Source organism: Cryptomeria japonica, chromosome 8 (assembly GCF_030272615.1).
Source record: "Cryptomeria japonica chromosome 8, Sugi_1.0, whole genome shotgun sequence".
NCBI classification, from domain to species: domain Eukaryota; kingdom Viridiplantae; phylum Streptophyta; class Pinopsida; order Cupressales; family Cupressaceae; genus Cryptomeria; species Cryptomeria japonica.
Window position 1 is genome coordinate 381,704,441 of NC_081412.1, and position 72,089 is coordinate 381,776,529.

Below are 72,089 nucleotides of genomic sequence, written 5' to 3' on the forward strand. Positions count from 1 at the left end.
AGCATTCAATTTTAGATGTAGACTTTCTCTCAAAAGGAAGGCATATTTTTGTAATTCAATTCTATTTCCATTAAAATTTTCATTTCAATTTCAAGGTTAATTCATAAACCAAGGTTTAACCCAAGGCAAACCCATAACCACAACCCTCTCTCTCTTTGTATGCAGGAAATTCATTCAGGAGTTACAATCAAAGAATCTGATAGAATTGATGATGATGAATAGGTTCGGATTTTGAAGGAGTGAAAAATAGAGGACTAGGATTGCCTACCACCCCAATCCCAATAATTTTCCCCATTCTTATAGTGGATCTAATGCATCTTCTGGAACCAAAAAATACCCCACTTGTTTGTCCAAGAGTTACAGGACTAGGGCAACCTACCACCCTAGTCCTAACAATTCAACCCTAATCTAATCCTCTTTTTACTCAAAATTTTATCTATAGCTTTGTGTGATGTTTGTAGCACTTTGTTATTGTGTGTGTGAAAAGTGGAATAAGGATCTGTATCTGCAATACACAACACTTCAATTTAGTCATTACATGTATGGTTAGTCAGATACGAGCATGAATAATAAAAACCATAACAAATCAACCAATTGCCTTCTAAAAGATGCAAGTATAAGATTGCTCTCAGATTTGTATAAGCAATACCAATGACTAAACTACACCAAGATGAAGGATTTAATCTATATATACATGATATTAAGCTAAATGGATGCAAGATAGATGAAAGATTCAAGCAATAATGAATTCAAGCAATAATGAGTAAACTAAATATGGATGCAAATAATCTAAAAGCACAATATATTCAATGACTCCAAAGCAAAATCAACATAATAATGATGTGTTCTCAACAAAATCTCTGGGGGGTTTGGAATGAGAGCTGAAGGCTAAATTTATAGAGAATTCACAAAAAAGATTAATTTAGAATTAATTGAAAATAATTGAGAAATCAGGTTCAGTTAACCTTGAGATAGATTCCAATTATAGTTTAATTGAAATGTATTCAAATAAGAAGTTCAAGTTGCATTGGAAATAAGATTAAATTAATTCCATGCTTTTGTGATAAAAATAGATAATTCTTTGATTTATTCAAGAAAAGAGTCTTTTCAATGCAACTGAACTTCTTTTTCTGAAAAGCTTTGAGTTCCAATTTTAGAGAATAAAACAATAATTCAATTAAATTGCTTTTCTGATTTCAAGTTCTAAATTTAGAAAAAGAAATAATGTCTCAAGTTTGATTTCTCTCTCAATTCAATTCTTTTATTTTATTTTCAATTCAACTCTTGCTTTGTGATTAATTCCTCTTTTGTAATAAATTAATCCCTTTTTTGCATGATTAAATGGAAAATTTATTGATTAATTAAATATTCAAGGATATTTAATAAATTAAAATAAGATAATTGATCAAAATGATATTCTTGGAATAATTCAGTTAATTAAATAAAGATTTAATTAATATTGAGTAATTGATTTTTCCATGTGACTTTTGATAATTAAAGAATTAATAATGTGCTTAAGATTGATTTAATTGCCTTTGGTTAGGACCTCGGTGATGTTGTCGAGATTAGGGGCCCATAGTTTAGATGACCAATTTTAGGGTATTACATTTGCCCCTCTTTGAATTAATGTGCGAGCAATGCGTAGGTTCAAAGAATATGTGATGTCTAGGAGATACCAGTTCTGAACTTGATTGATCATGAACTAGATGAAGAGCAAGGTGTTTAGCTTGATTCGAAGTGATGAATTTGAATGAAGTCTGATTAAAGCGATACTGATCCTGAACTTGATTGAACATAGGAACGATAGAGATAAAAGATACCGAACTTAAACTTTATTGATCAAGAAGTGGATCTTACTAATCTAGAACTTGATTGAACATAGATATAGTGAGCAAAGATAAAAATTGATCTTGAACTTGATGGATCAAGACATGATGAGAAAATATAAACTGTTCAACTTGATTCGATGCAATGAAACTGAACACCTACTCTAGATTGAGCGTGTGATCAAAGATACTCTTTAAACTTTTGATTGAGTTTAAACAAATAATCAGCTTGATGAAAAGCGATGAAACTGATCAACATTAAGAGATTGATTTAGATGAAGACAAATATCAACTTGATTTGAAGTGATGAAATTGATATGCCCCTAGCAATTGATTCGATTTAGATGATTGAGAGATCTCAAATTGATTTGAAGCGATAAAGATGAGATGCCTCTTAGCAATAAGAATTTTATTTTCTTTAGTTTAAAAGATTTTTGCTCGACTTTTGATGAAGATTTGAAAAAATTTCTTGACATTGAAGATGTGAGGTCATAAGGTCATGAGTATGCCCCCTCGGGAGCGAAATTGAAAGATAGCGAGGGTACATGATTATAGGCAATTTTTAAGCGATTAGAGTGATTTGAGAACAAATTGGTTTTGAGGAATTTTTAAAGATTTGGCAATGATGTTGAATTGATCACAAAGTTAATTTGTAGAATTGAAATTGAGATTCAATGTTGATTGATGAGAAATTGAGCGCAATTTTGAAGAAAGAATGAGCATTTGATGAAAAAGCGCTAAGTGGTCTAAATTATGAAATTGACTAGAAAAATGATCTCAAATTTTGATTTCAATCCCAAAAATGGAATCAGAATGGGCGAATTAGCTAAGAGTACAATTTTCATGTCCATTGGAGCAAGTTGAAAAATTAGGGTTTTGGCTATATAAGGGGTAAAAGTGTCATTTTTAATTCATTTTAACCCTCCAAGTTTGAAAATTTAAAAAGCCTTCTTTGAAAAAAATGGTGGTTCCTACTCATGAGCATCGATTCGAGCACTAGAGATGACATAATCAACCTCAACACTGTGAGCGAGCGGTAAGTGGTCAATCTTAAGCCCATAATTCATTTCAATTTTGAATTTTTTTTGTTGATTTTTTAATTTTTTGGCACGTTGGAGTCTATTCTTATCGTTTTATCATGCGAGATAGGATCCCATCTTGTATGACAAACTAAGAAATTTTGTTCTGTTGTTTGAAGCCATTAGTTTTATCGCTCTAGGCCCACCCTTCTATCGTACGACAACCTTCTTAAGAGACCATTTTGTCATGCAAAGTCTGATCTTTTGTCGTATGGGAGTCTTTTATCGTATGGGGCTTAATCCTGATTCATACAAGTTTCTGCCCTTTGATGTTTTGTCATTTGGAAAATAGTGAGCATTTTTGAAGGTCTAAACTTGAAATTTTGATTTTGCAATTGATGTAGTTGGATTTTCTTGATGTTTTACTTCTTTGGTAGGCTTATTTGGAATGTTTTCTAATACTCCATTGTTTGAGTTTTGCAGGTTCGATTACCTCATGTGCTCTTCAAGTGTATTTATCCACCTACAATGACATTAGTTTGGTAGTTATCAAAGGTTGACTAGGCTCATATTGATTTGTGCAGTTTGATGCACCTTCTTAGATTACCTGATATCTGTGTGAATCACGATATGCTCATAGCATTGGTAGAGAGATTTCATTCGGAGCATAACACCTCTCACTTACCAGTTGGGGAGATGACTATCACTCCCAAGGATGTATATAGGATCTTTCATATCTCTTTTGCTCGGGATAAGGTAGATTACAATTCAGGACACCTTCCTAGAGAGAGGTCAGTAGGGATTTCAGTGTGAATGGGGCAGGATGCTCGAGAGACTACTAGATACCCCTCAGAGACTTGGTTGGGGTTCTTACATTTTGGCACACATGTATCGCAAGATGCATGAGATTGTGTATAGAGAGGGGAAAAGCATGGTGGCAGGGGTTTTGATTTTACAGGTATGGGCCTGGGAGCACCTTCTAGTTTGTCGGCTGATTATTAATGACAACAAAGAGCCTGGGTAGCCGATTGTATACAGGTATGTCGGTTATGTTATGTAGCCCCATTTGGAGAAGACCGATTTTTGGTGATGACAACTAGATGATCTGATTGTTGTTGTATGGAGGCCTTATAGAGGCTTAGAGCCATGGGATGACTAGCAGCATGTATGCAGAGACCTTTTTGTTACTCACCCTCTTATTGGCAGATCGCAGATGATAGTGGAGGGGTTTGTAGTATCATGGGTGATGAGGCAGTATGGCCAGCCTCATGGGGTATCACAAGAGTTCACAGCATATGCGCGTTATGCTGATGAGGAGAGGCAGGGATGGTCACCGAGGCTATCTTATGCCTTGAGTATGTAGGAGCTGACCAGACTACAGAGGCTGAGGTGGGACTACATGGATGATATTGCATATGCAAGGGTATTGCCCCAGTACAAGGATTGGTTTCAGCAGCATCCATTCCCTAGGATGATAGACCCAATTGAGTAGGCTCCTCGGATAGTGGAGATTGAGGATGATGCCCTCGCACTAGGACATGGATAGGGACAGGCATAGGTACAGAGAGTTGAGGCTCTACGGTAGACAAGTTGTGATCCTGGTGCTAGTAGCAGTAGGGTTCCAGCTGGAGGTGGGTAGTAGAGGGTTGAGGGTGGATCCCTTGGGAGTATAGGGGTGAGATTGGGCAGAACTGAGGAGGAGCGAGTAGCTCTGAGATAGGTTTGTCAGTGGTGGGAGGAGAAGGGTGGAGCTGGAGGTGGAGATGGGGGTGGAGAGCCTGTGAGAGAGCAGGGGACTGACATTGGGTGGTCGATGAGATCACGCTTAGAAGAGATGCAGTCACAGTTGACAGTGGCTCAGACTCAGCTGGCGGAGCGAGACCGATAGCTTGTAGAGGTGAGGGTTGAGCGAGATCATCAGCTTGCAGATCTGAGAGCAGAGCATGACCATCAGGTTGTAGCTATGAGGGCAGAGTGAGACACTCTACAACAAGAGGTTCTACACCAGACCAGTAGGGTGGCATACTATGTTGCAGCATACAACATAGCAGTTCCAGTTGCGTAGCAAGTCATCCCCTACTCGCAGTACATGGCGCAGTCTAAGGGAGCTCAAGCACCTCGTCAGGATCCCGATCAATAGGCTCCTCCTCCTCCACTAGGCGATGAGGGAGAGGTCGAGAGCTAGATTTTCCTTTTTGTAGGTTTGATATTTTTTGTAGACACACCCATTTTTTGCAACCTATACGATTCTTACTCCAATGGGAGTTTGTATATGTCATTGGACATCATTTTGTAGTCTGAAACTCTTTTTGATATATATATACAAGATCCAATTTGACTTCATTGTACTTGTGTTGATTCAATTTTTGAGATGCTTTCTATATGCTTTATTCTACATGTATGCATTTCTTTTTAGCATGGATATATGTAATGCAAATGATTATGAATGTCTATTCTTATTACTTTTCATATGCAAAGAAATGAATGTAAATGAGTAATGAGTAATGCAATGTTTTTATTTTTCCTATGCAATAAGATGAAAGCAAATGAGTAATAATGAAATGTATGAATGTATATAATATATGTATGTATGCAGCTAACATCTCAAAACACAAGTACTCGATCAAAGAAATGGTGAAAAGGAGACCACTTAGCTAAGAAATGATGATGCTTCTAACTCTCATTCAGAAGATAAAGAGATCATTATTATCATGCCAAATTCAATCTAAATTCATAAAATACAGAATGAAATACAACCTAAACCTAGTCATTGGATTTAAAATTCTTAAGATTCATCACCAAGCATAATGAACATAATAGGCAGGTTAGAGTTCCTTTCTTTTCAATGTACAATTTTTAGTTATCTTGTCCGCAATGACCCTTTTTTCATTCATATCCTTGGATAGATTTCGCAGGGACCCAAATTGCATCATAAAGAAATTCCCTCAAAATAGATAAAGAAATGATATGGACCCCCCTATAGCATTAAAATAAGTGGAGTCGAGGTATGTGAGGTGATTTCACCTTAATGTGAAGGCTCTTATCATAGACACCCAGCTAATTTAAATGTTTCTAGATCATTGGGATCATTCCTACAAGAAGAAAACAAGAAAATATTATGCCCCCAATCCTTGCTCCTCTTAGTCATGATAGACTTCCTCGAGTTACTGAGAGGAATAATAATCGAAAACCAATGTAAAAGACAACACAAAGAAAATTTTCATGCATAGCTCAAACTGTTTAGTAATTGTTTTCCGTTATGTTGTTTTGCTGGTTAACTCAGTGATAAAAACTCTTCAGTAGTCAGGAGACAGGTGACTAACTCAGAGTGGATGACCAAGTTTCACTTATGGAAAAATGACTTGGTTGACACTTGCTTAGGACATGTAATGTGTTGTGTCGATTAACCTAAGACTAGGACATTGATCAGTTTCAAGTCATGAGAGTTCCAATGAACCAAGATGTCACAAAAGTGACTATAGAATATGTACAAGTGAAAGAAAAGATGCAGGAAAGTGGGAATGCCAATGTTTCGTTGATAGATGGAGCACTTGAGTACAAGAGGCACCTGTTTACTAGGTTTTCACCTGCTTGGTAAAGATTTTTTTTTCTTTTACCAAGGTGCCTATTTACCAGGTTTTCACTAGGGCATTTTCTTTCTTTTCTCTTTTTTTTTTCCTTTTTTTTTTTTAGTTTTTTATGATTTTTTTCAAGACTTTTTCAACTGTACAGTTTGCTGGAGTAGAGAATGCTAAGTGAAGAATCTCTTCAAGTGGATGGTGTTATTCAGTTCATGAATTTATTCTCCTTCCAATGTTGAGAGCTGATAGGCACCAGAGCCAAATACTGTAGTAATGATGTAGGGACCCAGCCAATTGGGTTCAAACTTCCCTTTGTTGTCTCGAAACTGTTGATTTTTTGGATTTTCTCTTAGGACTAGGTCACCAACCTAAAATTCTCTTTGTCTAACCTTCTTGTTATATCCTCTAGATATTCTCTTTTGATATACTCTGAGATGATCAAATGCCACTTGTTGATGTTCATCCAGCAATTCGAGTTCTTGTAATCTAGATATTCTATAGTCTTCATCAGTAACAAGACCTTGCAAAGAAACTCTTAGAGATGGTATTTCCACTTCAATAGGTAATACTGCTTCGAACCCATACACCAAAGAAAAAGGTGTAGCCCCAGTAGGTGTTCTTATACTTGTTCTATAAGCCCAAAATGCAAGATTGAGCTGCAGATGCCAATCCTTCCCTGACTTGTTCACTATTCTGTGCAAGATAGTCAATAGGTTTTTGTTAGATGCCTCGGCTTGTCCATTACCTTGAGGATAATATACCAATGACCAGTGTTGTTTTATTTTGAATTTCTCATAGAGCTCATCCAGGTCTTTATTCTTGAACTGTCCTCCATTATCAGTCATGATGGATGAAGGTATCCCATACCTACAGATGATATAGTTTAAGATGAACAAGGAGACTCGTTTACCAGTTGCTTTGATGAGCGGAACTACTTCTACCCACTTGGTGAAATACTTAGTGGCAGTTATGATAAATTTATGTCCATTAGATGAAGCAAGGTAAATCTGACCAATGAGATCAAAGGCCCATTACTAGAAAGGCCAGTGTGTAATGAATGGTATGAGATCTCTTGTCGGGGGATGTATAAGGCTCCCATGTAGCTGACATTTCTCACAAGTCTTAGCAAATTTGATGGCATGTTTTTCCATATCTGGCTAGTAGTATCCAGACCATAGTAGTTTCTGAGCTAAAGTAAGGCCATTTGAATGAGATCCACAAATACCTTCATGGACTTCCGATAATGCACGTTTTGATTCTTTAGTTTCTAGACATCTAAGCAATGTACCGTCCAAACCTTGTCTAAAGAAATCGTTACCTATGATAACATACCGCGAAGCATTCCAAGTTAGATTTCTTTTCTTGTTATGAGTAAGATTTTCGGGGATAACTTGGTCTCGTAGATAAGAGTAGATGTGGCTATATTGGGATGAGTCATGTCCAATAATAGAACAGACTATTTGGGTCTCAGGAGAATCATAGGCTGGGTAACGTAATTCTTCCACTAGGAATTCAAAGTGAACATTGGACTCCTGTAACTCAAGTATGGATGCCAAGGTGGCCATGGCATCTGCTGCTCTATTTTTGGATCTAGGAATCTGTTGGAATGATACAAAAGAAAAATACTTCTTGAGATCATCCACCATCCTCTTGTAAGGCATCAATTTCTCATATCGAGTTTGATATGGATCATTAATTTGATTCATTACCAGTTGAGAATCTCCATAGATGTGCAATTCAGCAACCTTCCATTCAATAGCTAGATTTATCCCATTCACCAAGGCTTCATATTCTGCAATGTTGTTCATGCAAGGGAACATAATCTTGTAAGACTTTGGGATTGAGTACTTTTGAGGAGTAATGAATAATATGCCAGCACCTGAACCATTTTGAGTAAAACACCCATCGAAGAACATCTTCCAAGTTTGTTGAGTAAGGTGCATTATTGATTTATCTGGAAATTCTATGTGCAGTGGTTGAGAATCTTCAATCGAACCTTCAGCAAGTTGATCAGCAATCACCTGTCCTTTTATGGCTTTGTGTTCCACATATTCAATGTCAAATTCTATAAGGATCATGACCCATTTTTCCAATCTTCTGGTGAGTGTTGCTTTGTTAAGAAGATATTTGAGTGGATCAATTTTAGCCACCAGCTTGACTGAATGTGCCAACATGTAGTGTCTCAGTTTTTGTGATGCAAAGACTAATGCCAAGCATGCTTTTTCTATTATAGTGTAGTTCATTTCATAAGATACCAATGTTTTGTTGATGTAATAGATAGCTCGTTCCTTTTTATTGTCATCTTGTTGTGCCAGAAGTGCCCCCAGTGATGATCCAGTTGCTGATATATATAAGATTAGTGGTTTACCCTGAATAGGTGGCATCAATATCGATGGATTTAACAAGTACTCTTTGATTTGTTGAAGATGTTACTCACATTCCTAGTCCCACTTGTATATTACTCCTTTCCTCATTACCTTTGTAAAAGGTTGAGCTTTGTCTGGTAGCTGAGAAATGAATCTTCTGATGGATTGGAGAGGTCCCTATAGACTTCTCATCTAACTAATGTTCTTCAGAAGCAACATTTCCATAATAGTTTGAACCTTCTCAGGATCATCTTTGATTCCCTTTTTTGGGATGATGTAGCCAAGTAGTTTACCAGATGTCACTTTGAATGCACACTTTTTTGGATTTAACCAAAGTTTGAACTTTTCCATTCTGTCTAATATAGGACCTAGCTCTTGAATATGTGTTGATCTCTTCATAGTTTTCACTAAGGTGTCATTAACATAGTCTTCCATATTCTTGTGCATCATGTCATGAAAAATAGTAGTGACTACTCTTTGATAGGTTGCTCATGCGTTCTTTAGCCCAAATGGCATGACGTTCTAGCAAAAGGTTCCCCATGCATGGGTGAAAGCTATCTTTTCTTGATCTCTAGGAGCAATTTTAATCTGATTATAGCCAGAAAAGCCATCCATTAGTGAGTACATTTCATAACCAGCAGTCATGCTGACTATCATGTCAATATTTGGTAATGGAAAGTCATTCTTCAGACACACTTTGTTGAGATCCCTGAAGTCTGTACAAACTCTGATAGATTTATCTACCTTCAACACAAGTCCTATATTTAAAATCCATTCAACATAATCTATTGCTCTGATAAATCCTACTTTGAGCAATTTTTCTAATTTAGCCTTGACTAACAGTGCCACATGTGGGTGCATCTTACATAGTTTTTTCTTGACTGATTTTACTCCTGGTGTGATTGAAAGGTGGTGCATAATGAGATCAGGATCCAAGCCTGGCATATCAGAGTATGTCCATCCAAAGTTTATTTTCTTTTCTGAGAATAGCTTAGTGAAATCCTTTAGGTCCTTTGCTGATAATGATTGAGCTACGTGAATGATGTGTGGTGTCTCTTGACTCCCAATATTCATTGGCTGAGTTGGCTGAACCAAAATGGAGGACCTTTCCTAGAAATGACTTGGTAGTACATCAAGTATCTCACCTTTAGGTGCCTCAAAGAGGTTTTCACCCTTAGGTACGTCCTTTATTTTCTCTTTTTTAGATTTTGACACTGCCACAATGTGGTTTTCACCATCAGATCTTTTATTTTTATTTTTCTTGTTTTGGGGACTAAGATACTTGATATCCACTTCAGTCATGTTTTCACTCTGTTCACTGGTGGAAGAATCCATGGGTTCAACTGCATTGAGATAATAGGCTAATGTAAAGTGTTGGCAAAATTAGGTATATTCATTGGTTGGTTTTGTAATATGCAGTCAATCAATTCTGGATGTACTAAGGATAAATTTAGGACCAGTTCGAGAGTGTTCACGGTATTGTTATCATAACTACGAATTGAAAAGTTGAGTTCTAGAAGTATACCTTGCGTAAGTGTCTCGAGACTAGGAAAATTTAGATCATGATTATTAAAGCTCACATTAATATTTAGTTGATCCAATCCAATAGACATACTCGTAGCATCATTTTCTATGCCAGACTGGACTTCATATCATGGTTCAATAGCAACAAAATTAGTAGACAAGTTTTCATTGTTTTCATCAGATGATTCAGAATTTTTTGTTGAGTAGATATTGTCTTGAATAGGACTGTTGTCCAAGTCATCAGAGTCATCGAATGAAGTTTCTGAGTCTTCTTCAAGTGATTTAGTGAGTATATGTATGGTATCAATGCCAACATCTTTAATGCATCAATTCCCTTCAATACTTGGCTCATTTATTGTTTGTATCTGGCATACCTGTTGACACGATCTTGATGTCTCTATGATTCCCTATAATCTACTCCATTCTGCTTCCTCTAGACTGATGACTGGTTCTTGTTCTATAGCTTCCAATTCTTCTTGTGTTGTGCTATACTTGATTTTCTCCTTCTTAGTATAGGGGTACATAGATGAAAAGCTTTTGGGTACCCTTCCTTCTGTCAATGCTTGTTCATAGTTGGCTTGTCTCTTTTGTCTGATTTCCTATATTTCTTTTTCTAGTTTAATGTGCATCACTACTTGAGTATCGTCTATGATGGTAGTATGCTCTTCTGGAGTTTCTATAGTGGATGTGTTTGAGAGGTGATCTAAACCCCATTCATACTCATTTGAGTTAGTCTCAGAATCTTCTACCTATTGTCTACCAGTATATGTGACTGGAATTTTCAGCGGTGTAAATATTTCCCTGAACCTTTCTACTTCTTTCATATCCTCTAGGATCTCTACCTCTTGTAGTCTTGTAGTGGATACCATTGGAGCTTGAGCAATGACTGTACCTTCTCTGTTGATAGTTGGTTGCTCTTGTTTTGTTTCATAGATATCTTGGAGTTTTTGTTGAGTGTTTACCTCTTGTAACGTTAAAGGCAGTTTCTTTTTCTTCCACTTAGTCTTAGAAGCATGTTTTTGATCTGATGTTTTTCCTGGAGTGTATCCTAGTCCAGCTTTATCATTTGTGGATTTTGTTTGTAACTAAATTGGTTCAATAATACCTTCCTTTTGTTTGCCTAGAGGACTAGTACCTGAATATCCCATGTGCTGAATCATTTTGTATCCAGGACCATACTAAGTAGGAGAAATCTCACAGTGTCGTACTTCCTCATTTTGACTATCTTCTTTAAAAATCCAGTTAAGAACTACATCCTCTTCTATTTCATCTGCCAGGGAAGTAGAAGATTGTACAAAAAGACCATCATATATGATATTCGAAGTTGAAGCATGTGTTCTCATAGCCTCTGATGGTTTGCCCAAGTGTTTCGGTGATGGAGGGAGAGAGACTAATGAAAGTACTGGTTCTATCTTGTAGCCATCCATGTTGGTATTTGTGATCTTCAATCTCTTTTCTAAGTCTTTCATCAAAGTTTATGGATTTTCATTTGTAAAGGCTACCCTATTATGAGGCACAAAGGTATCAGCACCTTTTGTCAATGCATTACAAATGACATTTGTATCAGCAGGAATACTGACTTCAACTCCATTGTAGGGGAATTTTAAACATTGATGGTATGTTGATGGAACTACCTTCATCTCATGAATCCATGACCTGCCCAGTAAGATATTGTATGACAAAGGAAGATCAAGTACTTGGAAAAGGACATCTCTTTCTACAAGTCCCACTCTGATTGGCAATGATACCAGACCTTTAGAGGTCCTTTCTTCTTCATCATATGCTTTAATTGTTATTTTCTTTGAGGGATCAATGACATTTTCAGAGAATCCTAGTTGTGTGAGCAAATTGTAAGTACAAATATTCAACCCCGTGCCTCCATCTATCAAAACACATTTGACTCTATGTTTATGGATCATGGCTTCGATATGCAATGGCTGATTATGTGGATGATTTAGCGAGTTGTCATCTTCTTCAAAGAAGGTCAGATAGTGAGGTGAGGTTAGATGACCCACCATAGACTGAAACTAATCAATGTCTAAAGCCTTCAGAATGTTAGTGGTGAGCAATGATTTGTCTAGGATCTCTCTGTGAATGGAAGAGATTTTTAGAAATTCAAGAATTGAGATCTGAGCATTTGTCCTTTTTAGTTGTTCAACAACACTATATCTAGAGGATGATATTGAAGTTAGTCTTTTAAATTTGTCCAAGATTGATTCTTTTTGTTTGTTTGATGGGGCTGGTGGGTTTGATGTTGCTTGAGCCAGATTGGAAGAACTAGCCCCTTGAAGAGTGACTTTCTTTTGAGAACGGGTCAGAGCTCTTGTATATCATGACTCATTGGGTTTATCTTGGACTATAATCACATTGAAATATTTCGATTGTGAAGGATCAATCATGTTAATGATGTTGTCATTGCTGGTATAAGTATAATTTACTTTGGCACCGCCTTTGGTCTTTGAAGAATCACCTTGTTTGTAAATAGGTAAAGGGTCCTTAAATGCTTTGTGATCAGCATTGGTCGAGTGATTCCCGACAATGATTTTACCAGCGTCTATGAGATATTGAATCTCATGTTTGAGCTTCATGCAATTGTTTATGTTATGACCTTTATTCTAATGGAAGTCACAATATTCATTTTCTCTCCACCATTTCAGTTTGACTTCTAGATCATATGGTCTAGAGTTATCTGGCAACGTTATTAGGTTGTTTTCCAATACAGTCTTGAGAGTAGATTCATATGAGCCTTTGACAAGAGTGAAATCACGCTTAGGTTTGGAGAGCCAAGGTTTCTCTTTGAACCACTCCTTTGTTTTCTTTGGGTTTCTGGCTGTAGCTTCAATAGCTTTGAGTGCTTGTGTACTACTAGCCAAGTTGAATATTGTGGGCTTTGAGTTGGTTTCAATAGTGTCTACTACTCTATCATTAACAAAATTCTTGTTGTTGTCTTTGTCAAATTTCCAATACTTGTTCTTCTCTTTAGAGCTAGATCCTGGTCGTGTTTCTTTCTAAGGTGAGATATCCCCTTTCTTTATGAGTACATCTTCCATTCGAATGGAATTATCTACCATTTTATTAAATGATGGGTGTACTTGCATTTGGATACTATATTTTAGTTCTAGGACCAAGTTATTGTTGGTATTTTGGTATGGTTTTGTCATTGATGTTAACACCTACTAACACTTATCAACTCTAGCACTTTGGAGAATCAGCAACATTCACTGGAAAACAAGTGACTTATGCACAATCACTGATATCTGGTACACCGGTAGGATATAATGATCACTGGCACTTGGAATGACATGGAAAACACCTAGTTATGTTGAAGACATCATTTGGACACTTTGTGTTGAAGATTTGTTTATTGGCATATTCGTACTTTTATTTTTGTTGTTACCGGCAAATAGGTCTAGGATATACACCAGCAGGTTTATCTTTTCCAGATCAGCATGACACACTATAGAGATGTTTTATTATTATTGTAAATGCATCAAGCCAACAAGTTGAATCGGTTATTGCATCCGATATTGATTTATTTGTAAATTGATTTTATTGTAATATCCTTTAGAGCTGACCTACTAAAATTGGTCTTAGGTTATGGTATAAATGTAAGATCTTATTTGTAAGATCAAATGTGTGATGCGAAAAAGAATTGTGTGAAGGTATATGCAAGAATAAGCAGAGCTATACACGCAGACATCATTTGAAGATTGAAGGAAGTTTTTTGTGAAGACAATCAGAACTATATCGATACTCAATCCAACATAGAAAGATGCTAATTTGAGTAGTACATCCATATTGGATTTAACCATCCAATTGTAGTCAATGTGGCTCCCACTTGTGATTGAGCAGTGAGCTCTAGGTGCTTGGCCTTTCTGCATGTGCAGACCCCATTTGTATACACATACTATCTGTAGTAGTATCATCTGATTGTGGGTAAGGTTTCCCACCATGGTTTTTCCCCTTACAGAGTTTCCACATATAAATATTGGTGTTATTTGTTGTGGATGACTTTGTCCTTTTGTTTCATGCATTAATCCTTACTGGTATTGCAATTAACTGATAAAACTATCTATCGGCATAAAAGATTGGTTTACTGGTATTAAGCATTAAAGTTGTTTAAGTTGTTTTTGGTTTAAATTTTTTTAGACAACTAATTCACACCCCCCCCCCTCTCAGCTGTCTCCAGAACCTAACAATTGGTATCAGAGCCTAGTCCTCTTTTTGCAAAAGTTTAATAGCTTGAGGAGATCCAATATCTTCTAACTATTTTAGGAAGGACGGTCCTAAACTTGATGGAACCAACTATGAGATATGGAAGATCAAGATGGAGACACATCTGTTGGCATTATAATAGACAAGGGAGATTGTTGGCATTTCAATAAGGATATGTAGAAGGTTGTTGATGATTATGGATATAACTGATTAAGGATGTTCACTGTCTTAATATTATTACTTTTTCATTGATGTCAAGAAATTGATTTTCTGATTCAGTATGATGTTGCCATATCTTAAGAAGTATTTTTTGAAGAGAGTTGAGATGTCGATAAAAGACACAAAAAGAATGTGATGAATAAGGGGAGGAATAAGTTATTCAATGGCCAACTATTACTGAGTTAGAAAATGATGAGATCATGATGTTTAGATTGTTTTTTGATATCCTACATATGCTATTGTTTGTAAGGTTAATACTATACTATGTTACCAAGCAAAGAACCTAGTCGGTAAACCCTAAGGTTATCGCTATCGGTTAATGAAGGCAGAATGTCTACCGAGTGAAGTTTAGTATTTACCGAGTTGCAACCGAGTAATAAAAAAATGCATTGAATGAATAAAATCATTATTTAATGAAGGAAGCTGATTAGATGGTTATGATTAAATGATTGTTACAATGTGTATAAAGGTTGTTAAGGATCTATGGCAATGAAAGATTGGCAGGAAGATCTACAACTCAGATTGAACCACAATACCCTAACACAAGTTCCAAGAAATGTATGCAAGTTCCAAGGCGAGGTAAAATGTTTTTAGATCAAATGATACATTGAATCTGGTCAAGATTGAAGATCTGATGGCAATGATTGATCATGGGAAATGTGATCAACGAGATTAAGTAGTTGGCAAATTTGTTTATAAATAAAGAATTGTTGATAAAAAATGTATGTGGGCAAATGTAAGCACAGGGATGCTACATAGTGATTACCGAGCACTGAAGCTTGAAGACCTATTTTGATAATAGAGTATAGAGCCCAGCAGAGGGACAAGATAAGTCCTATGACTATATTGTATTGGGCAAATAAGAATCTGCTTTAGCATTTTTAGATGTGAAGTTGTAGATATATTTTTATTACTGTTATTTTGTAAAGTGACAAAAAATCTCTTAACCGAGTGGACTTAATAGTCTTATTTGTAAAACCCTCTAGCAAGGTGACATTCAGATTGAGTGTTTGAAATCTTTTAACAAGGTCACTTCTAACAAGGTGAAGATCCTAACAGATCTGAGGGAAATCCCTTAATCGGGTCACATCTAGCAATGTGTTTGTAATCTTTAACAAGATTTGCTTTTAACCGAGCATACTCTAGAAGAGTATATTTCTTAGTGGGTCCGAAATCCCATAGTGGTTTTTCCCTATTTGGGTTTCCATGTTAAAACTGATGTTATATGTTTTTTGATCTTATCTGTTTATGAGTTTGCATGCTTTACAATTTTTCTGATAAGGTTACCAAGGTTGAATCTGTTGATTTTATGGAAGATTAAGTTTGTATGATTCATCCCCCCCCTCTCATCTTGTTAGCTTGGCATCTGTACTAAACATTTAGTATCAGAACTATCAATTGGTATCAGAGCTTTGGACTCCGGGAGAAAAATTTTAAAGGTACTTGAGGCAAAGATCCAAAGATGTATAAGAGGGATGCACCGAAGCTAAACAAGTCAAGTTTCTCTACATGGTAAAAAGGATGAGGATGCAGTTATCAGGAGTTGGAGAATATGTTGTATATTATTTGGAAAATGGTTTCATCACACCGAGCACCTATCCATTGACAATGGAAGAGATAAAGGCAAAGCAAGAACATATTCAAGCAATGATTGAAATAACATCTGAATTGACTGACTCAGAGTTTAATGACCTAGAAGGTTGTATTTATGCAAAGGCAATGTGGGATAAGCTCATATCTGTGTATGGTGGAGATGAACATGTTCAAAGAGAAAAAGTGGATAGTCTAAGAGGACAACTTGAATCTATGAGGATGAATGAAGGTGAGAACATAACCCAGTACAGTACAAGATTAAAGCATATTGTCAATAAAATCAAAGGAGCGGGTGGAACTATTGAAGAAAAGGATATAACAAGTAAGTTGTTAAGAACCCTTCTACCAGCTTATACAATCCGAGTCTCTGCAATCAATGAATTGAGTTCTATACCCAATATGCCAGTTTCTTTAGATGCTACTATTGGTAAGCTACATGCATTTGAGTTAAGTAATTTTGATAACAGTGGGTCTTCGGTAAATAAAGTTGAGTTTGCATTTAGTTCTTTCCATCTCGATGAATCTAATGATTACAATGATAGAAAGTATAAGTATTCTGAAGGGAATCACAATGGAACAAGTGAAAGACTTTGCAAAAACATGGAGGAGGTACACAAACTTTATGAAGAAATCAGAAAGCAAGAAGAGTTTGAAGCACTTTTAGCCAGAAGGCTACCAAGAGGAAAAGGTAAGTACAAAGGAAAGTTGCCTTTGAAATGTTTTAACTGTGATAGAATTGGACATATGGCTTCTAACTATCATGACAAAGAATCTAGTGAAAAGAGAGATTACTAAGATGACAGACAGAAATATAATCATTATAGAGGACACCGAGACTTCAGGAGAAGAGATAAAAAGACATGCCTAATAGTTGACGAGGAATCTAATGATGATAAATCAGATGAAACTGATACAAAGGAAGTTGTTTATGTGGCTATCAAAGATGGATCAAATAAAGAAAGGTATGAAGAAAAAGCTTTAATATCTCATATAAATAATAATGATTCTTGGATCATAGATAGTGGATGCTTACATCACATGACAGGTGATAAACACAAGTTTGTTATATTAGAAGATTATGATGGAGGCTATGTAAGATTTGGTAATGATGCACCATGTCTAGTAAGAGGTAAAGGATACATAACACTTCTTGAAAATGCTAAATGTAATGATGCTTATTGGGTTGAAGGTTTGAAATACAATTTGTTGAGTGTAGCACAGCTAAACAACAAAGGTTACTGAATAGAATTTCAGAAAGGAATTGTCAAAGTTCATGACAAGCATAGAAAGTTAGCTACTACCACGACACAAACAAAAGGTAACACATTTCACCTTGACTCAACTCAGAATAAGTGTCTATATGCAAAGATAGATGATAACTGGTTATGGCATAAAAGGTTTTGCCATGTAAATTTTGATAATCTGATCAAAATAAGCAAGAAGCACCAAGTAAGAGGTCTACCGAGTCTTGAAAGACCTGAGAATGCTATGTGTCGAGGATGCTAGATGGGAAAGATGACAAGATCAAGCTTTACAAGTAAGTCCTACACTTCTAAGGGAAGTTTAGATCTTGTGCATACTGATCTTTGTGGTCTTATGAAAGTTTAGAGTTATTATGGTGATAAATATTTCATATTATTTGTGGATGATTACTCAAGGATGATGTCAATAATGTTTTTAAAAGAAAAGTCAGAAACTTTTCAAATGTTTAAATGGTACAAGGCAAGAGTTGAAATTGAAATAGGAAGACAACTAAAATGTCTTAGATCAGACAGAGGAGGAGAGTTCACATCTGATGAGTTCAACTTATTCTGCAATGATCATGGTATTAAAAGACAAGTCTCTGCACTGAGAACTCCACAACAAAATGGAATAGATGAGAGAAGAAATAGATCTTTTGTGGATTGTGCTAGAACCCTAATGATTGAAAAGAAAGTTCCACAAACATTTTGGAGAGAAGCAATAAGCACAGCAGTTTACACCTTGAACCGAGTACAACTAAAGAAAGGAACTTTGAAGACACCTTATAAAATTTGGTATGACAAGAAACCTAATGTAAGTTATTTTAAAATCTTTGGAAGTAGATGTTATGTTCACAAAGATGGCAGAAATGGTAAGTTTGATCAAAAAAGTGAAGAAGGAACATTTCTAGGTTATTCTTCTAGAAGCAAAGCATTTAAATGTCTGATCAAATCATCTAACAAAATAGTAGAAAGTGCAAATGTGAAAATTGATGAATTTGTAGAAAGAAATGATGAAGGAAACTCCAAAGAACTAGAAGATTATGAGGCATTTGTCTATGTTCAACTGAGAAGTCCTACCGACAAGATTGCTGAAGGAAATGACAAGAATATCCAGTTACCGAGTGATGAACAAGATCATACAAAGCCTACTGAGCCTGTATTAGCCAAGTATGTTAGAAGGAATCATGCATCAAGTCAGATTATAGGAGATAAGAATGATCTAGTGATGACAAGGAACAAACTGAGATAGAACACATGTCTGATATCTAAATTTGAACCGAGGATAGTGATTGAGGCATTTAATAGTGAAGATTGGGTAAATGCTATGATAGAAGAGATTGATCAAATCAAGAAAAATGACACATGGACACTGGTCCCAAGACTGAAGGACAAAAATGTAATAGGTACAAAGTGGATTTTCAAAAACAAGCTGAATGAAAAATGTGAGGTCATTCAAAATAAAGCAAGACTAGTTTTCAAAGGTTATGCGCAAGAAGAAGGAATTGATTATGGTGAGACCTTTGCACCTGTGGCAAGACTTGAAGGAGTAAGAACATTGTTGGCATATGCTTCTTACAAGAAATTCAAGGTATATCAAATGGATGTCAAATCTACATTCTGAATGGTATATTAGAAGAAGAAGTTTTTATTGAACAACTTGAAGGATTTGTTGAAGGAAAGAATAATGATCAGGTATGTAAATTGAACAAAGCATTATATGGTTTGAAACAAGCCCCTAGAGAATGGTATGAGAGATTGCACTCTTATTTGATCAAGATTGGTTTTATAAGAACAAGTGAAAACAACAATATGTACATGAAGAATGATGAAGACAATGGAATACTAATCTCAGCCATATTTGTTGATGATATTATCTTTTGTGGAAATGACTCTTTATGCAAGAATTTTAGAAATGAAATGATCAAAGAATTTGAGATGTCATTAATCGGTGAGATAAAGTATTTTATAGGTCTACAGATAATGCAATTGAAAGATGAGATTTTCATTACCCAATCCAAGTACATAAAGGAAATCTTGAAGAAATTTGGAATGGAGGATTCAAAACCAGTAACTACTCCTATGACTACCAACTGTAAACTATCAAAGAATGATGAATCTGCATCGTTGATGAGACACTTTACCGATCTATGATTGGAAAGTTGCAATATGTTGTTCACAGCAGGCCAGATATAGCACATGCAGCAAGTATAGTTGCAAGATTCTCTGTAGATCCCAAGGAAACACACATGATAGCAATCAAAATAATTTTCAGATACTTGAAAGGCACTGAAGATTATGGCTTAGTATATCAGAAAGGAAATGTCTTTGATTTAAAAGTTTATACTGATGCTGATTGGGTAGGCAACATTGATGACAGGAAAAGCACAAGTGGAGGAGCTTTCTTTTTAGGAGAAAGACTATTGAGTTGGCCTAGCAAGAAACAAGGATGTGTTTCACAGTCAACAACAGAAGCTGAATATGTTGCTGCAGCATTGAATTGCACTAATATAGCATGGATCAAACAACTATTGGAAGGCATAGATGAGAAATTTACCAAGTCAGTAACTATATTATGTGATAATACTAGTGCCATAAACATTTCAAAGAATCATGTTATGCACTCTAAGACAAAGCACATCTCTATCAAGTATCATTATCTTAGAGAAGAAGTTCAAGAGAAGAAAGTAGTGTTGGAGTATGTTAGCACAAAGGAACAAATAGTAGATATCCTCACCAAACCACTACCAAGGGACACTTTTGAGTATCTCAGAAGTCAGTTAGGGGTCCTACCCCTATCTTCCATTCATTGACCGAGTTCAGTGAAAGCATCAATTCGATGACTCTATAGAATATCTTTTAGGAGTTGATGCTGATTTACACACTTTAGGAGGTTTTCTAAAGGTGTGAAAGAAACAATAACAGGGAACAGAAATTGAAGACAAAATGCTCTGACCGAGACTGAGTAGATACATAACAGCAAGGAATTCACTTGTCAACAGAAGAACTTATGTTTTAGTTCTTTTCATTTTTGGAATTGTTGTCAAAGGGGGAGAAGACTGATGACAGGAGGAGAGCATTTTAGAATTTCATAGCAATTCGAATCATTTAGGTCAAATCAATTGGTTTTGCCATCAATGCCAAAGGAGGAGATTGTTGGCATTCCAATTACAATGAGAGATTGTTGGCATTTCAATAAGGATATTGAGAAGGTTGTTGATGATTATCGATATAACTCATTAAGGATGTTCACTATCTTAATATTATTATTTTGTCATTGATGTCAAGAAATTGATTTTCTAATTCAGTATGATGTTGCCATATCATAAGAAGTATGTTTTGAAGAGAGTTAAGATGTCGGTAAAAGAGACAGAAAGAATGTGATGAATAAGGGGAGGAATAAGTTATCAATGGGCAACTATTACCGAGTTAGACAATGATGAGATCATGATGTTTAGATTGTTTTTTGATATCCTACATATGCTATTGTTTGTAAGGTTAATACTATACTATGTTACCGAGCAAAGAACCTAGTCGGTAAACCCTAAGGTTATGCTATCGGTTAATGAAGGCATAATGTCTACCGAGTGAAGTTTAGTATTTACCGAGTTGCAACCGAGTAATAACATAATGTATTGAATGAATAAAAGAATTATTTAATGAAGGAAGCTAATGAGCTGGTTATGATTAAATGATTGTTACAACATGTATAAAGGTTGTTAAGGATCTATGGCAATGAAAGATTAGCAGGAAGATCTACAGCTCAGATTGAACCGCAATACCCTAACACAAGTTCCAAGAAATGTATGAAATTTTCAAGGCAAGGTAAAACATTTTCAGATCGAAGGATACATTGAATCTAGTCAAGATTGAAGATCTGATGGCTATGATTGATCATGGGAAATATGATCAAGGAGATTAAGCAGTTGGCAAATTGTTTATAAATAAGGAATTGTTGATAAACAATGTATGTAGGCAAATGTAAGCACAGGGATGCTACATAGTGAAGACCGAGCACTGAAGCTTGAAGACTTGTTTTGATAACAGAGTATAGAGCCCAGCAGAGGGACAAGATAAGTCCTATGACTAGATTGTATTAAGTAAATAAGAATCTTCTTTAGCATTTTTAGATGTGAAGTTGCAGATATATTTTTATTACTGTTATTTTGTAAAGTGACAGAAAATCTCTTAACCGAGTGGACTTAACAGTCTTATTTGTAAAACCCTCTAGCAAGGTGACATTCAGATTGAGTGTTTGAAATCCTTTAACAAGGTCACTTCTAACAAGGTGAAGATCCTAACAGATCTAAGGGAAATCCCTTAACCGGGTCACATCTAGCAATGTGTTTGTAATCTTTAACAGTATTTTCTTTTAACCGAGCATACTCTAGAAGAGTATATTTCTTAGTGGGTCCAAAATCCCACAGTGGTTTTTCCCTATTTGGGTTTCCATGTTAAAACTGATGTTATATGTTTTGTGATCTTATCTATTTATGAGTTTGCATGGTTTACAGTTTTTCTGATAAGGTTACCGAGGTTGAATCTGTTGATTTTATGGAAGATTAAGTTTGTATGATTCACCCCCCCTCTCATCTTGTTAGCTTGGCATTTGTACTAAACATTTAGTATCAGAACTATCAACATCTGAATTGCATTGGAAAGGATATATGGGATGTTACAAAGAATGGCTATACTGCTCCTACTACAAGTCAGCCTAATCTACCAAATCTAACTAAAGATGAAGAGAATGATTGCAAGGCAAGAGAAGCACTCTTGAGTGCATTATCAGATCAGCAAATCATGAGACTATCAGATAGGTCTACTGCTAAAGCTACTTGGGATCATTTGGAAACATTGAATGAAGGAGATTCCATGGTCAAAATTGCAAAACTTGAAAGCTTCTGGGTCAGGTATGAAAATCTGAAAATGGAAGCAGATGAAAGGATTTCTGCTTTTATGGAAAGAGTTAATGAAATTGTTTTGGGTATTAAATGTTGTGGAGGAACCTTAAGTGAAGATGAAATTGTTTCAAAAGTTTTAAGAGGATTACCACCGGCATACAAAATGAAAGTTACTACTATAAATGAACTAAGAACAATGCCTAACACATCAGTAACTAGGGATACATTGATTGGAAAACTTTCAGCCTTTGAAATTGAGGAATTTGGTCCTATTACTACTATAAAAACTAACTTAGCTTTTAAGGCATCAACATCATCTGCACCATCATTTGACAAATATGATTGGAGAGCCTTTTATGCAAGAGAACTTGAAGAAAGCAGGAGAGAAAATGAAGAACTTGAAGCACTATTTGCAAGAAAAATGCCTAAAGGTCCAATTGGAAGTAAATATGAAGGTAAAACACCCTTTAAATGTTTTAACTATAATAAGATTGGTCATATGGCTTTGAGATACCCGGATAGACATGCTAGACTAAGAGAAGAAGCTAGAAGGACATACAAACCTAACCCTGAATATCAGAGATACAAATTTAAGAAGAATAAAGACAAATCTTGTTATCTTGTTGATGAAGGAGTCACTGATGATTCTGATGAGGATCTAGTAGACAATGGATGGGTCTTTGTTGCTATAACAAAAGATCAACCGTCACCTACTATTCAACCTATAGAGCAAGCCCTGGCAGCTAAAATTGAAATTAAGGATGAATGGATCATTTATTCAGGATGCTCACATATATGACTCGTGATAAAAGTAAATTCTTGACTTTTCAAGAATATAATGGAGGTCTGGTAAGATTTGGAGATGATAAAGCCTGTTTGATCAAAGGAAAAGGTACAATATCTCTTGATGGTAAGCACAATACTGATAATTTTTACTATGTTGAAGGTTTAAAACATAATCTTTTGAGTGTTGGTCAATTAGTTGAAAAAGGATTTCAGTTAAAATTCAAAAATGGTAAATGCAAAATTATGAGCAGATTTGGTTTGGAAATTGCAACCATTAGTCAAACTAGAGGTAATATCTTTCATCTGAATAACAGTGAAAAAACATGCTTGATTGCACATATTGATGAAAGTTGGCTATGGCATAAGAGACTCTGTCATGTAAATTTTGTTTGCATTGTGAAGATCGGTACTACTAAGGCAATTAGAGATTTAACTAAGATTGTTAAGCCTCACAATCCGGTATGTAAGGAATGTCAATTTGGCAAACAAGTTGGAGCTATTTTCAAAAGTATTCCAGAAAAATACAATAATTCTCTTGACTTAATTCATACTGATTTATGTGGTCCAACTAGAACTAAAAGTTTACAAGGTCATAGGTATTTCATGCTAATCATTGATGACTATTCTAGAATGTGTTGGGTTACCTTTCTCAAAGAAAAATTAGAAGCACTTGGGAAATTCAAACTGTTCAAAGCAATGGTAGAAAATGAAACCGGTAAGAAAATAAAATGTCTAAGATGGGATCAAGGAGGAGAATTTACATCTAAGGAATTTAATGCATTCTGTGAAGTGAATGGAATCAGAAGATAGCTATCAGCACCCCGGACACCACAGCAAAATGGAGTTGTAGAAAGGAAAAATAGAACTATCTTGGATGTAGCTAGAAGTATGTTGTCTGAATCAAATCTACCACATGTATATTGGAGAGAAGCAGTAAGTACAACGGTCTATACATTCAACAAAGTTCACATCAAAGGTGAAACTGGTAAGACTCCTCATGAACTATGGTTTGGTATTACTCCTACTCTTAAATATTTCAAAATTTTTGGAAGTAAATGCTATATTAAAAGAGATGAGTATATTGGCAAATTTGATCCTAGAAGTGATGAAGGAATATTTCTTGGTTATTCGTCTAAGAGGAAAGCATACAGATGTTTTAACAAAAGATTGCAGAAAATTGTTGAGAGTACAAATGTAAAGATTGATGAACAATTCAGAGGAACTTCAAGGTATATAGACTCTGAACCGGCAACAGAGATTCTGACAGATGATTCTACATTGAATCCACTGGCAGAGAATGAAGATCCAGTTACAATGGTATCATCTGAAAATTCCATTGTAACTAATGAACAGCAGCAAACAAAGACACCCCAGTATGTAAGATTGAATCGCTCTAAAGATCAGATAATTGGAAACAAGTATAAAGGAGTTATGACAAGAGGAATATTGGCAAATGAAGAGGTGTGTCTTATTTCTCAAATTGAACCAGCATCAATTAATGAAGCATATGAGGATAAACACTAGATTAAAGCTATGGAAGAAGAATTAGAACAAATTGAGAAAAACAACACATGGACATTAGTTCCCTAGCCCAAAGACAAAAATGTAATTGGAACTAAATGGGTATTTAGAAACAAACTTAATGAAGATGGTAAGGTAATCAGAAATAAAGCAAGACTAGTGTGTAAGGGATATTCTCAGAAAGAAGGAATTGATTACAATGAAACCTTTGCACCGCTAGCTAGAATTGAGGCAGTTAGATTATTCTTGGCTTTTGCAGCACATAAGAACTAAAAATTTTATCAAATGGATGTCAAATGTGCATTTCTAAATGGAGATCTTGAAGAAGAAGTTTACATTGAACAACCTAATGAATTTTCTTTGACAGAAAACAAAGATATGGTTTACAGATTAAGCAAAGCTTTGTATGGGTTGAAGCAAGCTCCAAGAGCTTGGTATGCAAGATTGGTTTTTCTAAAGGTAATGCTGACAGCAATTTATATTATAAAGTAACTAATGATGACATCTTGGTTATAGAAGTTTTTGTTGATGATATAATCTTTGGAGGAGAAAATGGATTATGTAAAAACTTTTCTATTGAAATGCAACAACAATTTGAAATGTCTATGATTGGAGAAGTAAAATTCTTTTTAGGATTGTAGATTTCACAGACTCATAAAGGTATATTCTTAAGTCAATCCAAGTACTTAAAGGAGCTACTAAAGAAATTTGGCATGGAAAACTCTAAACCAGTAAGCACACCTATGACTAAAAATGAAAAATTATCACTAAAGGATGAGTCAACACCTGTTAATCCAACCAGGTACAAATCTATGATAGGAGATCTACTATATTTGACACAAATAAGACCTGACATTATGAATGCAGTATGTATTGTTTCAAGATTTCAGAGTAATCCTAGAGAAAATCATGAATCAGCAGTAAAAAGGATTTTCTGGTACTTCTAAGGCACTACAAATCTTGGTTTATGGTACCCTAGAGATGAAAACTTTGAATTATGTGCATACATAGATGTAAATTGGGCAGGAGATGTAGATGATAGGAAAAGTACCATCGGCGGAGCATTTTTCCTTGGTAGCAGATTAATTTATTGGTTGAATAAGAAACAAAGTTGTACATCTTTGTCAACAGTAGAATCAGAATATGTTGTAGCAGCAACAAACTGTACATAGGTATTATGGCTTAAACAAATTTTGAAGGACATAAAAGTAAAATGCAAGGAACCTATAACTATCTATTGTGATAACACTACAGCAATTGATATATCTAAGAATTCGGTACTACATTCTAAAACTAAACATGTTTCTATCAAATTGAATTTTCTGAAAGAGAATGTTGAAGCAAAAGAAGTAAAACTGGTTTATATAAATACTAAAGAGTAGATTGCAGATATTTTCACTAAACCTTTGCCTAAGGAAACTTTTGAATATCTAAGAGATCAGCTTGGGGTCATACCCCCATCGATAGAGACTTAGAAAGTTGATGTTTGTCATCAACCGATAGAATTAAAAGAGAAATCTTTTACTCTGGCTTTGATGAGGAAGCTACTTCTCAAGGGGAGTAGTTGGTATACTGAATTGGTTGGTATTTTGTATCTGAAAATGGTTTTTATATTATTACTTTGGCATTTGATGTCAAAGGGGGAGAGATTGGTATGGAAAAATACAAGGGAAACACATGTTACTTCCAGGGGGAGAGATTGTTATTTTGGGGGAGATTGTTACTCTCTGTATCTATACATTGATTTCTGGTTATAAACTCTTTTGGGAGATTGTTGGTTTTTGGTATTTGACATTTTTGGTTTGGCACTTTGATGGTTTTCCCATCTTGTGTTGCCACCAATGCCAAAGGGGAAGATTGTTGGTATTTTGGTATGGTTTTGTCATTGATGTCAACACCTACTAACACTTATCAACTCTGGCACTTTGGAGAATCAGCAACATTCACTGGCAAACAAGTGACTTATGCATAGTCACCGGTATCTAGTACACCAACAAGATATAATGATCACTGGCACTTGGAATGACATGGAAAACACTTGGTTATATCTAAGACATCGTTTGGACAATTTGTCTTGAAGATTTGTTTATTGGCATATTTGTACTTGCATATTTGTTGTTACCGGCAAATAGGTCTAGGATATACTCCGGCAGGTTTATCTTTTCCAAATTAGCATGGCACACTATAGAGATGTTTTATTATTGTTCTAAATGCATCAAGCCGACAAGTTGAATCGGTTATTGAATCTGATATTGATTTATTTGTAAATTAATTTTATTGTAATATCCTTTAGAGCCGACCTACTAAAATTGGTCTTAGGTTATGGTATAAATGTAAGATCTTATTTGTAAGATCGAATGTGTGATGCGAAAAAGAATTGTATGAAGGTATATGCGAGAATAAGAAGAGCTATACATGCAAACATCATTTGAAGATTGAAGGGGGGATTTTGTGAAGACAATCAGAACTATACCAGTACTGAATCTAGCATAGAAAGATGCTAATTTGAGTAGTACATCCATATTGGATTTAACCATCCAATTGTAGTCAGTGTGACTCCCATTTGTGATTGAGAAGTGAGCTCTAGGTGCTTGGCCTTTCCGCATGTGCAGACCATATTTGTATACACATACTATCTGCAATAGTATCATTTGATTGTGGGTAAGGTTTCCCATCATGGTTTTTCCCCTTACAAGGTTTCCACATACAAATATTGGTGTTATGTGTTGTGGATGACTTTGTCCTTTTGTTTCATGCATTAATCCTTACCAGTATTGCAATTAACTGATAAAATTGTCTACTGGCATAAAAGACTGGTTTACCGGTATTAAGCATTAAAGTTGTTTAAGTTGTTTTTGGTTTAAATTTATTAGACAACTGATTCACCCACTCCTCTTAGTTGTCTCTGGGACCTAATATTTATTGACAAATATATCCATTTTCTTAGAGTCTGAGATAGGTCGTGGATACCTAGAAAACATCTTTCTCTAGCATTGGAGAAAAGTGAGAAAAGGTTCCCCTATTTTCTGTTTAGTATTGTAGAGATTGATCATAGTCACAGGATGTTGAATGTTGTATGAGTATTGTTGTAAGAATAGTCGGATTAGTTCTTCAAACATTTTTATCCCTTTAGGTAGACTTGAGAACCATTCCATGGCTTGCCCTCCCAAACTCCTTGGAAAAAGGTGCATGAAATACATTTGCTCATGCACGAACTCAATACAAGCAACACAAAATTCCCTTACATGATCTTGGGGATCTGAGGTACCATCATATTTGTCAAATTTTGGGATCTCAACTCGTGGAGGGAATGGAGGCATGTATAGATTTTTGTCGAATGAAAAGGGGCATATTGTCTCCAAAGAATATTGTTTTGGGGACTTATCCTTATTTTTCAATTCTGTGATCTCCATTTGTAAGGCTTGTAATCGTTTGTGTATTGCAAGTATAGGTGAGTCTTCCTTTTTAGTAACAAGTGTCTGAACATCATATCCAGTAGGAAGTTTGGCACCTTGTTTTGCTAGTTCTAAGAAATAATCTTCCTTCTCTCTAGCCAAGATAGCTTTCATCATTTTTCTAACGTCTTTTTCCTTTTGATAGTCATGAATATCTTTTTCAGGAGGTTCAATATCTTCTTCAGCTTCACTTGATGAGGAATCATTACCAGTTTCATGAATGCTAATGTTGTCCTTGTTCTTGTCATTGTGTTTCGTCTCATATATAGTGGGAGATTCGGGTTCATCAAAAATTGGTATCCTCGATGACGAAGGTTTGTCAGTGAGTGGGTCCTCCATGTAATATGGGTTATCTTGATATGTGAAGGTTTGTCCTTTGCCTTTGGCTTCTCTCTTACAAGAACTCTTGGTTTGAATAGGCATATTTATGGATTAGTGTGACCTAAAATTGTTTGTGATGCAGAGGTCAAGATCAATTTCAGCACTAGTTTATTCGGTTAATGTATTGTTTGAGAGAAATAACTGAGCCTTAGTCTGGTTTCAGGAAAGATATATCTTGTATAAGATGTTTTATCTAAGTTGATTCTACAGTAGTGACTAAGACTTCAGTTTGGTTTCAGGAATGATCTATCCTATGTAAGACGTTATCTAAGTGACTTAGGTTTGATAAGTAGTTGATTGAACTAGCTAAAGGATGATCAACCAAATCTTGCAACACAAATGGCAAAGGTACACTATCTTGATTTGTTTATGCTTAGGATGATGATAACTAGTATTATGTTCACTATCGACTATTTTAGGCAATTTTGACTACTCTGTACTGACAAAATCAGAGATTCGTACGACAAGTTTTTTTGAGCTGGACGATAATATAACAGTTCCAAGTTCTGTTTCATACGAGTTGTTGCCTAATACCGTATGACAAATGGGTATGTCCCGGACAACAAATTATTCAGTGCAGTTCTATTTTGTACGACATAGGATTTAGCTTTAGATGACAAACTTCTTATTTAGTATGACAGAGGATATGGTGCAAGATGATAATTTAGAATACTCGTATGACACAGGATGTAGTGTAGGATGACAAATTAGTAGATTCCTATGACTATTCATAGGGCAGAGACCAAAATTTTGAGTTTTTCAATAACTAAGTATGACAACTGAGTATGACCAATTCTGAGATGGACTGATTTTTGACCTGGATAGACTAATTTTGGATAGAATTTTGACTTATGATAGACTATTTCTGACATGGACAGCATTTTTGATCACTGAGTTGTTTCTTGTTTTCTCCTATTATGGTATTCCAGTTTTAGTTTGGGGGATGAAAAGATAGAAAACACGTAGTATGAATAATAACTCCAATCACAACATGCAAATCCTAAGGAATTTGGTGAGGAAAGAAAAGCTTTGCTTGTAGACTCAGGTACACACCCAATAGCTAATCAGAATATGGCTGCTGAGTCTCACGCAATGGATTCTCAATACCGTATTGTCTGACTCCAAATGCTAATGGGGGCACGAAATGACAAGTATCTTGGGAGAGTTACTATCTCTCTTGCACAAAGATTACCCCCCTTTCGGAGATGAACTGGGTATCTTCTAAATTTAATTGGATCTAGTGAGGGTTCTATTCGGCATGTCGAGGTATAAACTCAATTAAGAGGTCTCTCAGCCTTAAAAGCCAAGGTTTAATATACCCGAAGGTACTGAGGAGAGCTATTCCTGAGCACTGTCATTGAATTGATTTCATCAAATCACATTTATTTTATAGTGGGTTGGAGTACTTGGTGTTTAGTTGTTCCCACTTAGGTCATTCCACTTGTAGACGTATAAAAATGACCATATTCCTAAATGAATATTCAATGTTCATTGTATTCTCATTCCTCTATATAGTTAAATCTAAATTAATTAAATTACTCACATTCTTCTATTTTATTAAATAAATTATTCAATTTATTTAGTTAAATTCACTTAAGCCTTTTACATCATTTAATTAAATAAATAATTTTATTTAATAAATCCCTTCTTCTTATTTTTTAATTAAATTTACATTTAATTAATAGATTATCCCAAATTGCAACCAAATTGAAATAAAGCAATTTATTTTAATTAATTCTATTCTTCCCTCACCCACTTGCATTTTCCTACATCTCCCACTTGCATCCTAAACCCTATTCCTAATTTCTTCTAGAATCCATCTAATCCTAATCAATTACCCCAAACCCATCCATTATCCCTTTTCCCTAAATTTGAGGAGGTCACTTCTCAAATTTGGAATAAAGTCTTCAAAAGACATTAAAGCCTTTATCCATTCAACAAGCTAACTTGTTGAATACCCCCAAATTTGGAAGGACTCTTACAAATTTGTCCCCAAAGTCTTCAAACCATTAATGGTTAACTAACCCTTAGTGGAATGGTTAGAGACTTTTTGACTAGCTTAACCCACATCTAACCTAGGGGTCTCATCAAGCATTTATTGCTTTGACCATAGTTATCCCTTTAACCCTTGCATAAGAGTTTATCCTTTGGGTAAAAGCTTTATCCATTGGATAACCCTAACCTAACCTTAACCCTTACCTCCTAAGGTAACCTTCATGTCTTCTCAAGCATTTAATGCTTCTTACCTCTCCTCTCAACTAGTCTTATTGTGACAATTGTCACCATTTCATTGGTAAAAATTGTAAACATGGATTGACAACTTTCAAACTTGACCCTTGATTAACTCTTTCAATCCTGACCATCCATTGCCCTATTTTCACTATAAATAGAGCTCTCATTCCTTCATTTTAAGCATCGATGCAAGCTGTTAGTATCTCATTTATGCTCAATTTTATCAATACATTTAGCTCTCTTTGTAATAGGAATTAGCCAAAAAAAACATCTTAGACTATTTCCTTTATCATTAGCTTAAGTCATTAACTAGTATATCATGTTAGGATAGTATTGCTACTAATCTTGTCATCTTATAATCTAGTTTATTGCATTTGTAGAATCATGCATGGATAGGATGCATTTCATCATAAATCAATCTTAAGCATCCCTTGTTCTTGCATTCATCATCCCTAAGCCACTTTGCTCAGTGATCTGAGAGAAAAGGCATTGGCTTGAGGGACCTTGTGAGATAGAGAACCATGGAACCAACCTTGGGAAGTTGATTCATTTTTCATGACTTCATAACTTACACCAAGAAGTCCCATGGGTGTGTGAACAAGCCTCTTTGAGACCACATTTTCACATTTTAAGTTTCATTGACCCACTTTTCCCGCACACATTTTTCGCACCCACTGTGGGGCCCTACCCCATTAATCAAATCGGCTTTTAAAAATAAACACTTTCGCAGGTACGTGGGAAACAGGAGTCAGCGCGTAGAGAACATCCCTTAGTGCATCTGGTGGATCTTGTAGTGCATCCAGCTCACTGTTCGGTGCATCGGACTCATTCCCCATCGCGTACAGACCATACCTTAGTGCATCATCCTCAATAACATTTTCCTATAGGTCTCGACATGGGAGAATAATAGAGTAGCGCATTTAGAAAATAGTTCAGCGCATCGGGTCTATCTAATAGCGCATTCGGATTATCTCATAGCGCATACAGTCTATTCTATAGTGCATCAAAGACAGAGGCAAAATTAAAAATTGTAACCGAATGTGAAATTAGACTTGTTGAAGTCCACCAAACCCACAAATTTTCTAACAATTTTGCTTGGTATCTTGCAAGGTTTTTAACAGTTTCTTGCAGATGGGAGCTCAATTTTATTTCTAGAATCATAAATAGTTTAAGGTTTTTACTAACTTAGTTAACTTAGTTAAAATATAAAGCTTTTTTATTTTTGTTTAGTAAAATTGAAATCACTTTGTTTGGGCTTTAAAAAGAACCACAAAATAATTATTCCTTGATTTTCTAGGAGAGAAAATTTTCAAATTGGATCTTAAAAAGAACAAATTAGTTTTTCTCAAATTTTTGCAAACAAATGGCTTAAAAATAACTTCACCATCCTTTGGTGCATAAAAGGATCCATTTTAAGTTTTATCAAAGTAAATAATCACACAAACTCCAAAAGTCTTTTGCAACTAAAGAGGGAAGATTTTCCCCTTTCAATCGATTTCTTTTGTTGACGAAACATCGCATTTATTTTGTTGATCGAGTTCTTTTTAATAGATCAAAAAATCATTGCCTTGAAAGGTTAAAAAGAACACCATGTTTTCATGGAGCAACATCTCCATATATGATTAGCAAATCATTTCTTTGAAAGGCTAAAAATAACTTGTGTGCTTTGTCTCGAAAGTGGAAGGTATATGCTTTCCCCTTCACTGGGTGATCAAAAAGCCAAACCGCTCTTAAAAGCTTTCTTTACTTCAAAGCAATAAATCCTTTAGCATGCTTGCCTTCCTGAAGGGTTGAAAAACTCTTAAAGCCATTTTTGGCCAGTGTGAAGGGAACAACCTAAGTGGGAAACGACTTTGAATCCAAGTGTTCCAACCCACTATAATCAAAAGTGGAAAGTGATGAAAGTCCTTTTCAACGGTTGCACATAGCGATTAGCCTTCCCCCAATATCCTTGAGATACGTAAAGCCTTTGTTCTAAAGGTTGGGAAGCCTCCTAAGGGATTTTATCACTAATGGCCAAACAGGAAGCCTAATTATGAACCTTAGCATAGAAACTTTGAGCCGAGTCGGTAACCAGACATTTGCAATATCATAGTGCAAGGGTGAGGAAGAATCTGCCCCCAAGATTTCTCACCATATATCTCCTAAGATAACTACTCAATTGTGAAGCAATTCACTTTGAGTTAATTTTTGGCAAAAGGCAAAAAAATGGGCGCCCCCTAGGGGGTGACACGGTTGTTTGAGCTGACGGAGTATCGAGACTAGTGGACTATGATATTGCTTATGACCCTTGAATAAAGAGTCTGATTGAAGTGCATGTTGTATCTAAACCTATCAAAACATTGAGGATTTGAACACATCCTCGCAGAACATACACTTATTGTTTAGATTAAGCAAAATGGTTGTCTCTTTGGTGCCATGCTTTCATGTGTTACTTCAGAAAATCATCTATCAGCACTAAAAACTCAAAACAAATTCCAAAAATCATAGAAAAACAACCAAGTCAAAATATATCAGGGCAGTTTAGCACGTAAGAGAAACTTCTTAGTGCATGGGGACAATCTTTTAGTGCATTAAACCTACTCCTTAGCGCATTAAGACTTAACATTAGCGTTTCACCAAAATCCAAAACCACCATTTTTAAATCACGCATTCTAAAAATAGTTTAGCGCATTGAAGCATCAGCCTAGCGCGTGGAAACTAAACTTTAGTACATAGGGTTAACAGTTAGCGCATAGGCGGCCCATATTGGCGCATGACCTTTTGAACCAAGACAAAAGCAAAATAAACCAGTTAGCGTGTATTAGGGGGTAGCGTAGCGCATGGAGTCTTTTCTCTAGAAATTTGAGAACTTTCTATAGCGCATTACATCTTTGTTTTATTTCATAGTCAAAATCAGAAAATAGGGGGCAAAACAGAGGTCAATTTTGAAAATTTTGAACACAATTTCGAAAGCTTTCCTTCATCAGCCTGAACTTCATCAAGCAGAAAACCAAAAATAGAGTATCAAAAGCAATTTCTAAAGCAAAATTTCCATCAAACAAAGCTGTCTAAAAACTGAAACTAGTCACAGGATAAACATATCTCTCCTATCAAAATCAAGAAACATCATCACAAGTGTTAAATGGGTCCTTTAATCAAACAGATTTCTATCCCAAAACACACTTGTTTGAAAAACTCCAAAGTTGTCAAATTGAGTTTCCATATCAGGAAAGCTTGTATTCCATATCATTTGACACATTTTGTCATCAGGGGACATCTAAACCTTCATTTTGATAAAGTAAAACTTGAGTTTCCAAAACAAGCTAAACTAAATCCAAAACAAATCAAAGGAAACTATTGATCGTTTGTGCATGACTAATCCTCATATTTTGAAAAGAAAGAGTATTTATCATAACACTAAGTTAAAGAAACAACAACCCAGTTCTTCAAAACTTGCCAAAAGAAATAAGTTTTTATACATCAATCACCAACTCTTCAAGTCTCATCACACATTCCTTCGTCATATATGATTATATCTTCAAAACCAAACAAACAAATTTGACAAGGAACCATTGAGTAGTAGAGCATTCTGTCTAAAGTCAGCATTCAGCCAACAAATAAATTGTGGAGGAAAAATCAATCTAGCATTCTTTCCCAAAGAGTGCATCACTTATAACATACCAAGGTTACCACCACCAACCCCCGAATATTTCTAAATGCCCACTATCACTCGCTCTCAACAAAACAAACAAAGCAAAACACAACCGGAATCAAGCATGAATCGAAGATTATCAAATCTTTTTGAGGGTCTGCACCTAGAGGACACTGAAATCACTGAGGAAATCTTTCAAGAGTGTCAAGAAAGCGCTTCATTTCAAAGGCTTGTGGAAAGGCTCATGGAAAATGACAAAAAAAAATATATACTCATGCTCACAAGCAAAGGAGTTAAACTTCCTAAAGATTTGGACACTAACATTTTTAGAACAGAATCTCGACATTATGACTATCAAGAACGACAAAGAGAGGAAGAAGCCCGTGATCCTGAACAAAACATACATGAGAAAAATCTACCAGAACAGAACTTACCCAAGAAAGACATCCCCGAATCAAACATACCATTCCACACACCATTTCAACTAAGAACTAATACAAGGGAAGAACCCTTCCCTTAGCAACATAATGCACCTTTGACTGCTCTAACTCAACAAATGCAAATGTTACAGAGACAAATGCAAGACATGCAAAAAGGGACAATAGTATGGTACTCCTTAACTGAAATTTGTCCTTATCCTTTTGATAGATGATTAAAAATGGTGCCTTTTCCCCCAAACTCAGATATTTTGAAATTTGACAAATATGATGGGAAAAGTGATCCCCATGATCATGTTTGAGAATTTTGTACCATGAGTCTTGAATTCACCCATGATGACACTTATTTGATGAGGTTATTCCCAAGAAGCTTGGGAGGACAAATAATGGAATTATCCAAAATTACACCCCCCGTCAGATCATTCGATGAACTAGTCAACAAATTCATAACTCAATATTCCTATAACATTCAACATGCTATCACTATGCTAGATGTTTGTAATACCAAATAGAAAAACAATGAAACATTCATGGTTTTCCTTCAATGTTGGTGACGTATGGTTTCGAGATACCCTCGAGATGTGCCTGAAAAGGAAAAGATGGAAATCTTCATCAACAACTTGAATAGTGAGATGAGTTACATACTCAAACCTCAGTGCATACCATCTTTTGCCAAATTGATTGAGAATGGCATCCAAGTAGAAGAGGCATGTGTTAAGAGAGGAACATTAAAAATTTTCAAAGAAGGAACAAGCTCATCCAATTACAACAACCAAAACAACAACAACTTAGACAAATCTAGATTTGAGACCAAAAACAAAAACACTAGAAATGAAGGAGGTAACAAATCAAATGATCCAAAATCAAAGCAGCCCATGCTCACGTTATCAAGTAATCCTCCAGCTACAAATAATCCCAAAGGTGCTAACCAAGGTACTAACACTTATGCACTAAATACCAGTCAAGATCAACTCAACACAAACAACACCAACAATGCCCAAAACAATAACACCAATCGAGGACCTAATCCAAACTCATGGAGTAGTGCAAACAACTTTCCAAAATGCATTTACACACCACTAGGGAAATCACTGGAGTTGGCATTCAGAGAACTCTTGGCAAACAAAATTATCTCCTTACCAACAATCAGCAACTTTGAACCACAAATCAAACCACCCTGGTGGAATGACTCACACTTTTGTGATTTTCATCACAACAAAGGTCATCAAACAAATGATTGCGTGAGGCTGAAAAACATTGTTCAAGACATGATTGATAGAGGCGATTTAATAGTCAATGGTTTCAATACAAATGGTGACCATGGAGCCTTTAAGAATCCTCTTCCAAACTACAAAATGGATGGAGCTTCAACCTAGAATGATACACATGGAGCTCGTATTAATCACGTTTACAATAACACCATCAATCATATATTAGTTGAGGACAATAAAGTGAACGTCATCACAATCAGAGATAAGTATGAACATGAATCTATCAACGTAACAACCAGAGCTCAAAAATATGTCTTGAAGGGGCATATGTCAACAACAAACACCATACCCAAAATTCAATATGATCTAGTCAGTCAACTGCACAAAAATCCTGCTCAAATATCCATATTGGAGTTGCTAAAACTTTCACCAAAACACAAAGACATCTTGGAGCAAGCGTTGTTAGAAACAAATGTACCTCAAGATCTGGATGCTGACAAATTCCAAGCCATGGTAGCTCATATGACAGGGCCTCATAATCTCACTTTTTCTGAACATGATAATATCTCATTGAGCCATCCACACAATACTCCACTCCACATTGAAGTCTTAGTCTACAAACATCGAGTCAAAAGAGTATTAATAGATGGAGGAGCTAGACTCAATATCTGTACCTTAAAGCTTATTCGTGCATTAGGCTTCTCTGAACAATCTATTGATCCATGCAAAAAGATCACTATCAAAGCTTATGATGATGAAGAGAGATCATCCAAAGGAACAGTGATGTTGCCAATACAAGTGGGACCAATGCAAAAGGACACTATGTGCCAAGTCTTAGACATAGACCTCACATACAATATCTTATTAGGTCGATCTTGGATACATGAAATGCAAGCAGTACCTTCTACTTATCATCAGTGTGCTAAGTTTCCCTACAATGGACAAGAGATTTCTATATTAGTAGTTCACAATCCTTTTCAACATTGTAATGCTATGGGGGCAGCCCAAGACAGTTTGGTTCCACATAATAGAGAAAAACAAAGTAACTCAGCACCAGATCTTCAGTAAGAAAAATCTACATCACTATATATGGATTTCAAACAGAAGATGAAAATCAAAGAGCAGGGCATGGGAGGATACTCCTTGGAGCCATTATTTTTAGCCAACTTACCAACATCCCCTAAATCTCATGGATTACCTATAGCATCAACACATCAAGCAACACAACCCATCACCAAGTTTGATGGCACATTTATCTAACTAGGCACTCTAGCACATGAATCCAAGGAGAAGGACATCCTTAGTTGGCTATACAAGGATGAAGAGGAAGATAGAGAAGCTAATATGGAGGTAGCTATACCAACACACTTGTATGGAAAAGGCTACTTAATCATGCAACAAATGGGATACAAGGGCAAAGGACCTATTGGAAAATGTCAGGAAGGCATCACAAAACCATTAGATCCTCCTTCACAATTCAGTAAAGACAAAAAGGGATTGGGCTTTGAACTCACTCTACTACCAAAGAAGCCACCATGCAAGTATCAAAAACCCCAGTGGAAAGAAAAGAAGAAATACAAGGAATACTCCTAGCTGGAGGCACTATTTGAGTCCACTGAGACAATGTGCAAAGAACGTGAAAATCATGAACAAAACCAAAATCCTGAGAAGCCCACCAAACAAATGAAGGAAGAATCTAATACAAAGGCACATCATATTCAAGAACCAATATCTGAAAAGGATGAATCACCTCCTGATAACATCATTCCTCCCCAAGGAGAGATAGTATATGAACAAATGCAAAGAGTGGAAGCAGGATCTAACATAGAACCAGAGAAAACTATCAAACTAGTATCGATCATCAAAGACCTGTTCTCACCCTACAACATACTAGTCCACAACACAGCTAGAATCTGGGATACTACCTCTGAGACTGATTCCAATGAATATGAATGGGGTAGTTGTTCTAATGTTACTGAAGATATTTGTGCAAATAATAGTCATACACCTATCTCTCAAGAAGAATGCAGCACAGAATCTAGACCACTTGAATTTGGTCCACAAAATATCTATGACGCCAAGGAAAATGAGTAGCGGCATTATGAGCAAGTCTATATGGAAAAAGTACCATCAAAGACCTTGATGAAATCCTTAACTTCTTTGACACTCAAGTCAATCACGATGATACCTACATCCGGACACTTACAGCAGCTGAACTTGATCCCCCTAATGACTCCTTACCACTTGTCTTTCCTAACCTCATAGACTAGGACGAACCTGAAACTCATGATATACCAATTTTTTCGAATGATGAATCTATTATCCATTACTTGTGTACCGTTAACCCGGAAATAGACTCTACTAGTGAACAAAGTAACGATAGCTGCCATCAAAGGAGTGCCAAGTCTCTTAGTCACAAAAATGAACAAAATAAAGGATCTACTACTGAAAACTAGTCAATGGTAGCAATAGATCACAAAAAAGTAAAAATAAAGGATGCATCTGAGGGTGAAAACATTTTAAAGGTACGTAAAGATGGGAGACTTGACACTCTTCCTGAACATTATCATGAGCGATCACCCATATTGATTGAGCCCACTCAATCAATTAACATTGGTACTATAGAAACAACCAAAAATATACACCTGGTAGAATCTTTGATGGCAAAAGAAAGATCAGAGTTTATCAAATTTTTTAAAGAAAAGAAAATCAACTTTGCTTGGTCATATGAAGACATGCCCAGGATTGATCCATAATTAATCATGCATCACTTATCCATTACTCCATGAGATAAGCTAGTCAAGCAAAAACTGTGAAAGATGAATCCACATGTGGCACTCATGGTCAAAGCTGAGCTGAAGAAATTATTAGATGTCACATTCATTCAACCTATAGACTATGTTGAATGGATTTCCAACATTGTACCAGTATCAAAACCAGATGGCAATATCAGAATATGCATTGATTTTAGAGATGTCAACAAATCCTATCCCAAGGATGACTTTCCTTTACCCAGTATCGACATAATTGTAGACCTCACAGTAGGCCATGCAATGCTATCACTAATGGACTATTTTTTAGGCTATAATCAAATCAAGATAGCCCCAGAGGATCAAGATAGAACAACATTTACCTATCCTTGGGGAACGTACTATTGGAGCGTCATGCCTTTTGGCTTAAATAATGCAGGAGCAACTTATCAATGAGCAATGACAACAATCTTTCATGACATGATGCACACCTTCATGGAGGACTATGTGGATGATTTACTAGCCAAATCCTTCACCAAAGTAGAACATCTAAGCATCTTAGAAATATTTTTGATAGATTCGAGAAATTCCAAGTCAGGCTCAACTATAAGAAGTGCATCTTCAGGGTTACATCAGGCAAATTACTAGGCTACATAGTTTCAGCTAAGGGTATTGAAGTAGATCCAGCAAAGGTACAAGCCATCATGGAGATGCCACCACCTAAGAATATCAGCCAACTCAGATCTCTACAAGGATGACTCCAGTCAATTAGGTAATTCATCGCTCAATCAGTAGATAAAAATCTTCCATTTAATCATTTGCTACATAAAAATGTACCATTTAGATGGGAAGCCAAATGTGCAAAATCCTTCTATCAAATCAAGAAATATCTAATGAACCCACCAGTTCTAGTACCACCAATAGTAGGGAATCCACTATTTCTCTACATCTCAACAACATATATATCACTAGGGGCATTGTTAACACAAGAGGATCAACAGGGAAAAGAATGAGCTATCTATTACATCAGTAGGACATTGAATGGATATGAACTCAACTATACATTCATTAAGAAAGCTTGTCTAACAGTGGTATTTGCCTCTCAAAAATTCTGGCACTACATGCTAGCTCACACAATTAAGCTAGTTGCAAAAATTGATCCTCTTAAATATCTACTTAGCAAGGCAGCTCTTACCGGCAGATTGGCTAAATGGGTCATGATTCTTAGTGAATTTGATATCCACTACACAGAGCGATGAGCTATCAAAGGACAAGAAATTGCATATCAACTAGCAGAAGCACCACTACCAGGAAAACAACCTATGGAGATCAAATTTCTCAATAGAGATGTTCTTGCTATCTCCACCACAAAATGGACCCTATACTTTCATGGATCCTACACACAACATGGCTCAGGTACTAGCATTTTGTTCATCACTCCTGAAGGGCACACTATACCAACATCATATAGGCTTATGTTTCCATGCACAAATAACATTGTTGAGTATGAGGCATTGGTTATAGGCATCAAAATGGCCATAGAATGGAAAATCATAGAATTAATAGTCTTCAGAGATTCACAATTGGTTATAAATCAAATCAACAATGACTATCAGACAAAGGACAACAAGTTGCTGCCATACAAGCGATGGCGGATGATTTTAAACAATATTTTGTACACATCAGCTTTGAGCAAATACCAAGGTTGGACAATAGAGCAATGGATGCAATGGCTACTATCACTTCACTACTGCAAATTCCAAAGCAACAGAGTCATTACGAGTTTCTGGTAGAGCAATTGTTCTCCCTAGCCTATGACCATTCTGATTCACATGTTATCTATGCCTTGACCGGTTCGGACTGTCCATTATATGGACCGATATACGATTATCTTAAGAACAATATCCTACCCATTGACCTATCCTGAAACCAAAAATGCAATTTTATTCGGCAAGCCACGCGTTATACTCTTACTACTAATACTTTGTACTATCGAGGTCTAGATGGTACCCTTCTTTGTTGCCTTGATCGTAATGAATCTAACTCCGCTTTTACACGAGCTTCATAAAGGTATCTATGGCACACATTCAAGTGGTACTACTCTTGCTAAAAAGATTCTAAGAATGGGATATTACTAGCCAACAATGGAAAAAGACTCTTATCACTTTGCAAAGAAGTGTCCTAAATGCCAAATCCATGGCAATCTTATACATGCACCCACACAAGAACTATAGCCATTCACAACATCCTGGCCCTTTTGTTAGTGGGGACTAGACTTGGTCGGCAAAATTCATCCTTCATCTTCAAATGGACACAAGTTCATTATAACTACAACATAATACTTTACCAAATGGATTGAAGTAATCCCCATGACCATAATGACTGGGAAACAAATTGCCTCTTTTATCCTTAATTATTTGATCTGCAAATATGGCATTCCAAGTTCCATCATCACAGATAATGGATGACCTTTCAAAAACCAAGATGTATGAGAACTATGTGAAAAATTCAAAGTCCAACATCATTTTTCTACACCTTACTACCCACAGGGGAATGGTTAGGCAGAAGCATCCAACAAAACAATATTGAAAATCCTAAAGAAAATAGTGAATGGTGCAAGCAAAGATTGTCATGTACAACTCAATCTAGCACTTTGGGCATACAGAACTAGCATCCACACACCTACAGGAGCTACACCATATTCATTAGTATATGGATCAAAAGCAATTTTACCCCTGGAGGTAGAAATTCCATCTCTCAAAGTCTCTTTGAAAGGCCTAATTCCAGATGAAGAGTATTGATTTAACCGACTGTAGGAGCTCAAACTTCTAGATGAAAGACGCCAACATTCCTACACTCATCTCAAAGCATACCAGCAATGCATGTGCAAGAGCTACAACCACAAGGTCATTCCCCAAATTTTTAAAATTGGTGACCTAGTACTCAAAGAAAATCCTAGAAATCAACAAGATCAGGAAAAGAAAGGGAAATTTGAACCTAACTGGTTAGGTCCCTATGTCATTATATTAGTCTATGGATCAGGCAATTATCAGCTAACAACTTCAGAAGGAGATGTGCTCGATGAACCAACTAACAACATCCATTTGAAGAAATACTACACTTGAGTAGTCTAATGCACGGAAAAGTCAAACAAATCAAAAAATATCAAAAAATCAAGAAAAAGAAAATAAAGAGGTACAATAAAAGCAACTAGTGAAAACCTGGCAATAGGTGCTATTGTGAGAGGATAGCTCCTCTATTTATATCATACCAATATATCCACAGTTCAACACTATCGGCCATCGCCTAACATTTTATCACAATATCCCTCTAGGACATACTTAGCATAGTCACTATCCTGGTTTATCCACATACCCTTTCACCACATCTCACCATGGCTTGGTAATCATTCTACATATCCACATTGAGAGGATTACTCAACTAAGGGCAATATTAATAAAAAACTTGCAATACGTTCAAGATGTCAAAACTAGTAGCAAAACTCAAAACATCATATCCAGCAGACAAAACTCACACAATCGCAAAACCACACATTGATCACTTAACAGGATTCACGAACTATGATGAATGATTTTCTGAAGTATCAAATGTTGCATCTTGCATAAATTTTTGGCTATTTTTGCACTTGAACTTTTTGAATTATTGGATCCTCTACATTTTCTCAAACAAATGCTTCAAGCTAGAGAAAGTCGTGGGGACTCCAATATTTTGTTAATTTTCTATCTGTGAGGTGATCATTTGTACTGTGTCAATACTTGTCTCGAGACATGATTAACAACATATCACTGAAGACATGATTTCACATCATGCATACAAATGGTTTAATCTTGTCTGTTTATACGCAATCCGCACTGAGGTCGTCCTGGTTCAATTATATCTTGAGGCTTGTGCTATCTTTCCAAATCAAAAATCATGTAAATTTTTCTCAAGTCATTATGGTTCAATTATACCATTATGCTTGTATAAATTTTTAACATATCCCAAAATAAATCAATGGTCAATGATGATACATACAAAGAAAGCAAACAATATTGGCTATATAGGGATGACAAATTCTAAATGAGGATGCTCATTTTACAATTGGCTGCATATCATTTTACAATTAGTTGCATATCATATCATACATCTCATTTTCAAGATACATCTCATAGCATATCATATCATACATCTCATTTTCAAGATACATCTCACAACATATCATTATCATACATCTCATTTTCAAGATACATCTCACAAACATCATGCATTATCACATCATATTTATCACATCACATACATCTATCTAAGCATTTCATCATCATGGAAAAATCAAAATCATATAGAAATCATGATCCATAACACATCACATGAGGAATATATATATATATCACAATGATCAATATACAAAATATGTCATGTCTGTGCCAAATACAAAATGATCAAAATACAATAGAGATGATGTCTCTTAGGTATGAATATCTCCTGATGGAGACGGTCTCACTACAGATGTCCCAGCACCTGGATCTCTAGGTGGATCTGGTCTAGGAGGCCCTGTCACACCTTTGCTCTCTGTCCTTGACCCAGTCTCTCGAGAATGACTGGATCTCGATGTGGTAAAACTCTGCACTCAGCACTCCCTAGGCACTACATCCTCATAATGGCGCCAGTAATACTCCACCTCCTTAGCTCTCAAAGCCAGCTCTCTCAAAGTGTCTCTCATCGGGCCACCTACTATTGCACTCTACAAACTTGCTGCAAGCTCCTCTACTTGACCCCGATGCTCTATCTTAGTGTCATGCTCTGTGGTCAGCTGAATAATCTGATGCTGATGCACCAACAATTGTGTCTACAACTATTGCACTGACAACTACAGAGATCTAATCTATGCATCCTCAATGTGCGTCAGAATCTACATCTGTAGGGGTACTTGTGAAGGGGTACCCCCATCCTTCTACCGGTCCTCGGTGCTAATGGAGGTAAAACATCTGACCTCCTCCTTTGGGCCGATTGTCTGAAGTCATCATACCCTCCCACAACTGCTATCACTTCCCCAACCCTCTCCTCACCTCTAGCTCTGATAGCCAAACCTCCTCTCCCTTTATCCATCATAGCCCACCGCATTGCTCTCTCCACTTGTATCCCTCTATCACCACCATCTCCACCTATGTCTCCTCTCCTCCCCCGATCCACTCTACCTCTATCCCCTCACCGACCTCAGCCACGTCCTCCACCATCTCTACCATCACCTCCTCCTTCATCACCACCTCCCTCATCTACCTCCTCACCCACCTCTCCCCATCTCCCTAATCTCTCAGGCTGATCATCCTCATCATCGTCAAAAGTAGGAATCATCTCAGCTAGATCTGATATCCTGGCCACCACCTGTGTGGCAAAGAGTGTTGCAAACTCGTCAGTCATCCCTGCATCCACTATCTTAGGGGCATAATCCCATATCTGATCGGCTAAATGGAAGAACTCCTCAACTGTCACAATGTTATCAATCATAGGTCCCTAATCTAGAATGTCCTATCTTTGTCAAGCATACAAGCATGCTTCCTATGGAATACCCTATTATCGACCATACTGCCACAACACTTGGCTATGCAAAAACCTCTCAATAACAAAGGGTGTTTGCCCTATCAAATATCTAGATATATATACATAGGGAATATCCATCCTGTCCTCTGCCCATACCTCATAACTTGTATATGGTCGCCAGACAACTATATCAATATCATCCAAAAATCTCCTCCAGTGCTCTAGTTTGCCCAGCTTATGCTAGACAACTATCCCTCAACATCCATATGTGTAGGCACACCCAGTAGACCTATCTCTATCCGCCAGTGGCCTGGCCGTGGGAATATGCTCCCATGCCCATACCTGTAGTAGTGTCACTCTAACTGATAGACTGCCATATCCCAAATATACCACTTGATGCAAATCCCTGTATAAGTGGGCCAGCATAGCCAACCCCCATGCAAAGTGGCAACCTTGTGTAACCATGCCCTCCAGAACCAATCCCCATCCCACTGCCAGTTCCTTCGACCTATGGTCAGGACATAAGAAACCACCTATGAAACCTGCCAAAACTGATGGTAGAGGAGCATAATCCAAATCTAAGAACTCTTGCCAGGGGATCTTGTATCTGCAAATTGTGTCATCTTGCAGAATCCAATGAAGTGCCTCTGTACCACCCTCCTCGATCTTCTCATAGGGTAGCAATGCACCTACCATAGGAATCCATAGAATCTGGTAACAATCCTCAAGTGTCACTGTGATCTCACCTGTCACCAAATGAAAGGTGTTTGTATCACTGTGCTACCTCTCAGCCAATGTTGTCAATAAACCCCAGCTCACGATAAACCGAGACATCTCTAACAACTAGGACAAGCCACACCTCTCAATAATATCTCTATCAGCCTATGTCAACCATGGTATCAATGACCACAGTCTCACAAATCACTCACACGACTGAACCACTCCAAGGTGCTCCTGTCGAAAAGCAAAATAAGTCCAATATCAGTTTCCTCATCAAAAACATAAATATCGAATCAAATTCATATCAAAAACTTGAAACTTTGAAAATCTAATCAAGTTCCACATCATATCATTCCATCAAATCATATCAACTTGTAACACAACTCAAGTTTCACATTCATATCAACTTGTAACACAACTCAAGTTTCACATTCATATCAGCTTGTAAAACAACTCAAGTTCCACAATCATTGCAGCTTGAAAAAATAACTCAAGTTCAACACATCTATATCAACTTGAAACAATTCATATCAAATCAAGTTCATATCAAAAACATTCATATCAAAAACCACATCATATCAAATCCATATCAAAAACTTGAAACATTTTGCAAATCAAATCAAGTTATATCATAACTCATATTGGACAACTTATCAAAACAATGGCAGCTGACATGCAGATTGACAACATGCACCTATCCCAGCAAAATTGGCATCAACCTACCAATTTTCTTCATTCACAAATCACACTATACCAAAATTTTTCCCTATGTGCTAACCAATCTTGTCTACGCGCTAAACTACTTATCATGTGCTACCCTGTCCTCGCTAAGTGCTACCCAATCCACCCTATGCACTAGCCAACACCTATGCACTACCTTTTTCTCCCAAAGTGCCACCTAACCTATCCTATGCGCTAACCTACACTATGCGCTACTTTCTTCTTCACTTACACTACCTATCTAACCCTATGCACTAGGTCATACCTATGCGCTACCTAGACTTACCCATGTGAACCCCTAGAAACCCTCTGCGCTACCCTATGATCCCGGTGTGCTACCCATTTTCCCCTCTGCGATACCCTATGATCCTAGTGTGCTAACCTCATCCTAAGTGCTACCCTAACCTACAGATGCACTACCCTAAACTTTTTGGATGCTATCTTATTTTCTAAAAACCTACGTGCTACAAAACCTATCGTATGCGCTACGCATTGACCCCTACGCGCTAAACTGACAAATCCGCATGGCAAAATTCAAAAACATGATCAAAAATGACAAAATAAAAATCCAAAAGGGGTCAAAAATGTTGACTTACTGGTGGTCCATATGTGGCAGGCCTCCGAATGCACTCGAATCGATGAGAAGAGTAGGGAACAGGCATCTTGACTTTTCTCCAAATGTCACTCTCTCCAAAGTCAACAAGGACAAATGAGACAAAAATAAATCACTTTTTCCCTTTTATAGGGTAAATCAAAATTATGGTTCTATGGAGGAACACATAAATTACTCATGGTGTCTCATACAACCCTACCAAACATCATTATCGGGAGATGAATCAATTTATCACATTCAACATAGACAAAATTTTAAAAATGCCATTAAATTTATTAAAATTATCAACTCAAATCAAATATTCAAAATTTTTGATTCATCTCCTAAGGGGGCATTATCAACATCATTCATCAAATCTGAGGCACGACATAAACATCTCGGCATAAAAAATTGATCATAACTAAATCATAATGACACATCATTTTCTTTGAATCAACGTGTGCACACACGTCACTTCAAAGAGGGACAAAATGTAGATGTATAAAAATGACCATATTCCTAAATGAATATTCAATGATCATTTTATTCTCATTCCTCTATTTAGTTAAATCTAAAATTACTGACATTCTTCTATTTTATTAAATAAATTATTCAATTTATTTAGTTAAATTCACTTAAGCCTTTTACATCATTTAAATAAATCATTTTATTTAATTAAATCCCTTCTTCTTACTTTTTAATTAAATTTACATTTAATTAATAGCTTATCCCAAATTGAATAAATCTACTTTATTCAAATTCCCAAATTGCAACCAAATTGAAATAAAGAAATTTATTTTAATTAATTCTATTCTTCCCTCACCCACTTGCATTTTCCTACATCTCCCACTTGCATCCTAAACCCTATTCCTAATTTCTTCTAGAATCCATCTAATCCTAATCAATTACCCCAAACCCATCCAATATCCCTTTTCCCTAAATTTGAGGTCACTTCTCAAATTTGGAGTAAAGTCTTCAAAAGACATTAAAGCCTTTATCCGTTCAACAAGCTAACTTGTTGAATACCCCCAAATTTGGAAGGACTCTTACAAATTTGTCCCCAAAGTCTTCAAACCATTAATGGTTAACTAACCCTTAGTGGCATGGTTAGAGACTTTTTGGCTAACTTAACCCACATCTAACCTAGGGGTCTCATCAAGCATTTATTGCTTTGACCATAGTTATCCCTTTAACCCTTGCACAAGAGTTTATCCTTTGGGTAAAAGCTTTATCCATTGGATAACCCTAACCTAACCTTAACCCTTACCTCCTAAGGTAACCTTCATGTCTTCTCAAGCATTTAATGCTTCTTACCTCTCCTCTCAACTAGTCTTATGTTGACAATTGTCACCATTTCATTGGTGAAAATTGTAAACATGGATTGACAACTTTCAAACTTGACCCTTGATTAACTCTTTCAATCTTGACCATCCATTGCCCTATTTTCACTTTAAATAGAGCTCTCATTCCTCCATTTTAAGCATCGATGCAAGATTTTAGTATCTCATTTATGCTCAATTTTATCAATACATTTAGCTCTGTTTGAAATAGGAATTAACCAAAAAAGTCATCTTAGACTATTTCCTTTATCATTAGCTTAAATCATTAACTAGTATATCATGTTAGGATAGTATTGCTACTAATCTTGTCATCTTATAATCTAGTTTATTGCATTTGTATAATCATGCATAGATAGGATGCATTTCATCATAAATAGATCTTAAGCATCCCTCATTCTTGCATTCGTCATCCCTAAGCCACTTTGCTCAGTGATCTGAGACCAAAGGCATTGGCTTGAGGGACCTTGTGAGATATAGAACCATGGAACCAACCTTGGGAAGTTGAGTCATTCTTCATGACTCCATAACTTACACCAAGAAGTCCCATGGGTGTGTGAACAAGCCTCTTTGAGACCACATTTTCACATTTTAAGTTTCATTGACCCACTTTTCCCGCACACACCCCTCACATCGGTCGTAAAGGCTTTAAGATTTTTTAAGCTCCTTGAGAGGGCAGACCTGCTTAAGATGTACAAATCTCAAACAAAGAAAAAGCCTCAAGGGTCTGGATTTCTAATTGTCTAGAAAAAGACAGGAGCATACTCTCCTACCTTTCAGAATTTTCTAAAAACATGAAAGACAGATTTGTTCATTAACTAGATAGCAAGTTAGGTGGCTAAAAAAAGAAGTTAAAGAATACACGATGTTTGGTCAATTCTTCTCAGGCAACCTACAAAGACAAAAAATCACTAGTCATATTGTCTTTGTGCAACAAGCATAGTCTTTGACAAGCGTTCTGCAAAAAAACTGATTAGGCTGTGAAAAATTCTAAAATAGACAAATAAATAGTCAGGGTCATTCGTCAGAATAATAAATTTGAATTAGAAAACCAAAATCATGAAATTTGTTGTTTTTGTCTTTTTAACCAGAAAAATACAGAGTCGTACGACAAAGTTTTAGTTCGTACGATACAAGATTCCCTCTCATACGATACAGGATTCCTACTCGTATGACACCTGCAATTTGTTGTTTCAACCTGTGAAAATTGTCGTATGAGATGACGCAAAGGCTATACGAATGAAAATCCAAAAAGTCAAAAACCTGGAAAATAACAAAAATAAAAATTTAGTCTTGGAGGCCGAAAAATGTAGTCTTCTGCCCCACGGTGGGCACCAAAAATGTGTGTGTGAAAAGTGGAATAAGGATCTGTATCTGCAATACACAACACTTCAATTTAGTCATTACATGTATGGTTAGTCAAATATGAGCATGAATAATAAAAACCATAACAAATCGACCAATTGCCTTCTAAAAGATGCGAGTATAAGATTACTCTCAGGTTTGTATAAGCAATACCAGTGACTAGACTATAGCAAGATGAAGGATGTAATCTATATGAACATGATATTAAGCTGAATGGATGCAAGATAGATGAAAGATTCAAGCAATAACGAATTCAAGCAATAATGAGTAAACTAAATATGGATGCAAATAATCTAAAAGCACAATATATTTAATGACTCCAGAGCAAAATCAGCATAATAATGACGTGTTCTCAACAAAATCTCTGGGGGGTTTGGAATGAGAGCTGAAGGCTGAATTTATAGAGAATTCACAAAAAAGCTTAATTTAGGATTAATTGAAAATAATTGAGAAATCAGGTTCAATTAACCTTGAGATAGATTCCAATTATAGTTTAATTGAAATGCGTTCAAATAAGAAGTTCAAGTTGCATTGGAAATAAGATTAAATTAATTCCATGCTTTTGTGAGAAAAATAGATAATTCTTTGATTTATTCAAGAAAAGAGTCTTTTCAATGCAACTCAACTTCTTTTTTTGAAAAGCTTTGAGTTCCAATTTTAGAGAATAAAACAATAATTCAATTAAATTGCTTTTCTGATTTCAAGTTCTAAATTTAGAAAAAGAAATAATATCTCAAGTTTGATTTCTCTCTCAATTCAATTCTTTTATTTTATTTTCAATTCAACTCTTGCTTTGTGATTAATTCCTCTTTTGTAATAAATTAATTCCTTTTTTGCATTATTAAATGGCAAATTTATTAATTAATTAAATATGCAAGGATATTTAATAAATTAAAATAAGATAATTGATCAAAATTATATTCTTAGAATAATTCAATTAATTAAATAAATATGTAATTAATATTGTGTGATTGATTTTGCCATGTGACTTTTGATAATTAAAGAATTAATAATGTGATAAAGATTGATTTATTTGCGTTTGGTTAGGACCTTGGTGATGTTGTCAAGATTAGGGGCCCATGGTTTAGATGACGAATTTTAGGGTATTACAATTATCACTAATTTTCTTCAATTATCCATTGCTTTACCATAGACCTTACAATACAAATCCAATTTTAACTCAAAAGGGGGAGACACCAAATAGGTAAATTTAATTAGTGTTTCTGTCGTTTTCCTAATTGAATTGTGGCTAGATTTTTTAATTTACCCCTCTTTTAATGTTTTGGTTAATTAATATTAGTGGTTTTATTATCTTAATTGGTGAAACCCTAATTTTATACCAAAATAGTAAGAAACCAAGCAAAGTAGTTAATCTGGTGGTTTAGGGAAGTAGAAGCAATTCCCTATGTAGGGTACATGGTTACTTGATAGTAACCCTAATCTAACAAAGGTTATTGGTAACTCCAACATGCCCTTGGAAAATATTGATGGAACAAAGTCAAAAAATAAGCCTATGGAGATAGAGAAAGTAGAGGTTAATCACTCAAAGGAAAGGAAGAAGGCTATGGAGTGTCAAGAAAAGATGGATAAAATCTCAGAGAAATATTAAGGGAATAAGAATCCAACAAGTCAAATGAATAGGAATCAAATAAGTCATATAAAGTATTGATACACCTAAATGGCTCAAAGAAGACAAATATCAAAGCAAAAAGTAAGGAGTCCTCCATGGTTGCAGTCCTTGGGAACTTGTTTGTGGATCCTGGCTCTTCTCCCCTGCTCCCAAAAAGACTAATCTTAGTACTGGACTAGTCACCTCTATAAGAGATTCTCAAAGAAAGGTAAACCCCCTAGTGGTGAAAGTGTCTGAGGTGGCCTTGGGGGATGGGGTTGTTTTTATTCATATAGGACAACTGAACACCCCCTCAAAATCTTGGAAGCAACAGGTTGAGATTTGTTCTTTGAAGGATATGGAAGAAGTGTTGCTACTCTCCCCCAAAGTTGAAAAGAAGATATTAAAAATTGTGGATAAGATCAAGGAGGAAATTTCCTTGAAATTAAGGCATTATGAAAGCAAATAATTAAAAGATTATTTGGCACTCTAAGGTTTTGGTTCACCTAAAAAAGATGGGGACTGGGAAAGAGCATTCTCAAATAGGAGGAAAACATAAAAAGAAGAAAAGGCTAGACGTGGGAGCAGAAAACGGACAAGGTTGTCTATTCCAAAAAGATACAAGAGATAAGGATACACCAAGAGATGTGGCTATTGGTAGGTAGTTCACCCTTGATAACTTATTAAGGGTTAAGAATACGAAGAAATAGCAGGATTTGGCTTGCTCTTTCAGCATCTAGTGGATACTAATTATCTAATTTTGAAAATGAAGATTTTGTCTTTGAATATAAGGGGTCTAAATAGTCCATACAAACAACATTTCCTTAAGTGTTATCTTAAGGAAAATAAAGTGGATATCCTCATGATCCAGGTGACTAAGATGAAACAAGATACTTTTGAAAAAATTGTTAAGAACATATGGCCTTCTGCTAATTACTTATTCAATGATGCTAATGGTTCCTTGGGAGGGCTTGCTACCATGTGGAATTTGGATAGGCTTAAGGGAACTCTTGATTCTTCAAGTAAAAACAACCTTATTGTTGTTATGGAAGATATCCTTGTAGCTGAACAATGGAACTTAATAAATGTTTATGCTCCTAATGCTAAAACAGGAAGAGTTGACCTATGGAACTTGTTAATCAAGGATATGGGAACATAAATCCTAAACCCTTAGATTCTAACCATAAGCCAAGAATTCAAGCATATAAATCCAACATCATGCCAATGAATTTACTTCCTAGGAAATTCAAAAATGTAAAATAAATGAGCAACTAAAACTATGCATTCATAAGACATTTAACTGCATTGCCCTCCTATCTACAAGATCTTGCAATTAACATTTGTGCTCTTAGATGTTTAGCACTAAGTGCAAGAAGCTATAAAGAATGGAGAATGGTTGATTCAATTGAAAATAAATTAAAAATATGAAATATGCAAAATGATCTCAAAAGGGCATTACAATGTCCTAGTTTTGAAAAGCGAGAGACTCAAATGTGAGAGGGAGCATGGGTTTTATAGATGTTCTCATAGGAGATATTAAGTTGTGGGAGGAATGTGGGATAAGGGAGATGGTTGGAGGTGTGAGAATTTATCCCAAATTCTCCAAGTGAATGAAATTTGTGGGGGATGGAAGGATATAAAAAAAATGAATTTAGGAAATGGTAGATGTAGATTGCTCTATAGCAGCTAGTCTTCCCACCTCTTTCTCATTTACAAGAAAACAACATTCATTCACTTTTCGGGTGAGGTGGGCCTTGCTAACACTTAGTGGATAGTTATATTCATATCTTGACCCCATTTAAACTGAGTCCCCGCCCATATACCACATGTCACATCTATGGAGAATTCAAGTTATATTGCGGGTCATTTTTTGAGGAATTCTCGCCCATTGGACACATGTCACATTCATGAGAAAGATTCTCTAAGAGGGTTGAGAAGACTAAAAGAAGCCCACAGACTCTCCATGTGTGTTGACCACATCTCCACCTCAGCGAGTAATGACTCTTGGTTGTTAGGATTATGATGGTCATGGACAATGAATGATGGAAACAACTAAGTAAAAGATGCACATGCATGAACCATAAAGGTTTTAAAGGTACTTTGAAATCAGTAAGATCACAAAAAAAATCTTGTGATTAGCCCCTTAATTATGACCAAAGCATAGATGTTTCCCATATTGAAGATCAAGGATGAATCTATGGCCCAAAATTTACTAAAACATATAATGAAAATTACAATAATTTGATAGCTAGTGAGGTGATGTGAAACTTAAAACAACAATTAGATTCTATTAAGATGGAGGAATAGAAAGCTCAAGAATAAAAAAATAAGGGAGAATTGCCAACCTTGGTCTCTCGGTTCATGAATGCTAAAAGTTTGAATGAAGAAGATTGTCACCTAGAGGAGATGGACCCTGACCAAGATTGGTGTTTCCCTCTTCATTTATTGGAAAGATTCTTCCCAAAAAACATCATTATTCTAGAAATATTATCTTTTTAAAAAGGTGGACCATTAGTTTTGTGCTCAAGTCATTCGAAACAACAAAAAGAAGAAATTTTGCAACCCAAATCTCTATCATAATTTCTTATTCCAGGTGCATCACAAGAGGAATCCCTTGAAATCTTTTCCACATCTCCACAAAAGGTTCTCCCCATAGAAAACTTAGCAATCCCAGACCAAGACAGTCAATATCCACACAAGATTTAAATTAGAGCACAAAAAACAAACCCAATGATGATAGCTTCTGGGATGAGTTAGAGAATTTTTTCTCATCATTCGTTGTTGAATGTTAGTCAAACTAGGTAGAAGATTGTAATTTCCCCAAAAATCACTTCAAAGAAATTAAATATCTTGAAAATGGCTTGAACTTGATTTCTATGGAGATGCGGACTTTGAGAAAGAATGCCTCTTGCAAAAAATCCGGTTTGCATTTCATTCAATCCTCGCGTAGATATCCGATTAGAGGTTTTATGCAGCAACAAAAGGGAAAAATGTTTAGATTTGCTATCTCTTCAACTCTCGATCAAGATCCTTTGCAATTAAGCTCATCCATCATATTATCTCTAGGATGTGTCTTTTCTAGGTTTAGATATGTTATTATACCTAGAAGATGTGAAAAATCCCTTCATAGGCATTTATTGCACATCTATTGCTATTGATGTCATCACAAATTTGAATGGAAAAGGGTCTAGGCCAAAAGGGAATTTATTTTAAAAATCTTGTCAATGGTTTTGTTTAGTAAAAGGGTAATGTCAGTTAGAGTAGGTTAGGTTAGTCATTTTTCTTTCAAAGAAGTGCTACAACACATGTGCTTGTCCTTTAGGGTAAGTTTGTACAGTTGGTGTTTTCCCTAAATACCTCATGTGAGTGTTTTGTGTGGTGGAAGTTTTTCCTCAGAATTTTGTAAACCATTTCTAAAGTGTTGTGGGTTTCCAAAGAAAAAGGGACTAAAAGTGATATTACAAGAATAAGGAAAGCTCAAAAGTAAAAATAGAAATAGGGAAATTGATAAAGATCATGTGAAACAAGTATCTTCTTTCCATTTATTGGTTCATGTATATGGTAAATGGTAGCCTTCATTATTTTAAAATAAAAAATAGGGATGAAAAAAAAGATAGTGATTTAAAATTATTTACTTAATGCATCATCAGAATTAAAATTCCATATAAATCCAAAAGGGAAATTGATGTACATTCAAGAAATTTAGTAAAAGTTGTATATATTATTTTGTATATATTTTTTAAAAAGTGGTAATTACATGAGATTATACACATCATTTCCAAAAAGAAGAAAAAAAAACAAAATGTTATATTGATTTTTCTTTTCGGAATGATATAGACAGTTTTTAGCAACAAAGAGAGTTCCTCGAGTTAGCTAGATACATTTTGACTATCTTCCTCATCGTCGTCCTCATCCTTAGAGTCAAAATCATCTAGCCACTTGTCTCCTTTAAAATCTATGTCTCTGTCAAAGACCAAGACCCCAAATTATTCAATCTAACCCATATCTAGAGTTGGGTCTTATCCCAAGAGCTTCTTGGGAAATTCACATGTAGGGATGGAATGGTCTCTATGCTCCTCCAGGCACATGGTGTGAAAATTTCCAACAAATGGAAGCCAAGGTACAACTACATCTCTCTCTTAAAAGGCATCAAAATTTGTCACGATAGGAAGCTCAACCCATATTGCGTGTGCTTCTGAACCTGGTCCATTCTACTGATGAGTTCATCCCCAAATAGCCCATGGGTCAATTTGGCTATAATAAGCACTGGTTCACCCAAATCTGATAGTGAACCAACAAAACATGACATAATGTCTATGTCCACCTGGTATTTTTCCTTATTGGCAAGCAAATCCTTTCCAATCACCCACTTCATAGTTGCAATAGCCAAGTCATTGTTTGTCCCCAATAAATGTTCAAGATGAACATTATTGATCTTCCCAAGGAAGGCTTGCTAAATATTCATTGTTGTCAACCTCACTAAACTATCCATCCCTCAGTACAATAATTTTCTTCTCTGTTAATATCTTTAGAAACAACTTAACTTTGGAATAATCTCAAGGTTTAAAAAAGCTTGATTTTATAGACAAACTAGCCTTTTTTGCATGAGTCTACCTTTATTCGTATAATTAATTTTGGAAAGAAATTATACTTAGGAAAAGGTGATGCATAGCAGAAATCTCAAGGACAAATTTTGAATGCAAATATTCCTCCACATGGCAATAGGGATGATGTAATTCATACACTTTGGGTAAGAAAATAATAAATGCATTTAATATTATTTTAGAATACAAGATTTATTCCCTTCTTGGTGATTTTTCTTGATTTAATAATTGTAACTTTGCCCATTTAGGATGTATTTTCATGTACAAATGAGTCTCCATGACTCCTTAGCATAAATTCATATTTAATACTCCTATGGGTTCTTGTTTGGTGAATTAATATATGGTGAAATAAGTGAAATATCTAAAGGCTGCTCCAACTACCACCTTAGTTCCTAACTTGTGAAAGTGCCTTTAAGAAGTTGCTTGAAAATCATAGAAGAAAAATGCTAAGGCCCATTTATAAAAAAAAAGAGATGAAAAATTGAAAATAGGTGATGTAGATAACTCTATCAGGGCTATGGATTCCTATATAAAAATTGAGCGATATCTGAAAGGAACCAAGGTGATATCCTTGTCGTGGCTATGGATGTCCATCTAGCAACAAGGCTCTATCTAGTTGGCTATGGGAGATCTTTTCCATCCATGTAGCTTATATACTCATATAATTTTTTGTCCATTCTACTCAAGGAAGAAGGAATTATTTACATATACACACTAAAGTAGAGGAGCTATTCACCCCTACATAGAGACTTCTAATGTGCAAACTTGTGATTACAAACCCAAAAATTTATCAAAGATCTTATAAATCTTACATCCTAAAATAATATTAAATGCCCACATTTCTTTTGTCTCAAAGCACAAGGTTTATGTTGTCTTTTCTTCCATTCAGTGCAACCTATGCTTTAGAAAGTTTGATCTATTTGGGCATTGCATTATAGCCCAGTTGCCTTGATTGTCCCGAGATAGCCTTGTTCTTCTTTCTAGGATGTCATCTGAAGTCTTTTGAATAAAGGTTTGGTATTCGTTTGAACTACATGTTAATTGACCTCATAATGTCTAATTTTTTCTTGGTTGTAAGGGTCTGAATATGAACAAGCAAGTATAATAAACTCCCAAAAGATTTCTTGGCTAGCCCATTATTGCAATCCAATCAGAGACACCTAATATGGACTCTATAAATCCCAATGTACAAAGCATCAAGATCGCAAAACTAGAGATATAGGATTCACCTTTACAAGCAAAGGTTCCCTCATGAGTCACCAAGAACTATAGATTTCTCTACAACAATTGGTCTTTCGATCTCTTTCTCTTTTGAAAGTAATCAACATTCATTATTGTTTTAGGTGAGGTTAGCCTCATTAACACTCAGTGGATATCTATATCTGGATATGACCCAATTTAAGTCGTGTCATTGCATGTCCACCATGCATTGCATTTGCGGAGAATTCAAGTTATGCCATGGGTATTTTTCTAAGGATCCCTGTCCACTTGAAATATGTCACATATGCGGGAAAGATTCACAAAGAGGGTCAAGACTACAAGAAGCTCGGGGACTCTCCACATTTGTTGACCACATCTACACCTTAATGGGTAATGATTCTTGGTTGTTAGGATTATGACAGTCATGGAGAGTGAATGATGGAAATAACTAAATTATGACCAAAGAACAAATGTTTCCCATATTCAAGATCAAGGATGAATATATGGTCTAAAATTCACTAGTATAGAAGCAACTAGCAGTGCCATCTTGTCCTTATCCCCACAATTTTTTTACACCAAGCAACAATGCTCTTCAAGGGATATTATAAAATCTCTTGAGGTGGTGAAAAGTAAAAAGGTCCTAAAATTTTTTTAAGGTTCTTAGACTAAACCTCTTAGATTCTCAAGGAAATGGTCTAAATAACTTCTATGGATGTAACAAATTTAGAAGAATTACAAGCTTCCCCCTTTTTATTTTCTTGTATGATTGTAATATGCATTATGGCCTTAGCTTCACTTGTAAATTGACAAATTGTGCCTTTGTCACCTTTTTGTCATTATAAATGATGCTTTGTGCCATAAACAAAGGCATGATTATTTTTCTTAATGAATATCTTATTTATGGCTCCTTTGTTCATGAAATATAGATCATGTCTATTCACTTTTTCTTTTTTGTGAAAATTGGTTTCAAATGGAATTTGTTTTGCAATATGTAAAGGGATTTATCTTTTTGGGTAGGGAGGTTATGAATTTTGTTTGGCCTTTGCAGGTGCTTCCCATGGGAGGATTTGATGTCCTGACTTTGTTTGAGTTACTTGTTCATTTCATTTTCTTCCCAACAATGAAGGATTTATGGCATATTGTGCTTCATTCACAAAATAGGTACCCCTCAATAAGGTGTTACTTATAGAGTACCTCAAGTTCTCTATAAAAGATCTACATTCATTGAGGTTTCCATTCCTTTAAAAACCTTTGGTTTGGGTGTTGGTTATCCTTTTCCTTTTCCAAATTCTTTACAATGAAGAGCCAGCTTCTAAAATCCTAGAGGTCATTTCATAGGTCGTGTCTAGTCCCACACCTTTGAACTTCCTAAACTACCCTTGAAAATGTTGGTATTTTGGATATGTTGATATGGTTTTGTCATTGATGTCAACACTTATCAACACTTGTCAAACTTATCAACACTTGGAGATTTAGTTATGTTCACCGACAAGCAGTGACTTATGCATAGTCACCGGTATTTGGTTCACCGATGGGTTTTATTGTTCACCGGCACTTGGAATCACTTGGAGACTACTTGGTTATGTCGAAGACATTGTTTGGACACTTTGTCTTGGTGTTTTGGTCATTGGTATATTCGAGTTTGCATATTTGTTGTTACCAGCAAATAGGTCCAAGATATACACTGAAAGGCATATCTATTCCAAATTAGCATGACACATCATGGAGATGATTTTTTATTATTGTAAATGTATTGAGCCGACATCATGCATCAGATATTTTTTCATTTGTAATTGATTTACTTTTAATATCTTTTAGTGAGCTGACCTACTCAATTGGTCTTAGGATATGGTATAATGTAAGATCTCATTTGTGAGATTAATATATGCAAGGATAGGATAAGGAAAAGGATTGTAATTTGGTATATGCAAAGCTATACATGTAGACATCATTCAAGATTGAAGGAAGGTTTGAAGAAGACATATTAGAGCTAAACCGATACTGAATCTAGCATATGAAGATGCTATTTTGAGCAGTACATTATCATTGGATTTAACCATCCAATTGTAGTCAGTGTGACTCCCATTTGTGATTGAGCAGTGATCTCTAGGCGCTTGGCCTTTCTACATGTACAGACCCCTTATTGTACACACATACTATCTGTAGTAGTATCATCTGATTGTGGGTAAGGTTTCCCACCATGGTTTTTCCCCTTACAGGGTTTCCACATACAAATATTGGTGTTATGTATTGTGGATGTTATTGTCTTTCTATTTCATACATTAATCTTTACCAGTACTACAATTAACTGATAAACTATCTACCGGCATAAAGTTTGGTTTACCGGTATTATGTATTAAGTTTTGGTTAAGTTAATTTTGGTTTGAATTTATTGGACAACTGATTCACCCCCCCCTCTCAGTTGTCTCCAGGACCTAATAGAAAATTGATGAAAGATGGTTTTGGGGATCAACAGTAGAGATGGGGATAAATATGAATGAATAATGGAGATTAGGATTTAAGAATGAATTTAGAAAATAATTTTAATGAATTAAGAAATGAAAGGATTGAATGAATTAAATGGAGGAAAATATTAATGAATATATAATGAAATCCATTTAATCACTAGAATAAATTATGATTAATCATGAGGATATTTTTATGGAAAATTTTATGTGTCTACATTTTGCCCCACTTTGAGATGATGCAGCCTATCATGTTGTTACAAGGAAAAAATTGACTAACTAACACATGTCCTAGGGATATCCTGGTAAGGGTGATGATAAATATAATATTCTTCCTCAAGAGATTGATCAAATAGATTGTGATAAGATTGACATCTCAATAGATTACAAGAAAAAGATGTGATGATTGATATTGTGTGAGTGATTAAGTTGAGATCTACATTTGATAAAAATGCACAATTGATAAGCGTAACTAAATAATTGGTGGAAAAGATTAGTATAGATAGGTTGATAAGCTAATTGAGATTGAGGCTATCATAAGATAATTTGATACAATTATTGATTAATCAATTGATTGATTAGAGAGCACTGAGATCCCATCCTAAGAAACAAGTTGGTTGATTGGATATTAAAGTTCAAAGACATGTATTAGCTGGATAAAGTGATTGATTAATCTTTGAGCTAAGGAGGATGAAGAATGATAATGAAGGGAAGATGATGAAAGAAATAATGGATTAAGAAAAGGATATTAAAGTGATAAAAAGGAGTTGAAAGTGATGGAAGAAATTAAGGTGATGAAAGAGATGATAGAAATGATGGAAGAAATGAATGATGAGAGAGAGATGATGAAAATGATGGAAAAAATAGATGATGAGAAAAAAATGATGACTCATCTGGATATGAATTAGACCAAAATGAATCAACATACCAATTGTATGTGGGAAGCCACATCAAATAGTCAAGGAGTGCCCCAATTCACATGAGATCCATATGTCCTCTATGATCGTAGAGAATCATGTCATAAGATGAGTCATCATATTACTAAGGAACAATCCATAGTTAGCAAACAAGTGAGCATGCCCCCTCCTCACCTTTCTAGTCAAAGACATCCTATAGATAAAATCTCTAGTTAGAGACATCTTGAAAAAGCTAAAAAACATGTCACCAAAGATAAAATTAGAAACAATAAAAAACCTACCAAACAAGTAGAGATCATGTTTCATGAAAGAATGATTCTTGTCACAATTTGGTATGAATAGATTGATAGGATGTTGTTATGTGTTCTCAATTTTAATGTAATCATATCATTTTTTTTTTGAAACCCCAAAGCTGCACTTCTTGTTGATCTAAAAATGTACTCCCATATGTAAACTAGATGCTTGATTATGGAGAAAAAGTGAAGTGATATGATTGATGGTGCAAGTGAAACTTTATTATGGTATGTGAGCAAAAAGACAAGAAGATAATGGTTCCTCCAACAATCAAATGCCAAGTATCCCAACCCACTACTAAGGTCAAGGAGATGCCCCGGTAAGGAATAGGACAAACTTATTATACAAGGCGAAGCATGCATGAGAGTGATGAAAAACAATCCATAAGCCATGGTGGTGGTGGAAAGGTAATGTAGACATCTAAAATTAATTTAGCCTTTCTACATAATTAATTAATTTAATTATGTTTTGTTCCTCTCAAAATTAATTAAATCAAATTTAATTAATTTTGTCACTATATCCCATTAATTAATATCAATAAATTAATTATTTTCATCATTCTTCTAATGTCTCTTCAAATTATTAATTCTTCTAAATTCTTCTTACTTAATTAATTCTAATTAATTAACTTAATCATGTGATTCCTGCAAATCACTTCTCCTAATCTTCACTTAGCCTAATTAATTCTTCTAGAAGCATTATCATTAGTCTTCAATTTTATATTCCTCTCTCCTCTTGTTAGATCCGCCTAACTTATCCACTTTCCCTCTAATCTTTCATTAATCCACCTAATCTCCTCTCTTAATAATTTACACAATCCTAATCACCATTATTAGTAATAAGTCAACCATTTGCCATAAATGGTTTGTCCCCTTCACCTTCCAAAACTAAATGCACCTACTTTGGTCATGTGAAAGGATATCAAATCCTTTGCACATTCCCATACCCTCTCTTCCCAATGAATTTTTAATTCATTTTCTCTTTTTTTTCCCTATGAAATATTCTATTTGAGAATTTTTTATTCCCTTGTCCCTTCCCAAGGAATTTTTAATTCATTTTATTCTTCCAATGTGCCTAGGCTTCCCTATGCACCTAGAGGAGTGTGGAGACAAAAAATGCCTTTATGGAAAATCTCTTGGTCTCCACACCTTGTCCTCTCAATACTTCCCATCACTTTCATTCAATATCCACCCTCCATTTAAAATTCATCTTGGCCCTCCATTTTGGCCTTCTCAAATCTATAAATTGGTGTCTCCTCCCCTCATTTCCATATCTCATTTTTCATGCAATATTATGCTACTACTTTGAGCCTAGAAATCCCTCATAGCATCCATACTATAGCCAAAATTCATCCACATTTAGCCAATTTCATACATCCTCCACCCATCATGTCATCATCTAACCTTGTTGTTGTGTAGTGGAGAGCATTCCATATTTAATCAAGGAGCCAATCAAATCAAGTGTGGAAGGGGCACATTCTTTGGTTTATCGAAGGCTAAATCCGAAGAGCATGAGACAACACATGTGAAGGTATAATGGGTTTTCTTTATGTTTACTTGAATGTTTTATGTTTATTTTGATTGAAATTAACCATAATAGCCCACGTTCATTTTCCCTTGGTTCATTTTGGCTTGCCCAGTGGGACCCACGTCCCTAGAATCTAATCATTTTTGGATTTTTTGAAGTATTTTCTATGTAGGTTAGTGGAACAATGTCCTTGACTATCCTTCAACGTCTATGTGCCTCTTTTTTGATGTTTGCGCACAAATTAATCAATGTTTGCATTTAAATTTAAATTTTCCCACTCTGTTTTTCTTAAAAGTTGTTGGTTAACAGATTTTGTTCTCTTTAAAATATAACAATATGACTCTATACCCATACAAGAGAATAAACTATCAATCAATAGTTGGATAAGTTGCAATTATCTCTTCAACTTTCCTCTAAATTTTAGAGGTACAACTCCCTCTTATGATATAATTTTAGAGTTTTTCCAAGGTATGCTTTTAACCAAAAAGCAGGAAAGGCAAGATTTCACAAAAATGAAATGAAAGAATAGAAATAAACATTCATGACTTCCATAACAAAGTATGAAAACCAATCACCACATATCTCAAATCCAAATCATTCATCAATATCCATGCAAAGATTTCCACTGAAGAATGATGTTCATATATAATATTATCAACAACAACTCATAGAATATCTTATTGAAATTCACAATAACATATGAAATGGTTTTTCATCATTACGCAAAGTCTAAAACAAGAAACCCATTCAACACATTGAATGAACCAAATAGATATAGATAAGATGACAACATCTCATTAAAATAAAATTCCAATTGAAAATAACACCAAGTATTTTTCAAATTGAAAATATCCAATTCAAAAAATGCAGAATTGTTGTTAATTCAATGTATTTCCCCTTTTCTCCCAAAATTTTGAACCCCATATTATGAATTTAGCTACCTTTATATAGTTTTTACTTAACTAATCAAAATAACGGCTTCTTGAAGATAGAAATTTCAAGAAATTTTTTAACTTAAATCATAAATAAATGGCTCGTCAGGACCAATAGTTCAAGAGCCAGATTAGAAAAATAATTTACTAAACAACAAATTAAACAACAATGCCTCCATCTACATCTTCATCTTTTGATTCCTCATCTTCATCATTTGCCTCCTATCTTGCTACTACTATGTTCATTGTATTTCCCTATGGTTGTTGTGGCACCTGTAGATTCACTATCTTCTTGTAAACTCTATAATTGGATAGAACAAAAGATATACTCTCTGTTGTAGCTTTGACTCTAACTTTCCACTTATCAACCCTTTTGTTTGCTTCTAAAATTTTGCTAGTGACATCATCATGCAAATCACTGACCGAGAAGCCATTGATATCAAAACATTAGGTAATCGTGTCTTTTAAGAAGATCATAAAGGAAAAGACTGTGTGATAAAAAGATCCTATCGTGTGATCGACTAATATATGACTCATGAGGGACCCATCATTATGTGTTATCGAGGATCAAGGTATTGGGTAGAAAAGGAATGAGAAAAGACATAAAAAAGTGAAGCTTAATTTTCATCGAGAAGTGATTGACCGATAGATAAGGTTGGGCCCCTTTTCAAACATAGACATGACTTAACACCTAAAGGCTTTTATCAGTTGATCAGGGATTTTAAGAACCACAAAAAGAAAAATATTTGGGCGATAAGAATTATATTTGCGACATAAGGCATTATCAATGGGTTAATTGCTAAGGCAGGTAACAACTCGCTTTGACTGAGGACAAGGACTAAGGGGATGCAGAGGACCTAGACCAACATGACATAAATCCTTATTCCAAAGGGTTACAGAGTCACACCAAAATTCAAACTAAACTACCAAAACTTCAGAAATAGAGTACATTGAAATTCAGATGTTGATATTGTTGGAATCCAAGAACATTGAGAGAAGGGGGGGGGGGGTGAATTAGTGTTCTATCGGAATGTTCACTTTTAACCCTATTATAACATGCATTCCCCAACCAGTAAATCGATACATATAATTGAAAAAAGTAAAGTAATCAATGAACCAATCACACAAATGAATACCATAACACAAAATTTATACGTGGAAAACCTCAAAGAGGAAAAACCACGGTGGGATTTTTGACCCACAATATCAATCCACTGGCCATATGAAAAGATATCACATAATCCACTACCTAGAGCACATTACTCGACACAAAGGAGTCTCACTGACTATAGACACTTTGAATAATGAAACATAAAACTGAACTCATTAAATACATTTGTCATGCCTGATAGAGTTTTGGTTCAAGTTCTGACTATTCTAGTTTTGAAACCTTAATCCTTACCAGAATAACCTTCGCTCTATGAGCGCATCCAAAATCATCTACAGATCATTACAAAATATTGACCTCATGTTGGGAGTATTCAAAACTGAGTCAAGTTTATAGGCCCATTTCAAAATTTTGCCCTGCATTTCCGAATGATTAAAATAAGTCAGTTTGAATGGCCTAGTTAGCAAGGGGGTAAAATGGAGCCAGTTGATTTTCAGAGGGTAAGGCTCTGGATTCATGTCCCACACCTTTCATTTGGTCTATTCAGTGATGTGCAACTTTCAGAATTCAATTTGGATAAGTTTATGAGGTACCCAATTTGAGGGGTGAGCTGGAAGTGCATTTTAGGCACAAATGTAGATTTTATTGAGTAGCCCACTTTGAGTGATTACATATTTTTCCCCATTGATCGTCATGGAGAATTTCAAAGTGGATTCAATTCTATGCATAAATGTGAGTCAGTCTGCAATATTTCAAGTCTTGACGAATCCATTTGCTTAGTTTTTGAAGCCAAATCAGTTTGCAGTTTGTGTGATTTGGCAAGTCCCTATTTCGACAGCCAGTCGGAGCCCTGTTTCGCATGAGTGTAAAGGTTGCCTCAGTATGCATCATGCTAGAATGTTTACTCTAGGTTAATGCTGATATAAATTATGAGCTACGTTTCAAATTTCAAGCCTCTACCAATCCGTTCGATCGGTTTTCAAAAGAGCTCACTTTGCCATCATTTTCAGTTATCCGCACTCCAGTGTTATATCAGTTAATGTAGCTGTTTTGGTGAGTGCACCATTTGCATCCTGTAAGTCTGGTGATTGAACTGAGAATTTGAAGATTTAATATTTACTTCAAGGTATGTATGTTTCAAATTTGAGGGCCTACGGAGGTCGTTTGATATTTTTGAGAAAGGCGTCATGTGTTGCTAGGACATTGACTTCATCAGGTCCGCAGTGTCGACAAACCCAGTTGGCCATTTTCAGAAATTAATATCTCTTCGTTCGGGACTCATCTTGAGAAACTGTTTGGTAGAAGTCATCCTTGTATATCAAAGTACACGCTTGTCAGATGGCGAGCTCCAAAAAGGTGTTTTGATAGGTTTGAAAATTACATCTTCACGATTAAATGCGAAAATTGTGGCATAATCGCCTGAAGGTTGTAAAATGTGGATTAATGATCTGAAAATGACGCTGATCGTTTCCAAAGGTGTGTTTCAAATTCTTGAATCATTCCAGAGGTTAGTTGCGTGAAATCAAAAAAAAATTTAGTCGGACCCACTTTGGGGCCCGACCTGGCTCATGCCTACGGATTGATTTTATTAGTGACTTTGTTTATTAAAAGATTTTCAGAATATGCCAATAAATGGAGTATTGCAAGGAGAAAAGGAAGATAGCCATGTAAGAAGGTAGAGGCCTCGTAACAATCTGATTACAAAACAATAATCATGCAATGATAGTGACACTTTTGTGATAGTAATATTTCAAAGATTATAGTCATAAAAGAAAGCCAGGAATAGTCACAAAATCAATAATGGATATAATCCAATTAAAGACAATAAGAGTAGCAAAGATAGATTCAAAGAGACTTTGACCATTTGATAAAGGAAAGAGCAGCTACAGCAATACAAAGGTTGAGGTAGAAGACAGTGGATAAAGTTTCAAACATAATATATACAGTCCTTGTTTCAGAAGTTAAAACACACACACATATCACCTATGAATAGCATGGTGGCCAAAGGGAAGTGTTGAATCTAAACAACAAATGCTAACAACAAACCATTAAAAGTTAAAAACAAAATACAATTGGCAGTTCTGAAGCTAATTTCTTCCTGTGTGTTAAATGTGGTATTTGAAAGGCTGTATAAATTCTCAACAGCTACAACAGCTCAATTAAATCTTTAGAAACCAAAAGCAAATATGTTGGCTAGTGTAAAGCCATCCTCTCCCTCATAAGGGCATTTTTGGAGATGCATAAACTTTGAAGTAAATGCAACAAGCATAGCATTCCCCCATGTGAAGCTACAATAGATAATTGAAAACCAGTTAATCCTCCTCTCTCATGTGGCATGTAAGGCTATGTAAAACTTTCAAACTAAATTGCTGACATCCTCCCATCTCCCTCCAGGCTAGACATTGTGTTTGATAAAGGGGTTGCAAAAAGATTTTGAGCAAGGAAAAACGTGGTGTTTTTTTATCTACTGCAGTCTCTGGCAGGTTTGAATGCCAATTCTCAATCCCTCCCATGCTTTCCTCATCTTTCCCTGCTGCAATGTGGTGTGTTGGAAGGCTTGCAGAGGATGTCAACATGGATGGAGAAGGGGCTGCGTGAATAACAATGTTCTGAGGATGATTCAAAATCTTGGAAAGTATTCTCTTGTGCAACACATGAAGGTGTGAACTTTCCTAACATCTCTGTGTGTGATGGAGGAGAAGCAGCATTGAAACTAAAGTAAAAGCAATTGGCAGGTATAACAAATTGGTAGTTCACGTGGAGTGAAGGAGACACTGCAAAAAACCTTCAGCCATAGTGAATTTCTCCTCCCATGTGGTATGCTAGTAAGGGCAGCTATGATGGATTAGAATGAAAACTTCAAGCAAGTGCAACAGCAGGTGTAATTCCAACATTCCCAGCCATGGCAAAATATGAAGGCACTTATAAATATTTTCAAATAAATGCAAGTGGAGGGTGTAAGACCAGTTCAATGCCCCTTTTCTAGCAGCCCTCCCTACCATGAGTTCGAATATGGATGGAAGAGGTGTTAACTTTCAGTAAAACACCATTAAAACTCAAGAAAAGAGCTCCAAAAGTGTAGCTACAAGAAAATCACTTTATCCCACATTGGCTGGGAAATGAACTTTTTTGATATTTAAATATAAGGCCACACTCATCTAATGTGTCTAAGTCATAAAGTTTTTTGACGAATGGTGCCTGATGGCACCCAATGTGGGCCCATGCATGAGCATGGATCCCGAGGTGCAGAGGATGTGATTGGGCGGTGATCAAGTGGACCCCACATAGACATGCTTCCCGAGGTAGACAGGCGAAATTTTGCAGAGAAGGGTCAGCTTAACGAGTGAGCAAGTTCAAGATGGATCAACAATGCACGTAGTTTCACAAAGATGAGATGCACGAAAGTTAAGTCCTGTGAAGTTGCGAAAAGGGTAAATGTCGAGCATGTTGGATCAAGATCGACAGCCCGCATAGTTTCGCAGATTGAAGATGCATGAACATTAGACCCTACGAAGTTGCGAAAGCCAGGTGGTGCACAGGTGGTGGGTACAGTCAGCGGTCCAGCAAGTGGGTCTCGATGAGGTGGCACAGAGGTGGCACCTAGGTATCGATGACATGGTGTTGAGGTGGCATATGCATGGCGACCAAGTGGCAGTGACAAAGTAGATGATGTGACAGTGATGAGGTGTCATCCCAGGTGGTGTCTGGTCAACCCCATCGACCAATTAGAGACCGCCATGTGGCAAGGCATCAGAGCACATTCAGAGCAAAAAATTAAAATTAAAATTGTTTATTATATAGTTTAAACTATATTAATAAATGAAAAATTTAAATGATGTGCACAAATGGGAATTAATTCGCCCAGGGTCTCAGTTTTGGCCAAAATATAAAGTGTTATATATTGCCAGAAAGCTCTCGGAGTGAGGAATCCGATTATGAGGTTAATTTTGATAAATGTGGGATATTTTGGAAGCAGTTTCCATGGGAACAAAATTTAGTTAGAGAGGAGACACTTAGCAATTTAGTTGCAGATTTGATTTGGTTCCCTCTCCCTTTTTATTCCCAATTCTTCTCAATTGTAAGGGTTCCAGAATTCTATGAGGAAGTGCTCCAGTTTTCATGGCTTCCATTTTCTGAATTTCTTGACCCAAACTTGTAAATTTCTATGGATCTATTCAGGGTATAGAGGCTACATTGCAGGATGACAGATTGTTTTCTAGTTGCAGGTCTTACTTGTGTCAAGCATGAGTAAATTTCCCATGATATTGTCTTTGTGTATGAATTTAATTGTTATGAATTGAATCCTCAAGGAGGCTTATAATTTGTCATCTCAAGGAGGTTGTATGATTGTTTGTAGGCATTCTTCAATGAAGAGTTTAAATTCTATAATTAGTTATAAACAATGGAATGTGTCCCAGATCTGATAATTTTATGAATGGATTGAGTAATGCATTAGTACAAGGTATTAATGCAGGGATATGTTGTAAGGAAAACTAATTTGTAGTTGTGATTAACATTTTGTAGTTTTGTGTGTGTGACTTTGTTTCCCAATGAACAAGGCACTGGTCTTTGACAGATTTGGGGATGGTTTCAGATCAACATTTTAAAAGACAAATCTATTTCCCTTTATGTGTAGGGGTGTGTTCTTTTCATTCCAAGCTCTATTTTCATTTATGATTTATACAGATCAAGCCAATCTATAATGTGTTTCTAGATTTGGTGAGCTTGTGAAATGATCTATCTGTTTAGTGTTGATGGAGTTATGTGTTTGTAATGTTTGTATTCAAAGCAACAAAGGTATACCCACCTAGGTTTTGCAGAGCTTGAAGAGTAGAAGGATTCATATCCTTGTCATGTTGTCGAAGCCCTGATGTGTTTCATAGACTCAAATTGGCCATTTCATACAAGGATTGCAGGTATACTTGGGTTATGACTTTTGGTGAACAACACCTCATACATAAATGACCTCATATACATGATCTTCACATTACTGATCTAATCTAACCACAACATCATCTTCTTCTTTTTTATATCTCAAAATGATCTAACAATTGACCTATATACCCTTACAGTCCTTCATGACTCATGTCAGCTTACATAGATAATACAAAAATGATTATACATGTCGGCTCATTATATGTAAATAACAAAATTAATTTATGATTGTCGGATCTCCCAATGATGTCGACCTCCTATACCAGTACCCATAGAATCCTTCCTAAGGGTGTCGGTGAAGTGTCTATCGGTAACTTGTCAAACTAAAGAATGAAGCTGAAACATGTTGCCATCAATGACAACATATGAAACCAATCAAATGAGTGTCAATTACCAACAATCTCCCCCTTTGGCATTGATGGCAACACTCCTGTGAAAAATGATAATGGTTTCCATCTACCGGATTCACCCTGAGACTGCTCCTCCTAAGCTGAATATTCATCTGTAATCATGATTTATAAAAATACTACATATCTCTTGATGTTGAGGATATATTTTTTACCTATACCTCTCGCTTTGACATCAATGCCAAAAAAAACACCAAAAAATGGGCTGAAGAGTGAAATTTTGTACAAAGAATGTGTCCCAAAACACCTTACCGGAGCTGAATATACTTGAAAAATTCTAGATAGGCATTCTCCAAAAGCTCTAGATAAGTATCCCAATGGAATTTGAATGTGTTAGATACTGATACAAGTCCATTAAGCATATAAGAATGGGAATATTTCTACTTAAGCTCTGTCGATGTGGGCATTATGATGCATTTTGTATGACCGGTGAAATGGTTGTCATTGTTGGCAACATCATCTTCTAATTCTCCACAATCCATCGGTAAAGGAATAAAGGGTAACCGGTGAAGAACAAGAGTCCTTATTCATATCGGCAGTAAGTAGACTAGTATACATGAGTTAATTGGCTAAGTAGTGACTAGACTGGTATACAGGGGTTAACCGGCTAAGTAGTGAGTAGACTGGTATACAAGAGGTAACCAGATAAATAGTGAGTAGACCTATATATAGGAGGTAACTGGTTAGGCAGAATTGGATTGGTACGTAGGTGACAACCAGCAATACAAGAGTCTCAACCGATAGACTTGGAAACATCCAGATAACATCCAATTGAACTGGCAGTCTTCTCTTTTCAACTGGCAGGCTTATCGGCATGAATGACTGTCTTGACCGATATTCCTGGAATGATTTTTGGAGAGTAATTTGAGCCACGATAAAAAAAAAGTCAGTCTAATTTTTGGAGGGAAAGTTGGTTGCAAAACTAAAGGATAATATATTCACATCATTCATTCTAATGGTTGTTGTCAATGTCAAAAAGATCTATGTGAACATGTAAACAGGGCGAGTAGAATAGAGTGTAGTAGATAGAGGTATGAATCGGTGAAGTCGACACTAATCAGAAGAACAGAGCATGAAAAGTGGATCTATGAGACAGAGGTAGTGTCATTAGATAGATCAATCATCTTTGTTGCCTTCTAACAATTGAGCATTGTAAATCCCTTAATAGGGTGAACCTTAACTGGTTCTTTATGTAAAATCTCTTAACCGGGTCACTTTAGATATGAAGTTGTAAAATCCTCTAGCAAGGTGAAATTTAATAGGTTCTAAGGTATTCTTAATTGGATACTGTAATACCCTAAAATTGGTCATCTAAACCATGGGCCCCTAATCTCGACAACATCACCAAGGTCCTAACCAAAGGCAATTAAATCAATCTTGAGAACATTTTTAATTCTTTAATTATCAAAAGTCACATGGCAAAATCAATTACTCAATATTAATTAAATATTTATTTAATTAATTGAATCATTCCAAGAATATCATTTTGATCAATTATCTTATTTTAATTTATTAAATATCCTTGCATATTTAATTAATTAATAAATTTGTCATTTAATCATGCAAAAAGGAATTAATTTAATACAAAACAGAAATTAATCACAAAGCTAGAGTTCAATTGAAAATTAAATAAAAGAATTTGTAGCATCGGAATTAGGAATCATCAAAACAATAGAAACAAAACACTAGACATGATAACTCAATCAAAAGAACACTTATTGCAAATAAACCTAATTCTAAGCACACTCAATAGAGGTATGAAAACAAAGCATTCAAAATGAAAGATTATGCAAACCAAATGCAGAATTGAATGCTCCTTCCATGTGGCTCCATTGTTGTTCTTTCCTCTTCAATGGGTTTGTGGATCTCACCTACAAGTGCTCACACAATTGAAAGCAAGATTGATGAAAAGCTCAAGAGTACTAGAAGCATAAGTTCGGTAGTCTGATAGGAATTCGGATTCGAAGGGATTGATTGAAGAAAATTATCCAATTTATAGAAGAATTGGATAAATCACAAGATTAGCATGATGCAATTCAAATGGAAATTGCAAATCAACATGACAAAATATGACAAATTATGCACTTTCCATGCACAATTTGATTGATTGATAATTGATGACAAATTATGACACATTCTATGTCAAATTGATTGATTATCAATTATGACAATTTCATGACAAATTGAAATGTCACTCCCATAGAATTAGGAGATGAAATAGGAGGGAAAAGAAATTTGAAATTTAGAAAATTAGAAAATTGAAATTGATGAAAATTAAGAATTAGAAATTGATGGAAATTAGAATTTAGTGAATTAATCAATAATTTTTCATTTATTAATTAATTCACTCACAAAGAGGAATAATTAGCCAATTAAATGAATATTTAATTGTAACAAGAAGACCTAGGATAAATAAGTAATTTATTTAATCCTAAAGGAAGAAATGACAAATTAGGTTAAATGAATAAATCATAAAACCCTAGAAGATGAATTAGAAATGCGAAAATGACAATTAGGTCTTGATTGAAGATAATTAATGTCATGATTTTGAATTGATAAATGACCAATGCGACAAAATGATTTGATTGAGAAATGTGCCAATTGATGAGGAACAATGACAAATTGATCCAAATTGAAATAATTGAGACAGACAAAAATCGATGACAAATAGATTGCAAAATGACAAGATTGATAACGACCACGATCAATGACAAATTGATCGCAAGATGACAAGATTGAACATGACAACGATCGATGACAAATCAATCATTAAAATGACAAGATTGAAGGATTGATGATAAATCGACAAGATTGATAAGAGGACAAAACCCTAATTAGGATTGACGATGTCCAAAATGATAAGATTGATCAAAATCATTACTGGATAATGTTGTCGACAAGACCAAATTCGAGGATGAGATGGAATG